Raw genomic sequence first — 72,089 nt, forward strand, 5'->3', positions numbered from 1 at the left:
AAGCACAATCCACTAAACTGTATTTGGCAGAATACAAAGTGCCTTTTATTTATAAAATATAAGAAAGTATAAGTCTCAGAGTATGAATCTGGAAGAGACAATACAACAGTAACATGTCATGGATAGAAACATCAATCAATAAAGCAGGTGTATGGTAGGTAAAAAAAAAAATAATCTAAAACATACAGGTATTAAATCAACACTCAAAAGTCAATAAAGTGGATAAAAAGTGTATATATCTATTTGTATCTCCAGTGAGGGGCACCTAGATTGTCCGTGATGGTAAACGGAGATAAATGGGCACGAAAGGCAAAAGGCACATGGAGCTCTAAAACCCACCAGGCTAGTGTGACCGGGCTAAGGGTGCTCCCAAGTCGGAAAAACTCTGGGAGTTACCAGGGGCAACTTACCCTGTTCGCCACATCACACGCCAAGCTCAGGGAGCACACCAATGGACCCGCCAAACTGAAACAGGCGTCAGTTCACTTTGGCCAGTAGTTCTGGAAACAGGGAACCGTAAACAGGGTTGGAGAAATCGTGGTGGAGTAGGAGTGCAAATAAGTGATGAACTCGTGTTCTACGTGTTTCGTCTTTAGTAAAGACTTTGTTAAGACTAATGTACATCGGATAAAAGATCAACACTCAGGAATGTCAATTACGTTAGATCATGACGTCATAGTGAATAAGAACTTAAAGGGGTAAACATTCATTAAATGCCAAAACTGATATCAAGTATACACAATCAACAAATAACTATAATCAGTTGTTAAAAATAGACACTGATCCAATAAAAACTAAACAAAATAATGCCAAAGATTATTGATTGACAGAATGGATACACAGGGTAGAAGGGATAAGACAGATGGAGGAACTAACCAATGCTATCTCCAATAATATCAGCAAATTCGACCAAATATGGGAGCCATGGAACACCTTCTTGAGGGAAGGCACAGAATACCTGCAACCAGATGACCCTCACCTATAGGAGGAGAGGGTAATGTAATATAACAGCATCTGCATAACTTTATTAGCCGCAGAGTTCGACCCCTTAGACAACACAAGTACACATGTAAACACAACTTTACATATAAATACAATTTTATAGGAACACTAGTAAATTGAATCAATGAATCTCTAAGAGGAAAGTTCAGAGTCTGCATGCAGAGGGAGGAGACACTGATTGTTTGGATGCATTTTAGGCAGCCATGACCCAGGAAGGATCTCTAGCAGCCATCTGAGGAGTGGCCAGTGAAGTTATCACTAGGCTGTAATGTAAACACTGCATTTTCTCTGAAAAGACCGTGTTTACAGCAAAAAGCCTGAAGGTAATTATTCTACTCACCAGAACAAATTCAATAAGCTGTAGTTGTCCCTTTAATAACGTTATTTTCAATCTTTTTTTATTCTGCAGCCCATTTAGCTGTATAAGTTTGTTAACCTTAGTAGTCTAATTTATACTATGAGATTTGTCTCGTATATGTGTTTAAGCCCAATCCTTTAGGGTTCCATTTTTAGTGGAAACCGTCTGTAAAGTTTTCATTTGCATGGTGCAAAACAATTTATTTTTCGATTTTGTATTTATGGGGCATGTTGTTAAATGTTATGTTCTGTAATGTGTTATAAATCAATGTCTCTTGTGTATCTGTTGCACAATCATGTAGTTGGAATGGGCTGTTATATCGGTTTCTATGGCAGCCTTTTATCTCATCGTGGTGATGTCACCACTCGATTTCTGGTCAAACACTCTGGTGACTGTCAGACATAGGTTATACAGTTATCATTTCTTACTTTTTATTGTTTATTTATAAATCTGTATATTTATCAATATTTCACCTCCTTCCCGCAGCTGTTGCTATGGAACGCAGTGCACATAATTGCGTGTTTCATGCATTCGGTTGTGCCACGCCGGTAGGTGGCGTTTTAAATTAGCTTGCACTATGCACGACCGAGTTTTGTATTTAAATTTGCTGGTACACACTGACTTGTTAAGTTTTAGGGGGGAAAAAAAACCAGTGACTGAGCTCAAACATAGCTTGTGTGAGTCCAATAAATCTGTTTGGCCGGGACTATGTAAGCGCTTGATCATTTTTGGGTACTATCTAAGTTGGTCTAATGACCTTATAGTTTATGTTGCTCATGACATTGGCCATTTCATCTTGACCTTGTAAAATGCAGGTTGTCTACATGCGCTACATACACATGTTTGCCATAACACGGCCTTTTTCCCAATTGTATATTGCTGTGGAATATTTTGGCAGTTTATAAATTGGGAACTTCTTTTGTATTTTATTTATATTTTTCTCCAAAAATAATAAATGATTTGAAAAGCCTATGCAAATTTTTCACATTTCATCCAGAAATATTGTTGCCGGGTAAAAATAATAACTTCCAAGGCAGTTGCAGGGGGGGCTATAACACCTTTGATATCAGTCAGGCTTTCATCTGTTTTGGACAATAACCTCTGGAGAGCTTATACTTAAGATCAGAATGATTGTCTCTCTTTAGCAGGAAAATATAATCAGGGTTATTTACTAAAACGAGTATTGTCAGGAAGTCAATATGAATTAAACGGAGCTTCACATTTTACACCAATATAGTGAAACTAGAAAAGTAGACGACTTGGACAACCTTTTTCATTTTAGCTACTTGGGCCTAAAATTTGTAAAAAAAAATAATTGGAATTCCTGACTATCACTTTTGTAAATTACCCTGAATATATGCAAAATTCCAAAGTCTTTTCTGCAGAGTTAAATTGATATTGACATTTAAAGTTAAATAGGATCTGGCCACTCTAATTCTTTTTTTTTTTTTTGAATTCTTTATTTTTGTTGTGCGTCAGCTTATAACATTCGCATGTGAGGTACCCCAAAGGCAATCCTCCAGCGTATTTAAACAGTTATACACAGAGGTACATGTTAGATCAAGCACATTTTTTGGTTAGGTTATTAACAGTATGGATTCACGTTTCTAAGGTATTGTCATAATAAAACATAAACTTGTTAACGAGAGAACGTTGACTTTAAGGTAAGTTGCTTTGTACGCAGAGTTGGTTAGTGCGTGTGGTAGTCAGGTGTCGATTTATGTAATGCATGTATTCAATGCTATGTAAGAAAGCAGGCTAGTGTGGTTACGCTGTGCATTAGTCATATTTAGTGGAGGCACATAGGCGTCTCTCCTAGGTTTGTCAGGTGTTTGTACCCTAGTATTGTTAAGTGGGACTATACTGAGGTATCTGCGCGTTATATACATGCTAAACCCTTGCGTTTGTGTGTAAGACACTAGTAGCTACACAGGCTTGATAGGGTAGAATAGTCTCCAGCATATGTTAAACCTTCCGCTAGTAATCGCCTATTATCTATCGGTTGGGCCAGAAGCTATGTACAGTTAGTCATGTATGCAGTCTACGTTGCTGGCTAATCACAGATAAGTTGCTGTTATACGGTTATTCCTTACGAGCAAATAGCTGTATACATAAGTGGAACGTTATAGGTTTAACAGTAAGGTGTGTGATTAGCATTACATTAAACGCTGTAAAATCTAAATCAAAATTTCTAACATTCGCTTGTCACAAGAAGGTCAAGGCATGGAAAAAATAAAAAAATAAAAATAAAGAGTTCGAGGGACATAGTCCGCAAGGGCTGCGTATATGTGGTAGCATGTCGGCAGGCCAGGCCGCCGTGCGGCAGCGAGAGTCAGTGGGTGTCAACCTACACCTGTGGTCGGCTCTGGCAGATCACATACCGATAAGTCCCATGAGGCCTTGGCGTCGTCGATCATGGTTGCTGCTCTCTTGTGTGCATCTGTGCCGTGGAAGGGAAGCTGGAAGCCTGGTTGGACGCCGGTTTTTAGAGCTTGTGAGTAGCTTGTGTGGGGTGTCGGCTCAGTCGTCTTGTTCTCTCGGGTGCAGAGATCTGGGAGTTCGGCCATGTGGTATGGCGCCGCTTTGCAGGTTGCTGATGTCCCTGGGTGAGAGGTGGTTCTGGCATGAAGGGTAGTCTCCCCCTGGTGATGCATTGCATGTTCCTGCCGTTTGGGTGCCTGGCGTAGCCACCGTCGGGTAGCCTTCCTGGGAGCCGCTGGCGGGTGTCTGTTTAAGCGGTGGCGGGTTGTAGGGCGTATCCACGCCGCTGCGTGTTGCAATATCATTTTGTAGGCCTGGCCTTTAATGTGGAGTTCAGACCAGAGGCTCGCACCAAGCCGGTCAAAGAACTCCAGAGTATGTACAGGCGGTTTGATACGGGTTCTCCCTTTCGCGGGCCGTGTCTGAGCCGCCATCTTGGGTGGGCCCATGCGGTGTTGCCTGTCTGCTGAGTTTGTCGCTTGGTTGGGGGTGACCGTCCCCAGCGGGGACCGGGATAACCCCCGCCGGTCCATGGGGGGGGATAGCAGGGCTGCGTGTGTATCTCGAGTGGGAGCGGGTCCCTTGCCGGGTGATCGGCCGCCTCTCCCATGCTGCAGGCACCGCTCCATTTTAGGCCGCGTGGCCGGTTCAGGCTTTCCCAGGTCGGATCGGAGCCAAACTGGTATCGCTGTAATCCCTGTAAGGTGCTGCGTCTTGCCCCAGACACCTGAAGTTGCCAGCCCCTGTGCTTTGGGTAGGATTGGCGGATTCGTGTCTGCCGGTGCAGGAGGATTCAGAATGCGCGTCCGGCCATCTTGGCTGCCAGCCCCCCCCCCCCCCCCCCAGCCACTCTAATTCTAATTGGGTTCTAATGAGGTCTTGAATGCAAAAATGAAACAAATGTGATAATGACATTTGATTATGGGTTCTCAATGGCTGGTGTTCGAACACAGGGGCATACTGCAGTAAGTGTATCTCCCCAAAACAATAAGCTAGCCTCTTCAGTACACTCATATGATTTCATGTACTTGTAGAAATAGATAGACACACATACAGAATTATATACAATCACGATTTATTTAAAAAACAAAAAACATTCAGCTCAGTTACCATACCATTTAACGCATACAAAATATGGCTCTCAATCAAGTTCTGAATAATAGGCAAGATTGTGCCGGTGGTATCAAAAATCAGAAACTTTCAAGTTGTAAAATGACAATCCTCAAAAGCAGCTTCATAAACAACCTAAATGGCATGTATTATAAGATTACATATTTCATTTGTTGGGAAAAGTTCAAATTTTTATAATACGATTGTAGGCAACTGAACATAGGCTTGGGCTATGCCTACAGGAATTCTTATGGATTTCAAGGGTTCTTAATGTTCTAAGCACAAAGAGATGGTATTTGCACAGCGTCTACCCTTCAACTTCTTTAAATGATAACGCCCTGAGCCTTGGAAGCACATTTTTCTGACAGTATGGCTGATTTTCCAGACAGTCTGCCATAGATTGGAGTAGAATGTTCTTCTACTGTATTTACAGAGGTGACACATCAATGCCATTTGATTTAAAGGGGAGAAGAATTGAGGAACTGCTACAGTATTACAGAGATCTCTTAATTATTTTTATTTTTTATTATTTTTTTTTGTACAAGTTTTCTGTGGAATTAGTTGAATTAGCTTGCTTTACAGAATCTATTCTTTAAACAAGGAATGTCCTCCTCACATATTGCACTAGGGCCTAGACAGTACTCTCGTACCTTCTCTCTCTTGCGGAAGTTTAATTTGACTAAAAATGGAATGTTTTGGGACTGATAAAAGTTGTGCTTATCTAGTTCATAGCTCAGTTTACAGAGGCCAGTTGTTCAAACTCGGCTTCATATACTTAACTAAAATGAACATACAGCACCCAAACTTTAGAGTGCATGATATCTCTCAGGCTGCTTTGCATGTGAGGGTGAGTCACTGGTGCCTCTAGGGATAATGAATAACAGTATCACCAGCAGTAATTGCAGAGGAAGTGTTAAAATAAGAGAAGTGGACTTGAGACAATGTATAGGGCCTGGACCGACCGAAAGAAAGCAGTTCTAATAATATTAAATATGGATTGCTCCAGGTGATCCAAGAAAGATCCAGTAAAAGCCCAATTCGTGGCCCCCGTTTATATAATAAAACACCTTGCTTTTCCCCCATTGCCAAGATGGTCTCTTTGGCAAAACAGTAGGCTTCTTTCACTGTGAGATCAACACGATATCCGGTCCAATCCAATGCTCCTCAGAGAAGCATTGGAGATATATGGTGCTTCACTAGAAACATTGCCTTCTGCTTTCAATGGGCATTCAAAACATGTGAGGTAGGGTACTAAAGACTTTTATAAAAATGCATATCTTTAATAAAATAAGACTAGGGGGAATTTCAGTTAACTCCTAACTACGTGAGCAAGCTGAAGAGCTGGAGTGTTCCTTAAATGCAGGTTCATTCTCCTGTAGCCAAATGTGACTGCCCATACATGTCTAGTGATTGTCCATGGGAAACAGTACAATGTTAAGTGGGTTTGACTTTGAATTAAAATGGTGTAACCTCTATCATAAACATGGATTGTGTACTTTACACTGAGAAAATGTGGGGTTTTGGAAGAAAAATGATGGATTAAAAAAAAACAACTTCATGAATCAAGAATCTTCAAATGTACAATGAACATATAAAAATGTATCAGCTTTAAACAGAGGAGAATGGCCGAAAAGCTACAGTGGACTGGGGACAGGTTTCTACCAGAATGTCCAGGGTGGCTGCCTGAGTTCGAAGGTAGGAATACTACTGACATTCACAGGAATGGAAATCACTGCCCACGGAAGTCCATGTTGCTCCAGGGAACGCTGGATCATGTATCTAGATAGAATAAAGATACAAAGGGAGAGAAGATATTCCCCTGATTATTAGTTATAGTAATCAAGCTGAAGATATAGAAACAATAATTAACAGGAGGTTGAATATCTGATATAAGATATATTAAAAAAAAAAAAAATTCTGTTTAGAGCTGTGCACAATAAAAAAAATAAAAAAAAACAACAGAATTAGACCCCAGCATGCTGCCTAGAACTCTTGAACAAAATTAAGCATTTATAGATGAGAGACATGTTCCTTTAAGACCAACAGTACAGAAAAACATATGTTAAGCAGTTGTTCCACGGTTTGCTACTCTGTAGGTTTGCTTGATAAATAGTGACTTGTCAGTATGAGCAATAGATCTAATTTCTTTAAAGGATTGCTGCTCTTTTTTCTTTACAATTCTATTTATGCAGTCTTAACCGCTGTGATTTAACTCCTAAATGGCAGGGAATTGAGCAGTGAGACGCGGAAAGAAAAATACGCACAGGTGATCTGAAATGCCGGGCGCATTTAAACAAACCATGACGACTTGAGAAACAGCACTGGAAGAAGGCTACCAAGCCGAAACGCGTTTGCTGCTATTCCAATATTTGTTTGTATTTTATATATTTGTTTTATACTACTCCAAAGGTTAATACTGTTTGGGTAAGTGGATAACCCTTTTTTTTTTATATAACTTGTATTTGGGTTCCACTCCCTTATAACCAGGAGTTTGCTTATTATTTTTATCTTTAAATAAATATACGTTTTTTACCACGGAACCTTTCCAGTCATTTCTTGGAGTTTCGTCAGCCTGAATTGGCACCCTTGAGCCTATTATACAGAGCCTGGTACGGCTCTGCCAAATGTGAGTGGCAGTCCATCCTTATTTAGCATACATTTGTATTACACAGTATACACTATGTTATGTTTTATATTTATATTTTGTAGATAACATTCTGCCAGCTACCTATGTTCAGGTTGTATTTTATGATTATCTACCACCACTACACTTGTTTTTGGGACTATCACTCCGTATGTGGTTTTTGATACACACTCTCTACCTATATTTAGTGCTGTATTTTACCCTGAAACTTTTTATGATACCCTAAAACCTGTACATGGGGGGTACGGTTTTACTCGGGAGACTTCGCTGAACACATATTAATGATTCAAAACAGTAAAACATATCACAGCGATGATATTGTCAGTGAAAGTGACTTTGTTTGCATTTTTCACACACAAACAGCACTTTGACTGATAATATAATTGTCGTGATACGTTTTACTGTTTTGAAATACTGATATTTGTGTTCAGGAAAGTCTCCCGAGTATAACAGTACCCCCCCATGTAAAGGTTTTGCAGCGTTTTTTAAAGTTACAGGGTCAAATATTTTTACATTGAAAATTGCCAGGTTGGTTACGATGCCTTTGAGAGCGTATTATAGCCCAGGAATGAGAATTACCCCCATGATGGCATACCATTTGCAAAAGAAGACAACCCAAAGTATTGTAAATGGGGTATGTCCAGTCTTTTTTAGTAGTCACTTAGTCACAAACACTGGCCAAAATTAGCATTCAATTTAGTTTTTTTACTTTTTTCACACACAAACAAATATGAACGCTAACTTTGGCCAGCATTTGTGACTAAGTGGCTACTAAAAAAGACTGGACATACCCCATATTGAATACCCTGGGTTGTCTACTTTAAAAAAAATATGTACATATGTATTTTGAAACAGCAATTTCCTACTTGTAACACTATAGCCCTATAACCTGCAAAAAAAGCAAACAAAAGCACGTAAACACTGGGTGTTTTTAAACTCAGGACAACATTTTGAATCTATTTAGCAGTTTTTTTCATTAGCAATTAATAATAATAATAAAAAAAAATAAAAAATAAAAATATATGTTTCAAGCAAAAGTAAAAAAAACCTTTTTTTTAATTTTCACCATATTTTATTATTTTTTTAAAGTAAATTATATGACATGATACAAATAATGGTATGTAAAGAAAGCCCTTTTTGTCCTGAAAAAACAATATATAACGTGTATGGGAACAGTAAATGAGAGAGCGGAAAATTACAGCTAAACACAAACACCACAAAAGTGTAAAACAAGGCCCTGGTCGTTAATGTACAACATCGCAAAAACAGGCCAGTCCTGAAGGGGTTAAACTAAAGTTGTTTTGGTGCTTAGCTGCTAAAGGAAAGTTGGACTGAGTGACATCTAGTGGACATTTTTCAATATTACAACCAATTGATATATGGGAAAATTATTGATGGTGCATATATATTCATTGCATGTAAGGGAGGAATTTATATAACTAACTCAATGATGTATGTTTTTATGCTTATTGATGGTAATCTGTAAATGAGAGCTGCAAAAAAGAATTTATATATTTTTGTATTTAACATAGAGAGGAAAACACAAAACTTGTAAGTGAGTGCCACAGTCAGAGTTGTCTGTTACTAGATAGAATAACAAGGAGGAAAGATTATCAAAAATAGACACATGAAAACCTCTACACAATGGGAAATACGACAAGGATCTAGTCTTTAATAATTGGATCCATGTTCTTATCAAGTTGTAGGAAAGCTCAACTAATTAGATGCCTATTTGGAATGACGTGATATTTTTATACATCACTTAAAGAGTAATTCACTAAACACGCGATTTGGTCCGGATGGACAGAATTCGGTGAAAACTGGGAAATTACAACAGGAATGGCAATTCTAATATTTACTAACGCCAACAGTTTGACACGTATCTGGGTACCCTGGGTGTATGAATGGCATTCATTTCCCCAGATATCTCTAAAGCAGAAGTTCCTCTGCTGCATTAGTGAGGTCAGTTCTGTTCAGGTTTGGATGGAATTCATTTGCAGTGTTTTTCTTTCTTTTTAAGTGCAAGATATTATTTAAATATAATATATTTATCTAGTGGCAAAACAAAGTAATGAGTATGCAGGTATCTTGGACCTTGGATCACACTTGTTACCAAAAAAAAAATTCTTTACCAGCTAACTTTTAACAGATGGTACTGAAAAAGATGCTTATTAAACAGACACTTCATGCTGGTGTTGACCCATTTTTAAGGCAAAAAAAATGTTCATAAAGACGGTGTTGGAATTTCAGCCAAAACATATAAGACCCAGTAGAGACTACTTTGTCTCATGTATCGTTTCTACGCTTGAGGAAAGATTGAGCCATCACTGTCAAGCCCCCCGCCATCATTAGTGAGAGGCAATAGGCTTTGTCTATGGAGGCTCGTGTGGTTCTCAAGGTTTCCTCCATAGACATCGGTGTTGTACTTTCAAGCATGAAGATGTTCCGAAACTTGATGGAATTCCTTATATTAAAAGATAGTATCGATGTGACAGTCATCCTTTAACTTTATATAGCTCTGCCAAGTTGTTCCCATGAGCAGTTCTTAATAAGCCCAGCAAAAAGGTTATTTTTCATTATTATTTTCAGTGTTTTATTGTATAAAAAAAAAACTCACCAAAACTACAACTCCCAGAAATCTTATACACTAAATTATACACTAAAAAGTGAAACGCTGTGGGCTTTTGGAGAAAATATAATTAGGATGCATTTAATAATAAATTATTCTTTGGACAATTGGGAGAGAGGGAGTGACGAGGAAACATAAAAAAAAACAAAAAAAAAAAACGAACTTCTATTGCCAGCGAGCAATGTAAAATATGCACAGAATTGAAATTAAAACCAACTTCCAGGCTTCTAACTTTATCTGTGCCAGGGATGTAACTAGCTGACCTGGAAAAATTCTCCAAATGAGCCACAATTATTTTTTGCTTCAGTTTTGCTATTGGATTTCATGTGTGAAAGTTCTGAGTTTAATGAATAGCTCAGTATGTGTTTAAGTCTAGTCGATGACCCTGTAAAAGGTAAAAGACAGTAATGAGTTGAGATCAACCTTTATGCTGAATTCACGCATACCCATCTCTCCCCAGCAGAAACAAGGCCGGGATGTCCGCTGTCCTCCCGGAGTTATCTTGGATCATTTCCACGTAGAAGCTGTCATTCTCTGAAGCATTATCGGTGATAATAATTGCACGGCCACCATGCTCTTGGATTATTCTTGCCTTGGACAGAAAGGAACAGCCCCTGAGATCGAAAGAAATTCTAATCAAACCAGTATAGGCCTCATTATAGGAGTGTGTGTTTCTATGTGTGCTGATCTTCTACAGTACAATTAAAGAGAAAAATACTCACTGTATTCATCATATCAACTGAAACTAAAAGGATTTACTCCTTAGCCAAGTATTGACAACGGATAGGATAAAATGCAAATTGAAAACATAGCTGAATTGGAGAGTATTTCCTATACAACTTTTCTTTATCCTAAACTTTGCAATTCTATTGACAGTTTAGTGAAGACCCAGTGGTTTCATTAGCAGGAGATGCACTCTACAGTCTTACTGAAGTGGTTATAGTGTCTGGAGTGCCCCTGGTGCCGTCCTTTCATCCAGTGGTAAAATGTTTTTAATGTTTTAATGCTTAACGAGATTCCCCAGCAGCCCATCCCTTCTGTGCTGTTAGGTCTAATGAAGAAGCATTAACCTGAACAGCAGCAGGTGGCTGTGATTGGCTGATTGGAGAGTGTCAGCTGATCACTTTCAGCCTATCACAGCTCCCATTGCTGGTATGAACTGGTATGGCTAGAAGGAAGTGTGTAAAATCAAAATACAATTGATGTACGTAATATTACGCAAATGAATACAAAAGGGATTTAAGAGTAAAAAAAAAAAAAAAAAGGAAGGAAGTGTGTAAAATCTTTGCCTTAACCACACCTCCAGTGGGAGTTAAGCTGTGGCTGACCAGTGTCCCACACTTAATGTTAAACTGATTGGAAAACGTTAACCACTGAATGGAGGGACTGTACCAACAGATTCCAAGCACTATAACCAATTCAGTGAGAGGAAATAGATATTGTATTTACCGTAAATCCTTTTTTGCATTTGTATAGCGGCAGTATAAGAGGAATGTTATACCATAAGAAATAAAAATAAGCTATCTGGATTGCTCCGTAACTTTGCCAGGCTCCCAGCCGGCTAACTTGCAGTTGTCCACTTGGGGAACTATCAGGCCATGCCCCCAGGTCGCAACCCGTGCACCTCACCACAAAAATCAACACAGGAGGATCCTGTCCGTCCCACATGTGGGGCGAGCAAAAACTGATTCTTTGGGCTGACTAAGGTTATTTAAGGTATGAACTTGTAGGGTTTCTCTATTAAATTTATATATTTAAAGGGACACTATAGGCACCCAGACCACGTCACTTCATTGAGTAGTAATGTAAAACATTGCGGTTTTTACCCTCAGGACATCCAGCATCAGTGAATCCCCATAGGAGAGCACTGATTCAATGCTTTCCAAGGGGGAGAGCCTAATGCGGTTGTTGCGCTCTCCGTGCATGCGCCTTAGGTACCCCTTTGAAGGAGGCAGAGCACCAACCCAACGCCTTAGAACATCCGCACTGGAATCGGGTGAGTAAATAAGGTTTTTTTTTTTTATCCTTGATGTGTCGGGGGTGGGGCTTCCAGGGAGAGGGGGACTAGAAGTACACAACTTGTATTCCTAACACTATAAATCCCTTTAATTGTAGAGGATACTCGTCCATCTGAAGGTAAAGCATCCCTCCTGTACAGATACTATACGTCAAGAAAATGTTTGTTTGTATATATATATATATACACACATACATACATACATGTATATACACACACACACACAAATACACATATACACACACACATTTAGAGCTATTCAAAGACATAATAAACAGTGTATGTATTTCTGCCAAACTGATGCATTTTAACCCATTCCTCTTCCTTGGAACGAGGCTGGAAAGGCCAGAAACAATCATGATGTAGTGGTAAGAATGCCAGATGTTACCTGGTATCTCCCATTGGGGTCTCCCAAGTGCTGCTCCTTGCCTCCATTGCAGTTCAGTGAGAGCCAGAGGCTCTCAGTGCGAGCTAAGCCTGGCAATGCACAGCATAGCTTACTGACAGAGCAATCAGAAGAAAGAGCTAGTTTAGCTCCTGAATAAGAGCTTCCAGGTCTCCTGTAACTGTAGTGGAGGCGGGGAGCGGCATCAGAAGGTGTCAGGAATATTAGGGGATCCTACACGCAGAGTGTAAAGGGATGGTAACATATACGGACCTTAGAATGGCCCGCTAACGTCACAAGGACAGAGAGTAATAATAAACAAGCCGAGGCCACGGATCCCAGAACTCATGAACAACGATAAGACTAGAGCCAAGGTCAAAGGAATGCAGAAGGTAGAATAGTCAAACAATGCCAAAAAGTCAAAATCCAAGAGAACTATATGAAGAAAACGCACTATTTGGACTATGCAGAACCACAACAGGGCAATGAGTCTTTCCCTGAGCCCCCCTTAAGTATGGTGTTCCTTAATTTGTAGCCACGCCCCCAAAACATTTGAATCCGAACGTTTTGGTGGTCCGTGACGTCATTAGCGTCATAAAAAGGGGCTGGGCTAATGCAGCCGGCGTGAGAATCGCTGGGAACAAGTGGAGAATCCTCTGCATGTCGGTGCCAACACACAAGGTACCCTGACAGAAGGATCCAGGGAAGCAAGTCAAACTATTCTAAAACAGGTTTAATGCTTTGGGAGTATTGGGGAAGGAGGCCACAAGAGTACTCCTGGCACCATATTCACTATGGCGTTCTGTACTGCTTATGGTGTCTGGAGTGTTCCTTATATCTGGGAGGTTGCCAGGGACTATGTGGATCTTTCTTCTCCGCCTGCTTGAACACATCCTTTAGCTTTAGGCAGCTGCTCTTCCTGCCTGCCTCCTTCACACACACACACACACACACACACACTCACTCATTTCATATTTGAAACCATGTAATAGTGACAAGGCAGATTCCTTTCACTCTCCAATAAACTGGCTACTTGTCCCTTGGATGTGGACACTGGATTCTCTCTGAACCCGCAGTGAAATATATTTCTAGCCGCTACACCAAGTGCATGCGGAGTGGCTGTGAGTGTGGCGTTTTCATTCAATGGATGTCTGTGGTTGCTAAGGTACAGAAAAACGGATCTTCTTACCCACGTTCCACTAACGCAATCTGCCCCTGGATGAAAGCCCCATTACTCAGTTCTCCACAGGCTTCTGGAGGATCTGCTGGTACCAAATGGATCTGGTCATACCTCTGGCTCTGAATCGGAACGATACAAAGAGGAATCTGTCAATGTAGAACTCACAAGCACGGTTACGATTAGTGTCAATGTCTTCAAACTCAAAAAGATATACAAGACATCCATCGTACAATTTTCCACTTTACAAGATATATTGAAGATATGGACGTCACGTGTAGTAATCTATTTTGAGTTTGTCTTGTTTCTGTACCCTGTTTAATTTTTATTTATAATATATATTAAAATGCAATGATTTCCCAAATATGTCCATTTAGAATTAAATTGTCAAACAATAAAAATGCAATATATTACTTTAGGTAGGCACTAGTGGTTCACACCATGGTGTCAAAATAATTAAGGACCAGTTGTAAGGGCTTATTTGATGACTTTCCTTTCTTCTACCCCTTTCTCCTGCCTTTTAGCTATTACTCTGGATTGAAGGGGTAGGGATTTCGGTGGCAATCATTTGCTGGTATATTTCACCTCTTTTACCCTACCTTCCACTTTGGTATGTGCTTATTTCGGTTCATGGTGGTTCTAGTTTTAGTGACCAGTATTGCCCTCTTCCTGGGATTGACATAAACAGATCAGTGAATATACCATCATAGCATTTTTACTCCCATTTTTCCTCTTTTTTGAACCCTTATCTTTATATATTAACTTAGATTCTAATAAAGGTAGGACTCCCTGTTACTATGCCATTCTCCCTTTTTAGGGTCCATTGCTCTCTCTACCAGATGGACCCTACTACTAGTGTCTAAATCTTACCTTTGCCTAACCCCCCTCCCTCCCTCCCTCGGCCACCGATGTCAAATAATGCACAGACCCTAGATGGTGACAGACCCACTTTAAGGTAAATCATGGTTTAGTGAATGCATTATTTTAGGTGGAATTGTTTAGGACCTATACCGCAAGGGTATTGTGCAGAGAACAGTTAAGAGGCATTGAGAGATATTGCTATTAGTTAAAAGGTCACTCCAAGCACCATAACCACTAAAGTCTGTTACTGCTAGTGAATGATCTTCAGTGCATAGCAATATAGCTAATCACATACTAATGCCACTGCGGAGGTGGAGTTACACTTCTGGCACAAATATAAAAGATCTCTGAATGCAGCGTTATATAGTGAAATACTGCACATACAGACTCTAAACAGCATGACCACTTCAAAACACTGCAATGCTCATGGTGCTTGGAGTATACCTTTAACAAAATGAGTGATGTTGGGGCTTAATGAAGACCCCTTTACAGTAAAAGAACGCATGATCTGCACTTACAAAGACTCCTCCAAAATCCTTCGCTGGGGTTGTAGTAAAGATATAGCGAATGTCACCAGGACTCAGGACTTGGAAATACAGATATTCCTGAATGCGGAGACCTGGAGATAGAGAGAAAGCATGGTATGATGGTCAGTTGCCAGGTTTATGGAAAGTACATAGGACCTTCCTACCTGGTGTCTGACTTCCTGTAGTCCTGGTTTAGAGACAGTATCTTTTATTCGGATTTCACTTTATTGGTTTTAATCACAATGGCTGCTTAGATTGGTATCTCAACCGCCAAGACTCAGGACAGCCTGCGGAGCTACGCCCAATACAGTGAATTCTCCGAGCTCTCGTACTTACAGCAATAAAGTCAATATGGAGAGAATATCTGGTAAAACAGACTGTAAAGCACAGGATACAAACATCTCCTGGCATTGCCCGAGGATGTCTGGAGTAACACCTATAGCTATCAGCTGCTATTCGTTGCTCTTGCCATTAATTCAGGAGCAAAGCTGGGAAAAGAGACGCACACTGTGTCCCATTTTAGGAGAAAGGCTGAATTGAGGAAGCACACTAAGGAATTATAATTGTTACACCACACTCAAGTGGTTATGGTGCCACTCTCCATAAGGGCTCAAACCATTTGTGAACAATATGTCACTTACCCAATATGTTCCCCTGGGTGCCTACAGACCTTCAGGTCTATAATACAACGTACAACGTTCTTATTCAGCTTTCGCTTTGTGCAACTTTTCAGTTTATTCATTAGAAATGTGTCAGCTGACACTCAGTCAATGAATGGTCTGAAAAGTTGCACAAATCTGACATAGCTAGCATAATGAGAACATCCAAAAGCAGAGAATGGGCCAGAGAGAACCAAGATTATTTGTCAAAACATTCATATATGGTCTGATCCCTCAATAGGGATGGCACTAGGGGATCCTTCCACCATAACCACTACAACACATTGTAAAGGATATGATGCTTAACAATAGCTGCTGCCTGGATGAAAAACTCCCACCAACCTCAGGCATGATATGTGTGTTCTGATGCTGCCCTACTATGAAAGAAAAACTAATTATCATTAAAAACAAATAAAAATTTATCTTCTATAAATGTAAAAGTTACAGAATATTAAAGTGTGTCTTTTGTTACAGTCTGCATATAATGTATGTTTGAATTTGCTCAATTGAGGGAATGTTGTATAATGGGTGGATGCTATAAATACTAAATATGTTAATATTAATGTTGTGGAAAGAATGTATCCAGAACCCCTCTATGGCAAGAATTCCCTATGAGGAAAACTCCCAGCACCAAAACCACTATCATTAATTGTAGTGGTTATGGTTCCAGAAGTTCCCTGGTGCCCTACAATGTAATTATTCAAATCCTTTTAGAATAGTTTAAATGGTTTTACAGCTTGCATGGCGAGGAGCCAAGGGCAGACTTGGCACCATAACCACTACAGCGTACTGAGGTGGTCCTTTAATAAAGAATTTGTCATTATGTATTCTCGCTGCCCAAACACACACACAGTTTGTTTCCCTAAAAAAACAAACCTCTTGTTCCCTTAACAATGTCATCATTAACCCTTTCAGAGCCAGATGTGCAAGCAATACATATATTTTCCATTGGCCTAGGACAGGGGTCAGCAACCTTCGGCACGTGTGCCATGCAAGGTACTCAAGGCTGCCAGAGCCAAACAGAGTCTGGCCTATAGGGAGTTCCAGTGAGACTTTAGATGTCGGTTAATGCCGTCTGCAGGTGGTGAGGGCAATCCTCAATTTATGCATTGCAGCACTTTCCTCCCTGCACTTGTGAATGGGAATCGCACTGCAGTAGAGCAGCCCGCCTCAGCTATCACAGCTCCTGAGTCCTGACCTTAACCTGTACCTGGCCAGCCCTGACTCCACTGGACTCTAGGGAAGCCACCCATACTGCTAGACATACACAGAGCTGCAGAATAACACAACACCACTGACAATCCACATACCCACAGACAACCCCACAAGCAGCCTCGCATATGCAATACCACAAGCAGCCACGCCAAGCACTTATTTTGGCACGATACTACTAAAAGGTTGCCTATCCCTTTTAGACTCTACAAACTAGCTGAGCATCATGAGAAATGTAGTCCAGAAACAATTTATGGTGTCAGAGTTAGCCATCACTGGATTAGATTGAACCAGTTACTGGGATGTACCCTGTGACACCCACTGTCTCTGTCCCTCCCTGCAGGAATGCAGCCATGGATCGAGGAAGCCCATACCTACCCCTGACCAGCATGGAGGGAGGCTCATACCTACCCCTGACCAGCATGGAGAGAGGGCTCATACCTACCCCTGACCAGCATGGAGAGGGGGCTCATACCTACCCCTGACCAGCATGGAGGGAGGCTCATACCTACCCCTGACCAGCATGGAGGGAGGGGGCTCATACCTACCCCTGACCAGCATGGAGAGGGGGCTCATACCTACCCCTGACCAGCATGGAGGGAGGGAGGCTCATACCTACCCCTGACCAGCATGGAGGGGGGGGCTCATACCTACCCCTGACCAGCATGGAGGGGGGGGCTCATACCTACCCCTGACCAGCATGGAGGGGGGGGCTCATACCTACCCCTGACCAGCATGGAGGGAGGGGGCTCATACCTACCCCTGACCAGCATGGAGAGGGGGCTCATACCTACCCCTGACCAGCATGGAGGGAGGGAGGCTCATACCTACCCCTGACCAGCATGGAGGGGGGCTCATACCTACCCCTGACCAGCATGGAGGGGGGGCTCATACCTACCCCTGACCAGCATGGAGGGGGGGGGCTCATACCTACCCCTGACCAGCATGGAGGGGGGCTCATACCTACCCCTGACCAGCATGGAGGGGGGGCTCATACCTACCCCTGACCAGCATGGAGAGGGGGCTCATACCTACCCCTGACCAGCATGGAGGGAGGGAGGCTCATACCTACCCCTGACCAGCATGGAGGGAGGGAGGCTCATACCTACCCCTGACCAGCATGGAGGGGGGCTCATACCTACCCCTGACCAGCATGGAGAGGGGGCTCATACCTACCCCTGACCAGCATGGAGGGAGGGAGGCTCATACCTACCCCTGACCAGCATGGAGGGGGGCTCATACCTACCCCTGACCAGCATGGAGGGGGGGCTCATACCTACCCCTGACCAGCATGGAGGGAGGGAGGCTCATACCTACCCCTGACCAGCATGGAGGGGGGCTCATAGCTACCCCTGACCAGCATGGAGGGGGGGCTCATACCTACCACAGACCAGCATGGAGGGAGGGGGATCGTACCGACCCCTGACCAGCATGGAGGGAGGGGTCTCGTACCGACCCCTGACCAGCATGGAGGGAGGGGGCTCATACCGACCCCTGACCAGCATGGAGGGAGGGGGGCTCATACCTACCCCTGACCAGCATGGAGGGAGGGGGGCCCATACCTACCCCTGACCAGCATGGAGGGGGGCTCATACCTACCCCTGACCAGCATGGAGGGGGGGCTCATACCTACCTCTGACCAGCATGGAGGGAGGGGGCTCGTACCGACCCCTGACCAGCATGGAGGGAGGGGGCTCGTACCGACCCCTGACCAGCATGGAGGGAGGGGGCTCATACCGACCCCTGACCAGCATGGAGGGAGGGGGGCTCATACCTACCCCTGACCAGCATGGAGGGAGGGGGGCTCATACCTACCCCTGACCAGCATGGAGGGAGGGGGGGCTCATACCTACCCCTGACCAGCATGGAGGGAGGGGGGGCTCATACCTGCCCCTGACCAGCATGGAGGGAGGGGGGGCTCATACCTGCCCCTGACCAGCATGGAGGGAGGGGGGCTCATACCTACCCCTGACCAGCATGGAGGGAGGGAGGCTCATACCTACCCCTGACCAGCATGGAGGGGGGCTCATACCTACCCCTGACCAGCATGGAGGGGGGGCTCATACCTACCTCTGACCAGCATGGAGGGAGGGGGCTCGTACCGACCCCTGACCAGCATGGAGGGAGGGGGCTCGTACCGACCCCTGACCAGCATGGAGGGAGGGGGCTCATACCGACCCCTGACCAGCATGGAGGGAGGAGGCTCATACCGACCCCTGACCAGCATGGAGGGAGGGGGGCTCATACCTACCCCTGACCAGCATGGAGGGAGGGGGGCTCATACCTACCCCTGACCAGCATGGAGGGAGGGGGGGCTCATACCTACCCCTGACCAGCATGGAGGGAGGGGGGGCTCATACCTGCCCCTGACCAGCATGGAGGGAGGGGGGGCTCATACCTGCCCCTGACCAGCATGGAGGGAGGGGGGCTCATACCTACCCCTGACCAGCATGGAGGGAGGGAGGCTCATACCTACCCCTGACCAGCATGGAGGGGGGCTCATACCTACCCCTGACCAGCATGGAGGGGGGGCTCATACCTACCCCTGACCAGCATGGAGAGGGGGCTCATACCTACCCCTGACCAGCATGGAGGGAGGGAGGCTCATACCTACCCCTGACCAGCATGGAGGGAGGGAGGCTCATACCTACCCCTGACCAGCATGGAGGGGGGCTCATACCTACCCCTGACCAGCATGGAGAGGGGGCTCATACCTACCCCTGACCAGCATGGAGGGAGGGAGGCTCATACCTACCCCTGACCAGCATGGAGGGGGGCTCATACCTACCCCTGACCAGCATGGAGGGGGGGCTCATACCTACCCCTGACCAGCATGGAGGGAGGGAGGCTCATACCTACCCCTGACCAGCATGGAGGGGGGCTCATAGCTACCCCTGACCAGCATGGAGGGGGGGCTCATACCTACCACAGACCAGCATGGAGGGAGGGGGATCGTACCGACCCCTGACCAGCATGGAGGGAGGGGTCTCGTACCGACCCCTGACCAGCATGGAGGGAGGGGGCTCATACCGACCCCTGACCAGCATGGAGGGAGGGGGGCTCATACCTACCCCTGACCAGCATGGAGGGAGGGGGGCCCATACCTACCCCTGACCAGCATGGAGGGGGGCTCATACCTACCCCTGACCAGCATGGAGGGGGGGCTCATACCTACCTCTGACCAGCATGGAGGGAGGGGGCTCGTACCGACCCCTGACCAGCATGGAGGGAGGGGGCTCGTACCGACCCCTGACCAGCATGGAGGGAGGGGGCTCATACCGACCCCTGACCAGCATGGAGGGAGGGGGGCTCATACCTACCCCTGACCAGCATGGAGGGAGGGGGGCTCATACCTACCCCTGACCAGCATGGAGGGAGGGGGGGCTCATACCTACCCCTGACCAGCATGGAGGGAGGGGGGGCTCATACCTGCCCCTGACCAGCATGGAGGGAGGGGGGGCTCATACCTGCCCCTGACCAGCATGGAGGGAGGGGGGCTCATACCTACCCCTGACCAGCATGGAGGGAGGGAGGCTCATACCTACCCCTGACCAGCATGGAGGGGGGCTCATACCTACCCCTGACCAGCATGGAGGGGGGGCTCATACCTACCTCTGACCAGCATGGAGGGAGGGGGCTCGTACCGACCCCTGACCAGCATGGAGGGAGGGGGCTCGTACCGACCCCTGACCAGCATGGAGGGAGGGGGCTCATACCGACCCCTGACCAGCATGGAGGGAGGGGGCTCATACCGACCCCTGACCAGCATGGAGGGAGGGGGGCTCATACCTACCCCTGACCAGCATGGAGGGAGGGGGGCTCATACCTACCCCTGACCAGCATGGAGGGAGGGGGGGCTCATACCTACCCCTGACCAGCATGGAGGGAGGGGGGGCTCATACCTGCCCCTGACCAGCATGGAGGGAGGGGGGGCTCATACCTGCCCCTGACCAGCATGGAGGGAGGGGGGCTCATACCTACCCCTGACCAGCATGGAGGGAGGGAGGCTCATACCTACCCCTGACCAGCATGGAGGGGGGCTCATACCTACCCCTGACCAGCATGGAGGGGGGGCTCATACCTACCCCTGACCAGCATGGAGGGAGGGAGGCTCATACCTACCCCTGACCAGCATGGAGGGGGGCTCATAGCTACCCCTGACCAGCATGGAGGGGGGGCTCATACCTACCACAGACCAGCATGGAGGGAGGGGGATCGTACCGACCCCTGACCAGCATGGAGGGAGGGGTCTCGTACCGACCCCTGACCAGCATGGAGGGAGGGGGCTCATACCGACCCCTGACCAGCATGGAGGGAGGGGGGCTCATACCTACCCCTGACCAGCATGGAGGGAGGGGGGCTCATACCTACCCCTGACCAGCATGGAGGGAGGGGGGGCTCATACCTACCCCTGACCAGCATGGAGGGAGGGGGGGCTCATACCTGCCCCTGACCAGCATGGAGGGAGGGGGGGCTCATACCTGCCCCTGACCAGCATGGAGGGAGGGGGGCTCATACCTACCCCTGACCAGCATGGAGGGAGGGAGGGCTCATACCTACCCCTGACCAGCATGGAGGGAGGGCTCATACCTACCCCTGACCAGCATGGAGAGAGGGAGGGGGGCTCATACCTACCCCTGACCAGCATCATTTGGTGCATTGGCCGGGAAGCTCATCGTTCAACGGTAGCTGAGAGGCAGAGGCGTGAGACGGTCTATCTTTGCCCACGTTCTCTACGGCTGCACCCCTGAACTTCTGCGTGGACCTCCCTTCGTCTCGGCGCCACTGGTCTGTTGTCCAGGAGATCATCGGCCTCTACGTAAGAAGTGCTGGGGTGTCCCCGTCGATGAGTGTGAACTCAGGTTCAGGAACGAGGAGGTAAGACAACTGCTGTTTTAGACGGCAGACCCACTAGGGGTATACCGATTGTGCGGTAGGCCCATAAGGGGTTATTTGTGTATGGAATCTGCCCCCTCTGTCGGAGGGAAGGAGCGAAGGCGCACCGCTCAATCGAACGCTCTTTAGTCAGACCGTTTGATTTGGTTAGTCAGGCGGGGTCCTGTGTAAATAGCCCTAGCCGGACACCGGTGTCTTGTCTAGACTAGCGTTCTAGGGTGTATATTACGTTCGCTAGGTCAGAGGGACCGGGAGACTAAGTGGCGCCTGTGTAAATTCGGTTCGCTAGCTCTCAACCTATCTTGGCTAAGTGGGAAGGCGTGTAAATTTGGAACCCACTAGATTTTTGATAGTAATCGACTAAGAGGCGTCTGTGTAAATTCGGTCCTCTAGCTCGCTATATGTGGTGCTTGGGCAGTGTGGCTAACCAAAACGGGTGTATATCGTTTTAGGTAGTCCATTCAAGGTACTGGCCAATAGTTTAGTTGGGAATTGTAAATGTGTTAAAGATTGTTTAGTAAAGTGTATATCTTGTTAGATAGCGCGAGCTCAGCCGTCTAGCGAGAGTGTTAATAGTGTGTTGCTGTATCATAGTGCACGGTACCATAACCCTGTATATTTACTGACACTGTATATAAGTACTAATCATTGTCGTCTATTGCATGTTTAACACCATAACCACTAATAAATTGTATTGTGACCTTAACTTGTGCTTTGACCTATGCTAACCGTACTGTAACCGCTATTTGTAAAAGACGATGTTACTGGGGTGTGTTATAGACGGGTAATTCGTATATAGAGAATTATAGCGTGGGTGACTGTATAGTTTCGCCAAAGGGCATAATATTGATTATATAGTGACTGGTGTAACAGCTGTGTGTGTACGGGAATTCCCTGAGTGTTTATTGTGTTATTGTATACGTTTCACTTGGTAACCGTACCACGTGGTGCTGTTGCCAGAGGAAACGGGTGTGACTGTTGAATAGTACGCGTGCATAGTATTCGTTGTCAACGACGTTCCATTGATAAATATGGGCGCGTCGCAGTCAACGATTCCGGATCCCTTAGGTTGTATGGTGAAGAATTTTAAAAAGGGATTCAAAACTTGTGATTTTGGGGTTAAAATGTCTCCTGTACGTTTGGTCACTTTGTGTACTAGGGAGTGGCCTACTTTGGTTGCAGCATGGCCGCCACGTGGCAGTTTGGATCCAACTCTGGTACAGCGTGTACACGTGGCTGTATCAGGTAGGCCTGAACTTTACGGACAGTTTCCTTATATTGATTGTTGGAGACAGGCCGTAAATGACTCGCCAAAATGGATTCAGACATGCCACGAGGAGCAATGTCGCCTCATGGTGGCTAGGACTTGTTTGTCCACTAGGACTGGTGTTAGGCCCATTTTGGACACGCCCCCTGAGTCCGAGATCCCTTTGCCGCCCCCTTACTTTCCGTTAAGAGGAAGTGACGCAAATGCAGGAAGTCCTGCAACCCTTCCCTCATTGCCCTCATCCACTTCCGCTTCCTCCTCCAGTACAGAATCCACCCCCTCTCGTACTAAATCTCCCCTTCCGGAATCAGAGCCAACCCCCATTAGATCTGAATATCCTGATTTGGCGCCACTTCAGACTTCCGGTCAAGCTTCTTCTAGCTCGGCTCGAAGTGTTTTATTTACTACCTTTTCCCAAAACCAAGCTCCCACATCCTCATGCCCTATTTCTCCCCGACTGGAACCCATAACTGACGCCCCTCTACGTAGTCCCATACTAACCCGACAACTGACCGGTACCCAACAATTAAAACATTATCAGATGCCTCTTCGTCTGAATCCTGGGTCAGCCTATATCGATGCCGCAGGCCAAATGGCACATGCTGACCCAGTCTTCGTATATGTCCCGTACACGACAACCGATCTCTTAAATTGGAAGACCCACAATTCCTCGTATACTGAGAAACCACAAGCTATGACTGATCTGTTCACCTCAATAGTACAGACACATAACCCGACATGGGCTGATTGCCAGCAGTTATTAATGACTTTGTTTAACAATGAGGAAAGGACAAGAATTAATCAAGCGGCCATTAAAGCACTAGAGGATAAAGCCCGTACTTTGAATCAAGCCAATCCATCAGCATGGGCCGCAACACATTATCCCAACACCGATCCCGATTGGAATGTAAATGGTGCTGATATGGTTCAACTCAGAGCCTATAGAGACGCTATAATTGCTGGCATGAAAGCTGGAGGAAAGAAAGCCATTAATATGTCGAAGACAGTTGAGGTGATTCAGAAAAGTGATGAAGCGCCCAGTGTCTTTTATGACCGATTATTGGAGGCATACCGCTTGTATACCCCCTTTAATCCGGAAGACGCAGATAATTCCCGAATGGTGAACTCCGCCTTTGTCAGCCAAGCTTACGGAGATATTAAGCGCAAGCTACAGAAGTTAGAAGGGTTTGCAGGTATGTCCATCACCCAACTAATGGAGGTAGCGAATAAGGTGTATATGAACAGGGAAACAGAAAGTAAGAAAGAGGAAGAGCGCAAGATGCGTAGAAAGGCAGATATGCTAGCGGTAGCGATCGCAGGCGTAGATAGACGGGGCCCAGATAGAGGCGATAGTAGATGGAGTAGGGAGCCTTTGAGTAGGAATCAGTGCGCGTATTGCAAGGAAGAAGGGCATTGGAGGAACGAATGTCCACAAAGAGAGCAGTACGAGAGAGACCAACCCAGGGCAGGTTACGGAAACTTTAGAGGCAGAGCGAGAGGTAGAGGAGGCCCCGGAGGGAGTAATGGTAATAGAGGGAGCAATGGGAACAGAGGAAGTGTTAGGGAAGATAGGTATTTCCCAGCAGCGCAAAGGTCCCGCGATAGAGAAGGCAGGGACTTTGTAGGATTGGCTGACACGGTCATGGAGGACTATTGATACCGACCGGGCTCCATCCCCCTTGGTCGAGCGGAGCCTATGGTCGATGTATCAATAGGGGGAAAAAGGAGTGCGTTCATGATCGACACTGGTGCTGAACATTCAGTGGTGACTAATCTAGTTGCTCCTCCATCTGGAAGGACTATTACTGTAATAGGAGCAACTGGAAGAAGTGCTGAAAAACCGGTTCTTAAAAGTCGACTCTGTACATTGGGAGGCCACGTAGTAAAACATCAATTCCTTTATATGCCTGAATGTCCAGTCTTGCTGGGACGTGATATGCTATCTAAATTACAAGCGCAGATTACGTTCCTACCAAATGGAACAACATTTTAATGGACCTTCAGGTATCATGACATTATCCGTACCAAAGGAAGAAGAGTGGCGACTTTTTACAGCGTTGACTAGCCAAAACCCTAGGAGTGATGAGTCCTTATTCAACATACCAGGAGTTTGGGCAGAGAACAACCCACCAGGACTGGCCCGCAATATTCCACCTATTAAAATTGAACTAAAACTTGGGGTTCATCCAGTGAGCCTAAGACAATACCACATCCCGCAGAAGGCTAAGAAGAACATCCAATCTTATCTGGATAAGTTCATACGGTATGGTATCCTAAAATTCTGTACTTCCCCCTGGAACACCCCATTGCTGCCTGTTCAAAAGCCCGGCACAGATGAGTATCGACCTGTGCAGGACTTGAGAGCAGTCAATGATGCGGTTGTTAGTATACATCCAGTTGTACCCAATCCATATAACCTGCTTGCTTTAATTCCGGGCGGGGCTACTTACTTTACAGTCTTAGACCTCAAAGATGCCTTCTTTTGCCTCCGAATTGCCGCAGAAAGTCAATGTATTTTCGCTTTCCAATGGGAGAACGCTGTAACGGGCTCAAAACGCCAAATGACCTGGACAAGACTGCCCCAAGGGTTTAAAAATTCACCTACCCTATTTGGTTCAGCTCTAAGTCAAGATCTACTGGATTTCGAGTCCATCCCAGGAGAGTGTGTATTGTTACAGTATGTAGATGACTTGTTGATAGCAGCAGTTACAAAAGAAATCTGTCAGCAAGCAACGCACGATCTACTACACATTCTCTGGAAGGCAGGATACAAGGTGTCTAGAAAGAAGGCTCAGTTGTGTTTGCCAACTGTCAAATATCTGGGATTCCATATCTCTGAAGGTCAAAGAATTATGGGGCCAGAGAGAAAAGAAGCTGTGTGCCAAATACCGATACCCAAGAATAGAAGACAAGTGCGAGAATTCTTGGGGGCAGCAGGCTTCTGTAGGATATGGATTCCCAGCTACGCGATACTGGCAAAACCTCTGTATGCAGCTATCAAAGGTACAGAGCACGACCCCTTCTTATGGACTCAAGAACAGCAAACGGCATTTGAAGATGTGAAGAAGGCTTTGATGAGTGCCCCAGCATTAGGTCTACCTGATCACACACGACCATTCTACCTGTATGTACATGAGCAAAGAAGAATGGCTGTGGGAGTATTGACACAGTACTTGGGATCATGGCAAAGACCTGTTGCCTACATGTCTAAGCAATTGGATGCAGTGGCCAGCGGACTTCCACCTTGTCTAAGAGCCGTAGCTGCAGCCGCCCTGCTAGTAGCTGAAGCCGATAAACTCACTCTGGGTCAAGAACTTTATGTACGAGTCCCACATGCAGTACAGACGTTGTTGGATTACAAAGGAAATCATTGGTTTAGTAACAGCCGTATGACTAAGTATCAAGCAATGTTGTGTGAAAACCCAAGAGTGCATTTAGAGACTGTAAACACCTTAAATCCAGCTACCCTTTTGCCACAACCTACTGAAAGTCAACATGATTGTTTGGAAGTAATGGATGAAGTATTTTCAAGTAGACCAGATCTTCGTGATTTTCCCATCCAGAACCCCGATGTTCAATATTACACCGACGGCAGTAGTTATGTGAAAGAAGGGATCCGCTATGCAGGATATGCAGTAACAACAATAGACAAGGTGATAGAAGCTCGGCCACTGGCGAAAGGAACATCAGCACAAAAGGCAGAATTGATAGCACTGACACGAGCGTTACAATTGGCTGAAGGTTTAAGAGTGAACATCTACACGGACTCCAAATATGCGTTTTTAACCACTCATGCCCACGGAGCTTTGTATAAAAAAAGAGGACTACTGAATTCAGAAGGCAAAGAAATCAAGTGCGCAGCTGAAATCCTACAACTATTGGAAGCAGTGTGGGAGCCGAAAGAAGTCGGTATCATACATTGTCGAGCGCATCTGAGAGGAGATGGTGATGTAACCAAAGGAAATCGGATGGCAGATAGTGCAGCTAAGCGTGCTGCTGAATCAGGAAGACAGGAATATGTGGGGCATATAGCTGCTCTTATACCAACTCCACTGTCTCAATGGACTCCAGTTTATACAGCTCAAGAAGAGGAGTGGTTAAAGACTGAACCAGGAAAGTATTTGGAGAACAAATGGTATCAGCTAGAAGATGGAAGAATAGTCATTCCAGCATCACTAGCGGTAGAAATTGTCCAAAATTATCACAACGGGACACATTCTGGGAGAGACAGCACAGAAGAATCTCTCGGAAAACATTTCTACATACCAAGATTGTCCAACTTGACTCAGGCCATTGTACGAAGATGTGTAACGTGTGCTAAAAATAATGCAAGACAAGGACCAGTAAAGCCACCAGGAGTCCAGTTTATGGGGGGACTCCCCATGTCCGATTTACAAATTGACTTTACAGTGATGCCTAAATCGGGTGGACATCGTTACCTGCTGGTAATTGTGTGCACCTATTCAGGCTGGGTAGAAGCATGTCCTAGTCGTACAGAGAAAGCAGGAGAAGTTGTGAGATTCCTGCTACGAGAAATAATACCCCGATATGGACTACCCTGTTCTATAGGATCGGACAATGGTCCAGCTTTTGTTCATCAGTGCTTACAACAACTGACTCATATGCTTGGTATAAAGTGGAGGCTTCATACGGCATATAGACCCCAGAGTTCTGGTAAGGTAGAGAGAATGAATAGAACTATTAAGAATCAGTTGACTAAAATGTGTCAGGAAACCCAACTTAAATGGAACGTTCTCTTACCCATAGCTTTATTGCGAATCCGCAGTACCCCTACCAGAAGGATGGGCCTCTCTCCTTTTGAAATCATGTATGGGCGACCACCTCCCGTACTTGGTAACTTAAGGGGGGACTTGAGTCAGTTGGGAGAAGGAATTACCCGGCAGCAGGTTGTAGAGTTGGGTAAGACCATGGAGGAGGTACAGAAATGGGTACAAGATAGATTACCTGTGAATATTTATCCCCCAGTTCATAGTTACCATCCAGGAGATCAAGTGTGGATTAAAGAGTGGAATAATGTACCGTTAGGGCCCAAGTGGAGAGGTCCTTATGTTGTTCTTTTGTCTACCCCTACAGCGATAAAAGTAGCCGAAGTGACTCCGTGGATACATCACTCCAGGGTTAAACCAGCAGCAGTCGATTCTTGGCAAGTTACAGCAGATCCAGAGAATCCCTGCAAGATCCGGTTAAAACGCACGACTCAGTCGGAGTAACGAGGAACTTGTGTGGATTACAAAATTTTATTATTTTAGGGATTTGGTGCGTGAGTGAGAAGGCCATAATAAAGCCTGTCCGCCCACCGACGTATAGTATATAAGCCAGGGAAAGTCTCGAAGGGACTCCTGTGAAGACGAGCAGAACTCCATTCCCTGCAGCCCTTACATCCTGGAAGCTGAGGTGCCTTTGCACGGACGAAGACTGAGGATGACGGCGAAAGATGTGTTGATGATAATGTTTATTTATGTGTATTTTTATATTCAGGAAGGTACCGACACTCCTAGCTGTGAGGTATGCATTAAGACTACAAGAACAGGTAACCATATTTCCCAAACCCTAATTTGGCATTCACAATACGAGTGTAAAGGAGATGTATCGAGATGTAGATACCTAAATATAGAATATAGTGTGTGCCATTTAGGAGTAGGAGAACCTAAGTGCTTCAGTCCGGAGTATCAACCTCGTACAATTTGGTTGACTCTCAGGAATGGAGATCCTCAGGGGACCCTAATTAATAAGACGGTGTTAGAATCCGTACATTCTTCGGGTGTTCTGCTATTTGATGCGTGTAAAGCGATATCAAGTGGTAGAAAGCCGTGGAATGTATGTGGGGATCTTAGATGGGAGAGGACGTATGGGTCTAATGATAAATATATTTGTCCCAGTAGTAAAAATAAATATGTGAGTCCTAGATGCCCAAATAGAGACTATAACTTTTGCCCATATTGGTCTTGTGTGGGGTGGGCAACTTGGGGACAGACAGTAGACAAGGACATGATAGTGACTAAGTTGCCTACCAGCCCATATTGTAAGTCTATGGAATGCAATCCAGTCCATATACTTATAAATAACCCCGACAAGTTCTTAGACAAGTATGGCAATTTATTTGGGTTTCAAATATACGGGACGGGTTTAGATCCTGGGACAGTATTGTTTATAGGGATAGAGACTGATACGGTATCCTCCCAAACTCATCAAGTATACCATTCCTTTTATGAAGAGATGAGTATAGATAATAAGATCCCCCATAATGCTAAAAACCTGTTCATTGATTTAGCTGAAAGTATTGCCGGAAGTCTTAATGTTACCAACTGCTATGTGTGTGGAGGTACTAACATGGGAGACCAATGGCCTTGGGAAGCAAAGGAGGTAATGTCCGGTTCTGAGGCAGTTGACCAACTAATATCTACACAAGCCGATTATCATATGAGCGTTAGAGGTAAATCTGAGTGGAGATTAAAGACCTCCATTATAGGTTATGTTTGCATAGCAAGGAAAGGAATAATGTATAATACTTCTGTAGGAGAATTAACTTGTCTAGGGCAAAAAGCTTATGATGATGATACAAAGAATACAACTTGGTGGTCGGCTTCAAATGTCTCAGAACCATCTAACCCGTTTGCTAGATACGCCAATCTAAAGGATGTGTGGTTTGATTTATCCATCACATCTACCTGGAGAGCCCCAGCAAATTTGTACTGGATCTGTGGTAAGAAAGCCTATTCGGAGTTGCCACAGGACTGGGAAGGGGCATGTGTGTTGGGTATGCTCAAACCATCCTTCTTCTTGTTACCGATTGAAACAGGTGAGACTTTAGGTGTTAAAGTGTATGATGTGAATCATAGGAAGAAAAGGGGACCCATAGAGATAGGTGCCTGGGAAGATAATGAATGGCCTCCCCAGCGTATTATAGATTATTATGGGCCAGCCACGTGGGCAGAAGATGGTACCTTTGGTTATAGAACCCCTATTTATATGCTCAACCGTATTATAAGATTACAGGCGGTGGTTGAGATTATTACTAACGAGACATCACAAGCGCTCAATCTTCTAGCGAAGCATAATACCAGGATGAGGACAGCAGTCTACCAAAATAGATTAGCCTTGGATTACCTTTTGGCAGTAGAGGGAGGTGTATGTGGGAAGTTTAACCTGAGCAATTGCTGTCTTTAAATAGATGACGAAGGGCAAGCAATAGCTGAGCTTACTAGCCATATGGTTAAACTAGCGCATGTGCCTACTCAGGTATGGAAAGGGTACAATCCAAGTAGTTGGTTTGGTAGCTGGTATGAGTGGTTTGGAGGGCTTAAGGCAGTGGTAGGTGGAGTCCTACTGATTTTAATGTTGTGTCTACTCCTGCCGTGTCTTATACCCTTAGTAGTTAGGTCTGTGCAAAGCCTGATAGAAAATATAGCAGAGAGGAAGGCTGCTGCACAGATAATGGCAATTTATAAATATGAGGCTCTAGATCAGGGAGAACCAATGCAGGAAGATGAGTGTTGAAGATTCACATCATAAGTTAAGTCTGGTCTGGTTCAGGGTAACTTGCGGTGTATGCAAACTAAGGTTAAGTGATGCCTCAAGTAATTGTGAAATATCAAGAGGCATCAAAAGGGGGGAATGTGGTGGAATCTCGGTAAAAATAAATTTAGTAGGCCGAGATTACCACGTGGCATGTGTACGTGCATATGCTGACGTATCGATCAGTTGGTTGCACGAGGCAAGATACGATCAGTAGTGTACGGAGCATGTGCAAGAATACAGGATGTAGTATTCCCCTCCTCCATTGTGCTGGACAAGCCATGCGGTCAAGCAGGAAGTTAATTCTTATTTGTATTGATTGGTCAAGAGAATGTGCGGGTGGAGCTTAATATGGGAGGAGTTATGTGCCTATATAAGTGATACCGGAGAAACTGACGGAAGCGAAGCACAGAGAGATGGACACAGGTTTCTTCAGGAAGGAAGAGATTCTTTATTGGATCACCGATCGGGACTCAGAGGGACTAGCGTCACCAAAATACCACAAGTTCTGAGCCCCGGACAATAGTGCAGGCTACTTATATAGGCACATAACTCCTTCCTTATTAAGCTCCACCCGCACATTCTCTTGACCAATCAATACAAATAAGAATTAACTTCCTGCTTGACCGCATGGCTTGTCCAGCACAATGGAGGAGGGGGAATACTACATCCTGTATTCTTGCACATGCTCCGTACACTACTGATCGTATCTTGCCTCGTGCAACCAACTGATCGATACGTCAGCATATGCACGTACACATGCCACGTGGTAATCTCGGCCTACTAAATTTATTTTTACCGAGATTCCACCACATTCCCCCCTTTGATGCCTCTTGATATTTCACAATTACTTGAGGCATCACTTAACCTTGGTTTGCATACACCGCAAGTTACCTTGAACCAGACCAGACTTATCTATGATGTGAATCTTCAACACTCATCTTCCTGCATTGGTTCTCCCTGATCTAGAGCCTTATACTTATAAATCGCCATTATCTGTGCAGCAGCCTTCCTCTCTGCTATATTTTCTATCAGGCTTTGCACAGACCTAACTACTAAGGGTATAAGACACGGCAGGAGTAGACACAACATTAAAATCAGTAGGACCCCACCTACCACTGCCTTAAGCCCTCCAAACCACTCATACCAGCTACCAAACCAACTACTTGGATTATACCCTTTCCATACCTGAGTAGGCACATGCGCTAGTTTAACCATATGGCTAGTAAGCTCAGCTATTGCTTGCCCTTCGTCATCTATTTGAAGACAGCAATTGCTCAGGTTAAACTTCCCACATACACCTCCCTCTACTGCCAAAAGGTAATCCAAGGCTAATCTATTTTGGTAGACTGCTGTCCTCATCCTGGTATTATGCTTCGCTAGAAGATTGAGCGCTTGTGATGTTTCGTTAGTAATAATCTCAACCACCGCCTGTAATCTTATAATACGGTTGAGCATATAAATAGGGGTTCTATAACCAAAGGTACCATCCTCTGCCCACGTGGCTGGCCCATAATAATCTATGATACGCTGGGGAGGCCATTCATCATCTTCCCAGGCGCCTATCTCTATGGGTCCCCTTTTCTTCCTATGATTCACATCATACACTTTAACACCTAAAGTCTCACCTGTTTCAATCGGTAACAAGAAGAAGGATGGTTTGAGCATACCCAACACACATGCCCCTTCCCAGTCCTGTGGCAACTCCGAATAGGCTTTCTTACCACAGATCCAGTACAAATTTGCTGGGGCTCTCCAGGTAGATGTGATGGATAAATCAAACCACACATCCTTTAAATTGGCGTATCTAGCAAACGGGTTAGATGGTTCTGAGACATTTGAAGCCGACCACCAAGTTGTATTCTTTGTATCATCATCATAAGCTTTTTGCCCTAGACAAGTTAATTCTCCTACAGAAGTATTATACATTATTCCTTTCCTTGCTATGCAAACATAACCTATGATGGAGGTCTTTAATCTCCACTCAGATTTACCTCTAACACTCATATGATAATCGGCTTGTGTAGATATTAATTGGTCAACTGCCTCAGAACCGGACATTACCTCCTTTGCTTCCCAAGGCCATTGGTCTCCCATGTTAGTACCTCCACACACATAGCAGTTGGTAACATTAAGACTACCGGCAATACTTTCGGCTAAATCAATAAACAGGTTTTTAGCATTATGGGGGATCTTATTATCTATGCTCATCTCTTCATAAAAGGAATGGTATACTTGATGAGTTTGGGAGGATACCGTATCAGTCTCTATCCCTATAAACAATAATGTCCCAGGATCTAAACCCGTCCCGTATATCTGGAACCCAAATAAATTGCCATATTTGTCTAAGAACTTATCGGGGTTATTTATAAGTATATGGATGGGATTACATTCCATAGACTTACAATATGGGCTGGTAGGCAACTTAGTCACTATCATGTCTTTGTCTACTGTCTGTCCCCAAGTCGCCCACCCCACACAAGACCAATATGGGCAAAAGTTATAGTCTTTATTTGGGCATCTAGGACTCACATATTTATTTTTACTACTGGGACAAATATATTTATCATTAGACCCATACGTCCTCTCCCATCTAAGATCCCCACATACATTCCACGGCTTTCTACCACTCGATATCGCTTTACACGCATCAAATAGCAGAACACCCGAAGAATGTACGGATTCTAACACCGTCTTATTAATTAGGGTCCCCTGAGGATCTCCATTCCCGAGAGTCAACCAAATTGTACGAGGTTGATACTCCGGACTGAAGCACTTAGGTTCTCCTACCCCTAAATGGCACACACTATAGTCTATATTTAAGTATCTACATCTCGATACATCTCATTTACACTCGTATTGTGAATGCCAAATTAGGGTTTGGGAAATATGGTTACCTGTTCTTGTAGTCTTAATGCATACCTCACAGCTAGGAGTGTCGGTACCTCTACCTTCCTGAATATAAAAACACACATAAATAAACACTATCATCAACACATCTTTCGCCGTCATCCTCAGTCTTCGTCCGTGCGAAGGCACCTCAGCTTCCAGGATGTAAGGGCTGCAGGGAATGGAGTTCTGCTCGTCTTCACAGGAGTCCCTTCGAGACTTTCCCTGGCTTATACACTATATGTCGGTGAGCGAACAGGCTTTATTATGGCCGTCTAAAAACACTCACTTCACCAAATCCCTGTAACAATAAAATTTGTAATCCACAATAGTTCCTCGTTACTCCGACTGAGTAGTGCGTTTTAACCGGATCTTGCAGGGATTCTCTGGATCTGCTGTAACTTGCCAAGAATCGACTGCTGCTGGTTTAACCCTGGAGTGATGTATCCACGGAGTCACTTCGGCTACTTTTATCGCTGATGGGGTAGACAAAAGAACAACATAAGGACCTCTCCACTTGGGCCCTAACGGTACATTATTCCACTCTTTAATCCACACTTGATCTCCTGGATGATAACTATGAACAGGGGGATAAATATTCACAGGTAATCTATCTTGTACCCATTTCTGTACCTCCTCCATAGTCTTACCCAACTCTACAACCTGCTGCCGGGTAATTCCTTCTCCCAACTGACTCAAGTCCCCCCTTAAGTTACCAAGTACGGGAGGTGGTCGTCCATACATGATTTCAAAAGGAGAGAGGCCCATCCTTCTGGTAGGGGTACTGCGGATTCGCAATAAAGCTATGGGTAAGAGAACGTTCCACTTAAGTTGGGTTTCCTGACACATTTTAGCCAACTGGTTCTTAATAGTTCTATTCATTCTCTCTACCTTACCAGAACTCTGGGGTCTATATGCTGTATGAAGCCTCCACTTTATACCAAGCATATGAGTCAGTTGTTGTAGGCACTGATGAACAAAAGCTGGACCATTGTCCGATCCTATAGAACAGGGTAGTCCATATCGGGGTATTATTTCTCGTAGCAGGAATCTCACAACTTCTCCTGCTTTCTCTGTACGAGTAGGACATGCTTCTACCCAGCCTGAATAGGTGCACACAATTACCAGCAGGTAACGATGTCCACCCGATTTAGGCATCACTGTAAAGTCAATTTGTAAATCGGACATGGGGAGTCCCCCCATAAACTGGACTCCTGGTGGCTTTACTGGTCCTTGTCTTGCATTATTTTTAGCACACGTTACACATCTTCGTACAATGGCCTGAGTCAAGTTGGACAATCTTGGTATGTAGAAATGTTTTCTGAGAGATTCTTCAGTGCTGTCTCTCCCAGAATGTGTCCCGTTGTGATAATTTTGGACAATTTCTACCGCTAGTGATGCTGGTATGACTATTCTTCCATCTTCTAGCTGATACCACTTGTTCTCCAAATACTTTCCTGGTTCAGTCTTTAACCACTCCTCTTCTTGAGCTGTATAAACTGGAGTCCATTGGGACAGTGGAGTTGGTATAAGAGCAGCTATATGCCCCACATACTCCTGTCTTCCTGATTCAGCAGCACGCTTGGCTGCACTGTCTGCCATCCGATTTCCCTTGGTTACATCACCATCTCCTCTCAGATGCGCTCGACAATGTATGATACCGACTTCTTTCGGCTCCCACACTGCTTCCAATAGTTGTAGGATTTCAGCTGCATACTTGATTTCTTTGCCTTCTGAATTCAGTAGTCCTCTTTCTTTATACAAAGCTCCGTGGGCATGAGTGGTTAAAAACGCATATTTGGAGTCCGTGTAGATGTTCACTCTTAAACCTTCAGCCAATTGTAACGCTCGTGTCAGTGCTATCAATTCTGCCTTTTGTGCTGATGTTCCTTTTGCCAGTGGCCGAGCTTCTATCACCTTGTCTATTGTTGTTACTGCATATCCTGCATAGCGGATCCCTTCTTTCACATAACTACTGCCGTCGGTATAATATTGAACATCGGGGTTCTGGATGGGAAAATCACGAAGATCTGGACTACTTGAAAATACTTCATCCATTACTTCCAAACAATCATGTTGACTTTCAGTAGGTTGTGGCAAAAGGGTAGCTGGATTTAAGGTGTTTACAGTCTCTAAATGCACTCTGGGGTTTTCACACAACATTGCTTGATACCTGGTCATACGGCTGTTACTAAACCAATGATTTCCTTTGTAATCCAACAACGTCTGTACTGCATGTGGGACTCGTACATAAAGTTCTTGACCCAGAGTGAGTTTATCGGCTTCAGCTACTAGCAGGGCGGCTGCAGCTACGGCTCTTAGACAAGGTGGAAGTCCGCTGGCCACTGCATCCAATTGCTTAGACATGTAGGCAACAGGTCTTTGCCATGATCCCAAGTACTGTGTCAATACTCCCACAGCCATTCTTCTTTGCTCATGTACATACAGGTAGAATGGTCGTGTGTGATCAGGTAGACCTAATGCTGGGGCACTCATCAAAGCCTTCTTCACATCTTCAAATGCCGTTTGCTGTTCTTGGGTCCATAAGAAGGGGTCGTGCTCTGTACCTTTGATAGCTGCGTACAGAGGTTTTGCCAGTATCGCGTAGCTGGGAATCCATATCCTACAGAAGCCTGCTGCCCCCAAGAATTCTCGCACTTGTCTTCTATTCTTGGGTATCGGTATTTGGCACACAGCTTCTTTTCTCTCTGGCCCCATAATTCTTTGACCTTCAGAGATATGGAATCCCAGATATTTGACAGTTGGCAAACACAACTGAGCCTTCTTCCTAGACACCTTGTATCCTGCCTTCCAGAGAATGTGTAGTAGATCGTGCGTTGCTTGCTGACAGATTTCTTTTGTAACTGCTGCTATCAACAAGTCATCTACATATTGTAACAATACACACTCTCCTGGGATGGACTCGAAATCCAGTAGATCTTGACTTAGAGCTGAACCAAATAGGGTAGGTGAATTTTTAAACCCTTGGGGCAGTCTTGTCCAAGTCATTTGGCGTTTTGAGCCCGTTACAGCGTTCTCCCATTGGAAAGCGAAAATACATTGACTTTCTGCGGCAATTCGGAGGCAAAAGAAGGCATCTTTGAGGTCTAAGACTGTAAAGTAAGTAGCCCCGCCCGGAATTAAAGCAAGCAGGTTATATGGATTGGGTACAACTGGATGTATACTAACAACCGCATCATTGACTGCTCTCAAGTCCTGCACAGGTCGATACTCAACTGTAACGGGCTTTTGAACAGGCAGCAATGGGGTGTTCCAGGGGGAAGTACAGAATTTTAGGATACCATACCGTATGAACTTATCCAGATAGGATTGGATGTTCTTCTTAGCCTTCTGCGGGATGTGGTATTGTCTTAGGCTCACTGGATAAACCCCAAGTTTTAGTTCAATTTTTATAGGTGGAATATTGCGGGCCAGTCCTGGTGGGTTGTTCTCTGCCCAAACTCCTGGTATGTTGAATAATGACTCATCACTCCTAGGGTTTTGGCTAGTCAACGCTGTATAAAGTCGCCACTCTTCTTCCTTTGGTACGGATAATGTCATGATACCTGAAGGTCCATTAAACTTTAAGGATGTTGTTCCATTTGGTAGGAACGTAATCTGCGCTTGTAATTTTGATAGCATATCACGTCCCAGCAATTGGACTGGACATTCAGGCATATAAAGGAATTGATGTTTTACTACGTGGCCTCCCAATGTACAGAGTCGACTTTTAAGAACCGGTTTTTCAGCACTTCTTCCAGTTGCTCCTATTACAGTAATAGTCCTTCCAGATGGAGGAGCAACTAGATTAGTCACCACTGAATGTTCAGCACCAGTGTCGATCATGAACGCACTCCTTTTTCCCCCTATTGATACATCGACCATAGGCTCCGCTCGACCAAGGGGGATGGAGCCCGGTCGGTATCAATAGTCCTCCATGACCGTGTCAGCCAATCCTACAAAGTCCCTGCCTTCTCTATCGCGGGACCTTTGCGCTGCTGGGATATATCTATCTTCCCTAACACTTCCTCTGTTCCCATTGCTCCCTCTATTACCATTACTCCCTCCGGGGCCTCCTCTACCTCTCGCTCTGCCTCTAAAGTTTCCATAACCTATCCTAGGTCTGTCTCTCTCACACTGTTTTCTTCGAGGACACTCATTTCTCCAATGCCCTTCTTCCCTACAGTATGCGCACTGATTTCTACTTAGAGGTTCCTCATTCCATCTACTATCGCCTCTATCTGGGCCCCGTCTATCTACGCCTGCGATCGCTACCGCTAGCATGTCTGCCTTTCTACGCATCTTGCGCTCTTCCTCTTTCTTACTTTCTGTTTCCCTATTCATGTATACCTTATTCGCTACCTCCATTAGTTGGGTGATGGACATACCTGCAAACCCTTCTAACTTTTGTAGCTTGCGCTTAATATCTCCATAAGCTTGGCTGACAAAGGCGGAGTTCACCATTCGGGAATTGTCTGCGTCTTCCGGATTAAAGGGGGTATACAAGCGGTATGCCTCCAATAATCGGTCATAAAAGACACTGGGCGCTTCATCACTTTTCTGAATCACCTCAACTGTCTTCGACATATTAATGGCTTTCTTTCCTCCGGCTTTCATGCCAGCAATTATAGCGTCTCTATAGGCTCTGAGTTGAACCATATCAGCACCATTTACATTCCAATCGGGATCGGTGTTGGGATAATGTGTTGCGGCCCATGCTGATGGATTGGCTTGGTTTAAAGTACGGGCTTTATCCTCTAGTGCTTTAATGGCCGCTTGATTAATTCTTGTCCTTTCCTCATTGTTAAACAAAGTCATTAATAACTGCTGGCAATCAGCCCATGTCGGGTTATGTGTCTGTACTATTGAGGTGAACAGATCAGTCATAGCTTGTGGTTTCTCAGTATACGAGGAATTGTGGGTCTTCCAATTTAAGAGATCGGTTGTCGTGAATGGGACATATACAAAGACTGGGTCAGCATGTGCCATTTGGCCTGCGGCATCGATATAGGCTGGCCCAGGATTCAGACGAAGAGGCATCTGATAGTGTTTTAATTGTTGGGCACCGGTCAACTGTCGGGTCTGTATGGGGCTACGTGGAGGGGCGTCAGTCATAGGTTCCAGTCGGGGAGAAATAGGGTATGGGGATGTGGGAGCTTGGTTTTGGGAAAAGGTTGTAAATAAAACACTTCGAGCCGAGCTAGATGAAGCTTGACCGGAAGTCTGAAGTGGCGCCAAATCAGGATATTCGTTTTTAATGGGGGTTGGTTCTGATTCCGGAAGGGGAGATTTAGTACGAGGAGGGGTGGATCCTGTACTGGAGGAGGAAGCGGAAGTGGATGGGGGTAATGAGGGGAGGGTTGCAGGACTTCCTGCATTTGCGTCACTTCCTCTTAACGGAAAGTAAGGGGGCGGCAAAGGGATCTCGGACTCAGGGGGCGTGTCCAAAATGGGCCTAACACCAGTCCTAGTGGACAAACAAGTCCTAGCTACCATGAGGCGACATTGCTCCTCGTGGCATGTCTGGAGCCATTTTGGCGAGTCATTTACGGCCTGTCTCCAACAATCAATATAAGGAAACTGGCCGTAAAGTTCAGGCCTACCCGATACAGCCACGTGTAAGCGCTGTACCAGAGTTGGATCCAAACTGCCACGTGGCGGCCATGCCGCAACCAAAGTAGGCCACTCCCTAGTACACAAAGTGACCAAACGTACAGGAGACATTTTAACCCCAAAATCACAAGTTTTGAATCCCTTTTTAAAATTCTTCACCATACAACCTAAGGGATCCGGAATCGTTGACTGCGACGCACCCATACTTAACAATGGAACGTCGTCGACAACGAATACTATACACGCGTACTATTCAACAGTCACACCCGTTTCCTCTGGCAACAGCACCACGTGGTACAGTTACCAAGTGAAACGTATACAATAACACAATAAACACTCAGGGAATTCCCGTACACACACAGCTGTTACACCAGTCACTAAATAATCAATATTATGCCCTTTGGCGTAACTATACAGTCACCCACGCTATAATTCTCTATATACGAATTACCCGTCTATAACACACCCCAGTAACATCGTCTTTTACAAATAGCGGTTACAGTACGGTTAGCATAGGTCAAAGCACAAGTTAAGGTCACAATACAATTATTAGTGGTTATGGTGTTAAACATGCAATGGACGACAGTGATTAGTACTTATATACAGTATCAGTAAATATACAGGGTTATGGTACCGTGCACTATAATACAGCAACACACTATTAACACTCTCGCTAGACGGCTGAGCTCGCGCTATCTAACAAGATATACACATTACTAAACAATCTTTATCACATTTACAATTCCCAACTAAACTATTGGCCAGTACCTTGATGGACTACCTAAAAACAATCTACATACGTTTTGGTTAGCCACACTGCCCAAGCACCACATATAGCGAGCTAGAGGACCGAATTTACACAGACGCCTCTTAGTCGATAACTATCAAAAGTCTAGTGGGTTCCAAATTTACACGCCTTCCCACTTAGCCCAGATAGGTTGAGAGCTAGCGAACCGAATTTACACAGACGCCGCTTAGTCTCCCGGTCCCTCCGACCTAGCGAACAAAATATACACCCTAGAACGCTAGTCTAGACAAGACACCGGTGTCCGGCTAGGGCTATTTACACCAGAGCCCCGCCTGACTAACAAAATCAAACGGTCTGACTAAAGAGCGTTCGATCGAGCGGTGCGCCTTCGCTCCTTCCCTCCGACAGAGGGGGCAGATACACAGATTTAAACCCCTTTGGGCCTACCGCACAATCGGTATACCCCTAGTGGGTCTGCCGTCTAAAACAGCAGTTGTCTTACCTCCTCGTTCCTGAACCTGAGTTCACACTCATCGACGGGGACACCCCAGCACTTCTCACGTAGAGGCCGATGATCTCCTGGACAACAGACCAGTGGCGCCGAGACGAAGGGAGGTCCACGCAGAAGTTCAGGGGTGCAGCCGTAGAGAACGTGGGCAAAGATAGACCGTCTCACGCCTCTGCCTCTCAGCTACCGTTGAACGATGAGCTTCCCGGCCAATGCACCAAATGATACCGGAGAAACTGACGGAAGCGAAGCACAGAGAGATGGACACAGGTTTCTTCAGGAAGGAAGAGATTCTTTATTGGATCACCGATCGGGACTCAGAGGGACTAGCGTCACCAAAATACCACAAGTTCTGAGCCCCGGACAATAGTGCAGGCTCCTTATATAGGCACATAACTCCTCCCTTATTAAGCTCCACCCGCACATTCTCTTGACCAATCAATACAAATAAGAATTAACTTCCTGCTTGACCGCATGGCTTGTCCAGCACAATGGAGGAGGGGGAATACTACATCCTGTATTCTTGCACATGCTCCGTACACTACTGATCGTATCTTGCCTCGTGCAACCAACTGATCGATACGTCAGCATATGCACGTACACATGCCACGTGGTAATCTCGGCCTACTAAATTTATTTTTACCGAGATTCCACCACATAAGGAGCCTGCACTATTGTCCGGGGCTCAGAACTTGTTGTATTTTGGTGACGTTAGTCCCTCTGAGTCCCGATCGGTGATCCAATAAAGAATCTCTTCCTTCCTGAAGAAACCTGTGTCCATCTCTCTGTGCTTCGCTTCCGTCAGTTTCTCCGGTATCAATACCTACCCCTGACCAGCATGGAGGGAGGGGGGCTCATACCTACCCCTGACTAGCATGGAGGGAGGGGGGCTCATACCTACCCCTGGAGGGAGAGAGGGGGGCTCATACCTACCCCTGACCAGCATGTGGGTGGGGGGGGGGGTCATACCTACCCCTGACCAGCATGGAGGGAGGGGGGCTCATACCTACCCCTGACCAGCATGGAGAGAGAGGGGGGGGGGGTCATACCTGGCCCTGACCAGCATGGAGGGAGGGGGGCTCATACCTACCCCTGACCAGCATGGAGGGAGGGAGGGGGGCTCATACCTACCCCTGACCAGCATGGAGGGAGGGGGGCTCATACCTACCCCTGACCAGCATGGAGGGAGGGAGGGGGGCTCATACCTACCCCTGACCAGCATGTGGGGGGGGGGAGCTCATACCTACCCCTGACCAGCAGAGGGAGCAGGAGCAGCACAGTCAGCAGGCAGCCCCTCCACACTCTGCCAACCATGGCTCTCTGAGCTCTGCCACCATCAGGACCACCAGCTGCTCAATGAGGCCCAGCACGAAGCCCCGCCCCCGGAATGGCCCGCTGCTGGGCTGTGAGAGCATGGGATTGGAGGAGAGAGCTGTCAATCACTCCCACATACCGAACTGCATGTAATAGCAGCGCACTCTGACCGAGTATCCCACTAACCAGGTAATCTCCTCATACTCCGGGTTATACGGCTGCTCTGAACTACAAATCCCAGCATGCTGCGAGGCGATCACCAGGTACAGGAGTTATATTAAAGTAGGCTATAGGGTTTATTCACTAACCGGTGTGCGATATAGCGGCTGTCACCAGGACACACCAAGATGGCTCTGGATGCTTCACACGGCTGACCAATAGGAAATGTGAAGGGGGACCCAATGTCCAATCAGTGTCTTCCGGAAATGGAAACGAGGCGTGGATGAGCTTGTTGGTCGCCCTGGTAACGCCAGCTTGGCCCCGCCCCCGAGCTCCTCCCAGTGACAGTTAACGGTTGTTGAGGAAAGTTCCGGAAGGTTGTTCGCGGTGCATTGTGGGATCAGCCGGCTTTGTCAAGGATCTAATTGACGTTCAGCAAGATGATGGTGAGTGAGCAATCCGCCGCCATCCTCCCCGCTCTGAGCCCGCAGCCCCCCGGCACCTTCACCGCCGGCTCCCCGGGGCCTCCCTGCCTCTCCTGGCCGCTGTGTGAGGCCGGGGGCGGCATGGAGCCGGGTGGGGCACGGCCGGTACCGGAGTCACGTGGGCCTCACAAAGCCTCGGTCTATCCTGGATCTCCTATCCGCATCCCAGACACCGTGCCCGGCCTTGCAGCTCCACTATACCCCGGGCCCCTATATACAGACAGACTGCGCCCTCTCTATACCGTGTCCCTGGCATTAACCCTCTCTATACTGTGTCCCTGACATTAACCCTCTATACTGTGTCCCTGGCATTAACCCTCTCTATATACCGTGTCCCTGGCATTAACCCTCTCTATACCGTGTCCCTGGCATTAACCCTCTCTATATACCGTGTCCCTGGCCTTAACCCTCTCTATATACCGTGTCCCTGGCATTAACCCTCTCTATATACCGTGTCCCTGGCATTAACCCTCTCTATACTGTGTCCCTGACATTAACCCTCTATACTGTGTCCCTGGCATTAACCCTCTCTATATACCGTGTCCCTGGCATTAACCCTCTCTATACTGTGTCCCTGACATTAACCCTCTCTATACCGTGTCCCTGGCATTAACCCTCTCTATATACCGTGTCCCTGACATTAACCCTCTCTATATACCGTGTCCCTGGCATTAACCCTCTCTATATACCGTGTCCCTGGCATTAACCCTCTCTATATACCGTGTCCCTGGCATTAACCCTCTCTATATACCGTGTCCCTGGCATTAACCCTCTCTATATACCGTGTCCCTGGCATTAACCCTCTCTATATACCGTGTCCCTGGCATTAACCCTCTCTATATACCGTGTCCCTGGCATTAACCCTCTCTATATACCGTGTCCCTGGCATTAACCCTCTCTATATACCGTGTCCCTGGCATTAACCCCCTCTATACTGTGTCCCTGACATTAACCCTCTATACTGTGTCCCTGGCATTAACCCTCTCTATATACCGTGTCCCTGGCATTAACCCTCTCTATACTGTGTCCCTGACATTAACCCTCTCTATACCGTGTCCCTGGCATTAACCCTCTCTATATACCGTGTCCCTGGCCTTAACCCTCTCTATATACCGTGTCCCTGACATTAACCCTCTCTATATACCGTGTCCCTGGCATTAACCCTCTCTATATACCGTGTCCCTGGCATTAACCCTCTCTATATACCGTGTCCCTGGCATTAACCCTCTCTATATACCGTGTCCCTGGCATTAACCCTCTCTATATACCGTGTCCCTGGCATTAACCCTCTCTATATACCGTGTCCCTGGCATTAACCCTCTCTATATACCGTGTCCCTGGCATTAACCCTCTCTATATACCGTGTCCCTGGCATTAACCCTCTCTATATACCGTGTCCCTGGCATTAACCCTCTCTATATACCGTGTCCCTGACATTAACCCTCTCTATATACCGTGTCCCTGGCATTAACCCTCTCTATATACCGTGTCCCTGGCATTAACCCTCTCTATACCGTGTCCCTGGCATTAACCCTCTCTATATACCGTGTCCCTGACATTAACCCTCTCTATATACCGTGTCCCTGGCATTAACCCTCTCTATATACCGTGTCCCTGGCATTAACCCTCTCTATATACCGTGTCCCTGGCATTAACCCTCTCTATATACCGTGTCCCTGGCATTAACCCTCTCTATATACCGTGTCCCTGGCATTAACCCTCTCTATATACCGTGTCCCTGGCATTAACCCTCTCTATATACCGTGTCCCTGGCATTAACCCTCTCTATATACCGTGTCCCTGGCATTAACCCTCTCTATATACCGTGTCCCTGACATTAACCCTCTCTATATATCGTGTCCCTGGCATTAACCCTCTCTATATACCGTGTCCCTGGCATTAACCCTCTCTATACCGTGTCCCTGGCATTAACCCTCTCTATATACCGTGTCCCTGACATTAACCCTCTCTATATACCGTGTCCCTGGCATTAACCCTCTCTATATACCGTGTCCCTGGCATTAACCCTCTCTATATACCGTGTCCCTGGCATTAACCCTCTCTATATACCGTGTCCCTGGCATTAACCCTCTCTATATACCGTGTCCCTGGCATTAACCCTCTCTATATACCGTGTCCCTGGCATTAACCCTCTCTATATACCGTGTCCCTGGCATTAACCCTCTCTATATACCGTGTCCCTGGCATTAACCCTCTCTATATACCGTGTCCATGTTAAACCTGGGGAGCTGGCTTGGGAGGGGGACGGGGTAAGTGCACTCTTCACTTTATGTTTTGTATCCCTGTCATGGGGGTTAATATATTATTTATATAGCGCAAACAAATTCTGCAGTGCTTTAGAGCAGACTGCACTCTTCATATATTTTGTATCCCTGTCCTATCTGAGGGGTAATCAACCTGTATGTAGGGCAATCAACCTGTATGTAGGGCAGACTGTGCACTTCACTTTAGGTACCAAATCCACTGCTCTGCTATCTTTGCCAGGCCTGCAATGTGTGTGTGTGTGTGTGTGTGTGTGTTTTGTTCCTTCATAACTTGTATGAGTGGGATATGCATTTGCCATGACAGTATTACCTGTCCATTCTGTTTCATGCATAATATTTTCTACTTAATACAGAGATTAAGCGTGCGTATTACTTTGCACTGATCAGCCACAACAATAAAATCACTGACAAGGGAAGCGAATAACATTGATTGTATCCTTACGATGTCACTGTCAAGGGCTTGGATATATAGGCTGCAAGTGAACAGTCAGTTCTTGAATTTCATGTTATGGAAGCAGGGAAAATGGGCAAGCGGAAAGAACTGAGAGGCAATGTAAACACTGCGTTTAAAATATAGTGTTTACATGGAAATGTCTGCAGGGAATGACTATACTCACCAGAACAACTACATTGAGTTATAGTTCTGGTGACTATAGTGTCCCTTTAACCCCTTAAGGACCAAACTTCTGGAATAAAAGGGAATCATGACGTGTCACACACGTCATGTGTCCTTAAGGGGTTAAAGGACCACTATAGGCACCCAGACTACTTCAGCTTAATGAAGTGGTCTTGTGCCAGGTCCATCTAGGGTTAACCCTGCCTGCTGCAAACACTGCTATGTTTATAATAGGGTTAATCCAGCCTCTAGTGGCTGTCTCATTGACAGCCGCTAGAGGCGCTTCTCTCTGTGATTTTCACAGTGAAAAGATGCTGCCGTCCATAGGAAAGCATTGAGAATGCTTTCCTATGGACTGACTGAATGCGTGCGCGGCTCTTGCCGAGCATGCACATTCAGCCGCTGACAACCAAAGGAGGAGGAGAGTCCCCCGCGCTGGAGAAAGGTACGCCTTTAACCCCTTCCTCTCCCTGGAACCTGGCGGGAGTGGGGCCATGAGGGTGGGGGCACCCTCAGGGCACTATAGTGGTCCTTTCATTTCTCTACAATCGTCACTAGCTGGGGGGAATGACAACGATTGACAGCGGTAGCTCAGCCTTGTGTCAAGCTTTGTCAGGCATAGGAAAATAAAGACATGGCAGTCTCTACTTTCGCTTGGTAATATTCCAACACCGTCAATATGAGTATTTAATAACGATTTACTCTTTAGCCGCTTTAACCTTCCAAGATTGGATGGAAATGATTGACTGCAAGTGTATGGCTAACCAGCTTCCCTCCATGATTAGACAATTTTGGAACGATCATGCATGTGTCTATATTGCCTGAGCCGCGACTGCCTGGTTGGATGCAGAGTTTTTGTCAGATTGCGTAGAAATCCTTTTTGCAAAACTCTGTACACTGTAACCGCTAGAACGTGATAATAAGGTGCTTATAGTACTTTTTTTAAATTATTTTTTTAAGAGAATGTGACGCACATCATTTCTCTATGAAGCTGAATAACTAGTGCCTTTAGAGATTGCGTAGCTGTTACCTAACCACCTCAGGGCTGCAGAGGTTAACAACACTGGTGTAAGGTTGTGCACTAACCTGGGAATTGACCAGATCCAGCATAACTTACAGGGTTATTCACTAAAGTGATTTTTTTTTTTCATTTAAGGTCAAACTAGCCAAACTAAAAAATGCTGATTTATGTTTGATGGGTAGAAATGGCAAGCTCTGCATTGCTTATTGGTGCTATTTGTGTCTTGCAGCCCACACCAGTTATCCTGCTCAAAGAGGGCACCGACACCTCCCAAGGGGTGCCTCAACTCCTGAGTAACATCAGTGCTTGCCAGGTGATTGCTGAAGCCGTGCGCACAACTCTAGGTCCTCGGGGTATGGATAAACTCATTGTTGATGACAGAGGTAAGCATTGTTCCCTTTGGCACTAGACATGTCCCTGACTGCAGCCAGTTAACCACAAAAGTTGTGAAGGAATAAATTCTTGCAAAAATGGTGTGTATTGTTTTACTTTTCAGTTATGCTGACATATTTGTTATTCTTTATATCATATGTTGTGTGTTAGTTGTTTGAGCTGCTTACATAGCTGGCTGTACCTTACATGATTCCTTTATTTTTCCAGGTAAAGCAACAATCTCCAATGATGGTGCTACTATATTGAAGCTCCTGGATGTGGTGCATCCTGCAGGAAAGACCCTAGTGGACATTGCCAAATCTCAGGATGCAGAGGTACATTAACTGACTAATGCAGAGACTTTCATTCAAATCCGTACTGCCTGAACATAACTTATCACACAGTGCCCAGCAGGGATTTATTGGATGTGTACTTAAACACTTGGCTGCAGCTTTGTCCATCACAACAATAGACTTGGAGTCCTGTACTAACGCAACCTCAGTACTCTAAGGCTATTATTGTTGACCAGGTTGGACAAAATAATGCTTGATAATGTGGAAGTGTCCTTTCCCTTTAATTGGGTGGTTTAAGTTTAAGAAGGCGATGGTATCACTGTAAAGCCTTTGTTTTTGAAGACTTTTCCAAAACGGTTTCACCAAATTAATGGGAATTGCACCTATATATTAAAGGAACACTATAGTGTTAGCTGTATTGTTATGAAAATTTAATTAAAGGTAATTACATCACGCTCTTCACTTTCCTGCAACGCCACAGAGAAGGCATGGCTCACTCTGTTGTTGGTCCAATCCAATGCACCTCATAGACGAGCATTGGAGACCTAATGCAACTGTGCGGCAAGTGCCTTGCCATTTCAAAATTCTTTATAGAAACAGTTTGCCCCCTTACCTTAGTTCCTTCCGGGCTCAAATGCTCTCTGGCGGTTCAGTGACTCACTCCCAGCAAGCTGCGGCCATCGCCATTCCTTGGCTGAGAGTGTTTTCTCAGTCGGATTTAACCAACTTAAAACTCTTGTTCCAGGCTGGCTGATGGCACCCCAGTGACTCTGCCAAAGGTAGAGTTATTCCTCCAGCAGCAGATGGGTTAAACTACGTTTGTGTAGTGTTTCATAGTGAAACTGCACATACAAGCTCCAGGCGCCATGCCACTTCTAATCACTTTAATATCACTATAACTACTGAAATAAGCTAAAGTGGAATTGTCCTTGTAAGTCAGTGGATCTTAGTGTTTGTGCGTTTCGGTGGTTGTGACACTGTATATTGTCAGGTAGATATTTTTATTACTGTGTATGTCCTAGACACTGGGTTGTTAGTGTGTGGGATTTATTTTGGGTTCCTCCTTCTGATGTTGTACAGGTAAATAGTGCTATTAATGTGTTTGTCTCATTATGCCTTATGTGTTGGGCTGTTTTCATTTATTTGTTCCTTGCAGGTAGGAGATGGCACCACCTCTGTGACGTTACTGGCAGCTGAGATCTTGAAACAGGTGAAGCCTTATGTTGAGGACGGACTTCATCCTCAGATAATCATCCGTGCTTTCCGCACAGCAACACAGTTGGTGAGTTTTTTTTTTTTTTTTCTTGTGACAGTCACACACAACCGTGACACATTGTTTCCCCACCCCCCCAACATCTTTTATAGGCTTTTGGGGAGTGGGTCCAGTTGTTATTCATGCCTCACGTTGTTGTTGTTTTTTGTCTTGTCTTGTTTTGTTTGCTACAGGCAATTAGTAAAATCAAAGAAATTGCTGTCACTGTGAAGAAGGAGGACAAAGAGTAAGTATCCTGTATATCACATCATGTGTTAGCGTATGCCACTATTTCTTATTTGTACTGCTAGGCTGCTTCGTTTAAAGTCCCACTGACAGACCTAGAGGGAAGCTCTGTGATTGTTACCAGAATGCCGCTTTGTGTATCTGTCAGTGTAGCATTTTGAAAATAATGGCAGGGGCATTTGTGATGTTATTGATGCTCATACTACATCAATCACAAACCACATTCAAGCCGACATAAATAACTGACTTTTATTTAACACATCTTCTTACATGCATGGATCGATTGTTAGTGTTGTTTTTGTGTGAGCTGTTCGTATTATTTGTATGGGGGAATGTTGATGGCTTCCCTGGAATCCAGTGGGGGCATTACTGGCCAGGTACAGGTCAAGGGCGGGAACTGCGATAGCTGCTGCAGGATTCACATTTACAAGTGCTGGGAGGAAAGTGATCTGAGATGACTTCCTCTAAGTGCTGCAATGCATAAATTGAGGATTGTCCTGATTCCCTTTAATAAATGAATACAAGGATTCCCTGAAGTAAGATTTCCGGCTCCTGTACCCAGAGGGTTTGGAGTCGTGCCTTGAGGCCATGCTTCTAAGCCTTTTAATTGGTTAACTAGAGGGCTTTGTGGGTAGGTGATGGGGACAGGACTGCACACACTATGACAACTTCATTAATATGAAATTGGAGAAGTACCTACAAAGTCCCTTTAAGTCTCTCTCTCTGTTCAAGTTGACAGCAGACCTAAAATATGCAGATAATTGACAATAGGAGACTTGTCCCCAGCACCTAACTGCCAATTACTATGAATGTGCAGTGTTTCAATGAGAAACTAGTCTTTTTCAGAAATGTATTCAGACATTTCCTGAAGTTATTGTTACATGTACATAGACTACAGTGTTAATGTGAGAGCTCTGGAAATGCATTGATATCCTATCTGAAAAGGCTAGATTATGCCAATGTAAAAAAAAAAAAAAAAAAAAGTAATTTTTGCTTTGTGTTTTTTAGAGAGCAGCGGCTTATCCTAGAAAAGTGTGCAGCAACCGCACTGAGCTCTAAGCTGATTGCAACGCAGAAAGACTTCTTTGCCAAAATGGTGGTTGATGCTGTCACGTTATTGGATGATCTGCTACAACTTAAAATGATTGGAATTAAGAAAGTCCAGGGCGGTGCGCTTGAGGTGAGACTGCAAGGCTGAATTAGCATTAACTGTGTGATTTGACAATGTGTGACGCTTAATGCGCCACGGTCACGCTGAACTTGACCTTTCTCCTAATGTTTTCCCTTCCTCTCTCAGGATCTGTTCTTCTTTTCTTTTTCTGATCTAGTTTTCTTTAAAGCATAAGCCAAATTAGGGACTACTTTGTCTTGTGTTTTTTCCTACGCCTGACATTCTCTTACACAGGAGGAACTTAAAGGAGCACTATAGTGCCAGGAAAACAAACTCTTTTTCCTGGCACTATAGGGTTATTAGGTGCCCTCTTCTGCTGGGCTGAAGGGGTTAAAACCCCTTCAGCCACTTACCATAATCCAGCGCCGGCTCCCTCGGCACTCGTGACCTCTCCTCCCCCTGCCGACGTCGGCTCTGCATGCGCGGCCAGAGCTGCACACCCATTCAATTGCCCATAGAAATACTTTCCTGTTGACGTCAGCGTGTCCTCAATGCGAATTTCACATTGAGGATTGCGGAAGCAGCATCTAAGTGGCTGTCAGGGAGAGAGCCACGAGAGGCTGAAACTGCTATGTTTACATTTGCAGGGTTAAAACTAGGGGGACATGGCACCCAGACCACTTCATTGAGCTGACGTGGTATGGGTGACTAGTGATCTTTTAAGTCCGTTCCATTTCCCATGTCAGAGAAAATTTCCCACATTACTCCCTTTCCTCTATGACACATGAAATAGAGCTGATTTGATTTAAGCCCCTCCTTGTGTGAGAGAAAGTCAGACGTTGAAAAAATACATAAGACAAAGTAGTCCCTGCTTTGTTTTATATTTTTAAGGAAAACTAGATCCTGAGAGAGGAAGAGAAAACCATCGGAGAAAGGTAAGTTCAGTGTGACAGTGCCGCTTTAAGGTTAGCTGATATTACAACTATGGTGTTAAAGAGAAATCTTTTTGGTGTAGAGAAGTCTATTTGAATGTGGCTATGTTGCTACTCTTATATGCTTCAGTAGTATTTAATCGAGAGCGGCAACCAATTTAGAGGTGATAGTACCTAGTTTTATTTATTTGTTTTATTCTTGTCTGTCTATACATATGTGGTGGTCTTGAATTGCTAATTACAGGAGCCTTCAATTTCCCCTGTAGGAATCTCATCTGGTTGCTGGGGTGGCCTTCAAGAAAACCTTTTCCTATGCTGGATTTGAAATGCAGCCCAAGAAATACGAGTCCCCAAAGATTGCTCTTCTCAATATAGAGCTGGAACTGAAAGCAGAGAAAGATAATGCAGAGGTCCGAGTGAATAAAATTGAGGTAAAGGAATTTCTGAAATTTGTCATCTGGGAAGGTGTTTCACAAGTGTAACTGGCCAAGTAGGTTTGTGTCTAGTAATTCATTGGTGTATTTCCGTCCATGGAATTAATTTGTATTGTAGAAATCAGTGTATGTGAACATGGTTTAACGAAACAAAAAAAGTGGATATGTACAGAAAATGTAATTTTAACAAAAAAAATGTATTTAGATAATTTATAAAAAAAGCCTGTACTTGCCACCAAAGTCATAAACTATAATCTGTAGTGTGTACGTAACATAGACGAAATGGCAAATTCCATATACAAATCCCAATCTGTAGTACCCTATATTGGTCACCAGGTGTCAGTCGCAAAAGAGCTCCAACAAGCAAACCATAGAATATCCCTACTTTTTTGCCAGCCCAGTGGGGCAAAAAAGTATGTTGCACATCTAAGGTGAACAAACAGGTTATACAAAAGATAGCGTATTCGACGCACGTTTCACCCACCTTGTGGGGGTCATCGGGAGTGTCGAAAAGGATGACTGTATGAGGTGATAATGTTACCTGCTCACAGTCTCGCTTGCCTGGTTTTGTCATTTGATTCTTTAGCCTTGCGTCCTCCGAACAGTCCCTTTCAAACTATAACAATCCATAAGTCTAGTGTATCTCTTATTTGATCTGTCCAATCACTGATTTGGCTCCATTGCAAGAATGTGATAGTTTTTGTACTGGTAGGTTGTTTAAAGGAACACTATAGCATCGGGAATACATTTATATTTCTAAGGCTACAGTCCTAATGTCCCTGGATCATTTAGCCCCCCCCCCCCCCCCCCCCCCATCTGTACAGAAAACAAATTACTCGCCTTTTCTCCCTCTGAGACCACCTCCAGGGTGACAAGCCAATCCAATACTCCTCAAAAACTAGCATTGGAAAGCATAGGCGCTCGCTGTGATGCGCCTACAACTCCTCCATAGAGAATTACTGTTCTCAATAGTTCTCTGGCAAATTGTGACGGCACTGTGCTTGCCCCCATGACATCGCAATATTTTAAAGTATGAAAGCTGGGTAGTAAGATTTCCAGCTCTCATACCCAGAGAGCTTGGCGGTGTGACTTGAAGCTCCACTTCCAAGCCTCCTATTAGGTTTGCGGGGAGAAGGACTGTATGTACCATAACTACTTCAGTAAGGTGAAGTTGTTAAAGTGCCTACAGTGTCCCTTTAAATCCTTCAATGTCCTGCTTAAAGGTTTATTTTAGCATTTGGAATACAAACATATTCTTAACACTAGAGTGTTGTACTAACACTAATTGTTGGCCAGGATTAAATTACATCAGACTGTTGCTTTAAATGTGTATTCAATCCCTACTGACCTTGCACTGATGTCATCATATTTTCTCTCAATATTCTGACACTACCAATGTGTTCATCTTAGGACTATCAAGCGATTGTAGATGCTGAATGGAATATTCTGTATGATAAACTGGACAAGATTCACAAGTCTGGAGCTAAAGTCGTCTTGTCCAAGCTGCCAATTGGGGATGTAGCTACACAGTACTTTGCAGACAGGGATCTGTTCTGTGCTGGAAGAGTGCCAGAAGAGGACCTTAAAAGGACCATGATGGTAATATCTAATGAATACAGTTAGATCCTATGTATCTACAAACAAAACCTCCATCCCTTGTTCTAATAGATGCACCTTTGCTGTATCTAGCAATCAGATGACTATTTTGATATCTAATTCCTGTTCTTTTAGGCCTGTGGAGGATCCATCCAGACCAGTGTGAATGCGTTGACTGATGATGTTCTTGGGCAGTGTGCTCTCTTTGAGGAAGCTCAGGTGGGCGGAGAAAGGTGAGGGGTTTCATTTACACTCTTAGTACTTGGCTTTATAAAATGAAGAAACAAACTGGGTACCCCAAACCCTACTCGTAAAACGTAGTCTTCCATTTGTAAATCCTGCAAATTCCCACTTCCTTTACAAGAATATGCTACCGAATACAAGAATGAGTTTTTCTGTTATGACAGGGAGAGTCCATCTTGATATATTTGTATCAAATGGTTTTTGTGTCAAATGTTAACTGATTCTAAAATGTGCCCAGTTTTTAGGAGATGCACACTCAATATAATATTGTTAGCAGTGTAACTCAGGGAGAGCTATAGCCACGAAGCTCAAGTGGGGCCCTGTCACTTTTAATCTTTGTGTCACAGAATTCTTTGTACACGTGTGACAAAGCCAGTGCTGAACATTTATTTGTGTGTTTGCTACAGGTATAACATCTTTTCTGGGTGCCCCAAAGCCAAGACATGTACAATCATACTGAGAGGGGGTGCAGAGCAATTCATGGAGGAGACAGAGCGCTCTCTGCATGACGCCATCATGATTGTGCGGCGAGCAATCAAGGTAACCGTGCCTAATTACACATTTTGTTATGGTTTTCGTGTCAGTCTCTTGTACCTTCATATTGCACTTTGAAATTAACACTTTTATCGTCCTCTTTAGAATGACTCTGTGGTAGCTGGAGGAGGGGCCATTGAGATGGAGCTTTCCAAGTATCTTCGTGATTATTCCAGGACAATCCCGGGAAAGCAACAGCTTCTGATTGGCTCCTATGCCAAGGCTCTGGAGATTATCCCAAGACAACTATGTGACAATGCTGGCTTTGATGCCACGAACATCCTGAACAAGCTAAGAGCTAAACACGCCCAGGTAAGTGTTTCAAATCAGTCTTCTATTGCCCTTTATTGCTCCATTATTTACCCTCCTCTCGTAGTGCAAGACACAATGTCACAAAAAGTCGCAAACACCCAGACAGCTGGGTGGAGCTTTCATGTATTTCACACTTCTCCATTAATCTGGCTGTACACTTATGTTTTATAGATTTTACCAGCAGCTTTCACTCTTCTGCCTACATAGACAGAATTTATTTTAAATGTGTACTTTTTACATCAAATTTAAGATATCATCAGGTGTTCCTTCTCGCTGATTGTGTGTTATTGTTAAACCAGTTTGAGGGGAATTGAAAACCGGGGACAAACCAGAAGTACACTATAAAGTGTCATTTCTTCAGTGTTGTCACATGAAAAGATATAATAAATATTTACAAAAATGTAAGGGGTGTACTCACTTTTGTGAGATACTGTATATGTTTAATCTTTATGCCTTCTATCCTTTTGATTATAATCAGATTGATTTAGTTAGCTGGTCAGTAATCGGTAATATGTACAAGAAATCTGTAAGGGATTTCACTTACATTCTGCTACAGTGTCTCCATGTCCTCAGAGGTTGGGTAACTCCCACTTCCAGTTGACCCTGTCTCCTCCCAAAGTCGTCTTTGACTTCCTCTAAGCAGGTCAAACCTCCTCTGTGACTTTGACATGCTGGCTACATTGAAGTCACTCTGTTACTATACTATCGCTGGCTAGGAGTTACTGTAGCACAGCATGCACTGTGGTTGCTGTACATGAAGAGTGTGAGAATTGATTGACAGGTGTGAGACCTATTTTTAAGTATTTGCTAACACACTCTGTGTGTGTGTGTGTATGTATGTACATGTGTATAAAATGGTCTTTAAGCATAATGGCCTCCCTGTTGCTGGATGTGAAAAGTATTAAAATGTATAGTGTTACAGAGTATGGGTGGTGTTTTATAAATATATCTGTTTTATTTACTCTGCTATTCCAACATGCAGGGAAACTAATAATTTATTTTGGGTATCCTTTCAGGGTGGAATGTGGTACGGGGTGGATGTCAACAATGAAGACATAGCAGATAACTTTGATGCTTGCGTTTGGGAGCCAGCAATTGTAAGAATTAATGCATTAACAGCAGCTTCAGAAGCAGCCTGTCTCATACTGTCTGTGGATGAAACCATCAAAAACCCAAGATCCACTGCAGACGCCCCGCCAGCTGGTCGCGGCAGAGGAAGGCCTCATCACCATTGAAACCGCAAAACTGGTTATTTAATCAGTCCATTTCACTTCAGTCCCGGTAAAGGAAAAACTGTTGGTGCAGTTCTTCATTGAGCTCAGTGATCTATCCACTGGCACAGGGTTACATTGGCCTCCTAACAGCTTGCTTTATTGTCTTTTTGAATGCTTACTGTGTGGTCAACAAAAGAAATATTACATTAGATGGTCAGAACTGGGATCTCCGTTCTAGTAACATGTATGTTGCAGCACATATAATTTAGAGACTTCTCGTCCTAATACAAGTCTTGCCCTTTTTTTGTATGTCCTCCAATACACCTCCAAAGCGGAGCATAAAATCTAACTGAGCATTCTTCACCATCAATGTCCACTTAACTTTTTCTTTTTGTTATCCTCTCAGTTGGTTGTGTACCTCCCTGGACGAATGTGGCCATTTTGATACTCTATTTATTTTCCTTGAAACAAACCATAATTAAATGCACTTCAATGAATTGTCAGCATTTTTTTCTTGTTAATGTACCAAGTGGATGTTTTATAAATATCTCTTACATGTAGACATTAGGTAATAAAATGCTTTCATGAGGGTTTGCTAGCCATGTGTTGAAGATGACAGTCTTTAGAATAACTGAAGTCATTGTTTGACCACCTTGCCATAAATTTCTGACATTGCTGCAGCTGGATATGGATTGTGCATGTAACAATGCTTTTCAACTGTCACACTAAAATACAGTGGGCTTTAGTGGTTATAATGCTTGGAGTACCCTGGCCTGGTTCCCTATTAATTGTGCAGACCATATTCCCTCTTACCTGCATCCCCGCCAGGCTCGGCGGCTCCTCTAGAACACTGGTGACGTGCTTAGTGCTTCTGCAGAAGCCGATCCAATCTCCTTGAAAACTTTCACAGAATTGCCCTTAGCCAGTCAGCAACTATTGTTCTGGGCTGCCTAATGATGATTCATCCTGCCTAGCAAAGACCTCCAGCAGCTTCATACATTAGCGCTGTACAGACAGATTTCATTCATATCACTGAAATGATCGAGGAGTTAGGAGTATCCTTTAAACACCAAAACCCGGTCACTATCGCATCGACACAAATGTTAGACATGGCTTCCCTACTGTTCAAGCTAGCAAGTTTTCTTTCCGTTTCTTGCCTTTAGAGAGACACAACAGCCACCATAATGTCATCTCAGTGAAGTGGTTTTGGTGTCTGGAGGTGCTGGATGCCCTCTTGCTTTACGTGTTAAACAGTTTACAAGCGGTTTGACTACAAAATTCTCCTGACAACGCCTGGGATAGCCGGACACTCCAATACGGTCACTGGCAACCAAAGTAAAAGGCTCCATATAGGGTGCAGAGGAGGAAGGGACATACGCTTGTCGGGTAGCCTTTAAAGTTAAACCTATAGTAAGAGCATGCCTATGACTTCCAGGCAACATAACTACTTCATTGACTCTCTTTCAGTCTGTATGTTTGCTTTTCATAGTAGAAATTACAAGTAATGGACAATCAAACCGTGAGTTTACTCTTCTTCTAGAAATTGCTTGTTACCAAGGTAAAGAACCAGGTGTTTAATATGTATAGTGGCAGTACTTGGCAAGATGGCTTTTTGTCACCTCCCTACCATATCCGATGCAATACCAGAACAATCCAATGATTTGCCTGTCCACGGGCTAGATAAGGACCTTTTTGTTATTTTTCTCTGGAACATAATCTTGGTGGAGGGAAGCGACACTATCTCAGGCGGCTGGATCACTTCTGCATGGTACAAATGCCTGCCAAGTGCAATGAATATCGCCACATTTACTCTGGATCAAGTAGTCTTGTGTTTGCTCCCTCTTTTTGTGCCAGAAGTTGTTTCCAAGAAAAATCTGTTTCAATAGATCTTCCTGCATTCATTTTCTACACCTCAAGACTCCCATGGAAGTCCATTTCTTGTGTGTTCATCACTGACACAAAATCCTTTAGGGGATTGGTAGGATAGTATTACACAAACTTAAAATAGCAACAAATAGTTAAGTGAAACCTTCTTTCAGGTGTTCTTAAGCCTATACTCTAATATTTAAAGGCTAAGTATGGCTGCATAGTTAGAAGAAGGGAAAAAAAAAAATATACTCCAACCTATTCCTTGTAGAGCGTTCTCAACAGTAGAAATACTCGTTCCAGTTTCAAGGGTCCACCAGGTATTCCTGAATGAGGATAGGTAAGCCTGTATATCGGCCAATGACACAAGCGAAACATAAACCAAATTTAGAAATGAAATTAAAACATAGAATGTGACGGCAGATTATTGGGCCCAGTTTTCTAAATACTTTAATTTAGTCTCTAGTAGTGATGTCCCGAAAGGTTTGCTGGCGAACATCGCTTGTTCGCATTCGCCACGGCTAGTGAACATATGCGATGTTCGGTCTGCCCCCTATTCGTCATCATTGAGTAAACTTTGACCCTGTACCTCACAGTCAGCAGACACATTTCAGCCAATCAGCAGCAGACCCACCTCCCTCACCTTTTTATTTTTATTCTAAATGCAAAACATTGTTATACAGGGGAATATTCACTAAATACCAAACATTGTTATATAGGGGAATGAAAATAATGATGGGGGGGGGGGGGGAGACCTACTGTCCTCCCCCCCCCCAGCCCCCACCCTTGCGTGGTGGGTGGGGGCCATAAATCACAATGGGGGGGATCTACTGTCCTTCCCCCCGCCCCCACCCGTGAGCGTTGGGAGGGGGCCATAAAAATAATGAGGGGGACCTACTGTCCTCCCCCCGGACCCCACACTTGCGCGGTTGTTGGGAGCCATAAAAATAATGAGGGGGAAGGCCTACTGTCCTCCCCCCCCCCTGTGCGGTGGGTGGGGGCCATAAATCACAATGAGGGGGGACCTACTGTCCCCACCCGTGAGTGTTGGGTGGGGGCCATAAAAATGATGATGGGGGGGACCTACTGTCCTCCCCCCCTGGCCCCCACCCATGAGTGGTGGGTGGGGGCCCTAAATAACCCCCCCCACAATCAAAGGTGACTAGGGATCCCCAAGCCCCTAGTCACCCACCCCCAAAAAAGTTACCCCCTACCTACCCCCCTCACCCTAAAAAATAGTGAGGGGGGAATAAAATAACTAACCTGTAAAGAAAAATTCAACTTACCATTTGACGTTTTCTTTTTTCTAATATCTTCATTTTTCAGCCCAAAAAAAGGCCAAATAAAAAGCAATCATACCGGTCGAATTTAAAATAAAATAAAAAACCCAAGCGCAAAAAAAAATCCAGACGAAAAAGAAAAAACCCGACGCTAAAAAAATTAATCCATCTTCACCCATGGAGGGCTCCGCGCAGACTGAGCTCTGCAGGGAAGGCTTATAAAGCCTTGCCACGCCCTGCAATTAGGCTAAGAACACTCTGATTGGCTGGTTTAAGCCGATCAGAGTGCTCTTTGTCATTTTACACAGCGTGGAAAAATTCCAAAGAACTTTCCCACGCTGTGGTAAATTACACAAAGCACTGTGATTGGATGGATTTCAAGCCCACCAATCGGAGTGCTCTTTGTCATTTTACACAGCGTGGGAAAATTCCAAAGAACTTTCCCACGCTGTGTAAAATGACAAAGAGCACTCTGATTGGCTTAAACCCACCAATCAGAGTGTTCTTAGCCTAATTGCAGGGCGGGGCAAGGCTTTATAAGCCTTCCCCGCCCTGCGTAGCTCAGTCTGCGCGGAGCCCTCCATGGGTGAAGATGGATTATTTATTTGCGCTCTGGTTTTTTCTTTTTCGTCATGTTTTTTTTGGTTCGTCCGGTATGATGGCTTTTTATTTGGCCTTTTTTTGGGCTGAAAAATGAAGATTTTAGAAAAAAGAAGACGTCAAATGGTAAGTTTAATTTTTTTTTTACAGGTTAGTTATTTTATTCCCCCCTCACTATTTTTAGGGTGAGGGGGGTAGGTAGGGGATAGCTTGATTTGGGTGTGGGGGAGGGGGGGGGGTGTGACTAGGGGCTTGGGACCTCTAGTCACCTTGATTGGGGGGGGATTTTCATTTAGGGCCCTCACCCGCCGCTCAGGGGTGGGGGCCGGGGGGGAGGACGGTAGGTCCCCCCCACCATTATTATCTAGGGTCCCCACCCACTGCTCAGGGGTGGGGGCCGGGGGGAGGACAGTAGCCCCCCCCCCCCTCTCTTTATTTAGGGCCCCCACCTACCACTCAGGGGTGGGGGCCGGGGGGGACAGTAGGTCCCCCCCTTATTTTTTTTTAGGGCCCCCACCCACCGCTCAGGGGTGGGGGCCGGGGGGAGGACAGTAGGCCCCCCCTCTCTTTATTTAGGGCCCCCAACCACCGCTCAGGGGTGGGGGCCGAGGGGGACAGTAGGTCCCCCCCTTATTGTTTTTTTTTAGGGCCCCTACCCACCGCTTAGGGGTAGGGGCCGGGTGGGAGGACGGTAGGTCCCACCCCTCACCATTCCTTTCTAGGGCCACCGCTCAGGGGTGGGGGCTGGGTGGAGGACAGTATTGTTATTTAGTAGGTGTCCCCCCCCCTTTTTTTACGTGCTTTATTGTGGCCAGAAAGAGTCCCTGTGGGTTTTAAAATTCGCCTGCCTATTGAAGACTATGGCGGTTCGCCCGTTCGCGAACCGAAAATTTTATATTCGCGACATCACTAGTCTCTGGCCTTATCTTATAGTTAGGATAGCCTTATGCCTATCCCACGCATGCTTAAACTCCTTTACTGCATTAACCTCTACCACTTCAGCTGGAAGGCTATTCCATGCATCCACTACCCTCTCAGTAAAGTAATACTTCCTGATATAATATTTAAACCTTTGTCCCTCTAATTTAAGACTATGTCCTCTTGTTGTGGTAGTTTTTATTCTTTTAAATATAGTCGCCTCCTTTACTGTGTTGATTCCCTTTATGTATTTAAATGTTTCTATCATATCCCCCCTGTCTCGTCTTTCCTCCAAGCTATACATGTTAAGATCCTTTAACCTTTCCTTGTAAGTTTTATCCTGCAGTCCATGAACCAGTTTAGTAGCCCTTCTCTGAACTCTCTCTAAGGTATCAATATCCTTCTGAAGATACAGTCTCCAGTACTGCGTACAATACTCCAAGTGAGGTCTCACCAGTGTTCTGTACAATGGCATGAGCACTTCCCTCTTTCTACTGCTAATACCTCTCCCTATACAACCAAGCATTCTGCTAGCATTTCCTGCTGCTCTATTACATTGTCTGCCTACCTTTAAGTCATCAGTGGTATTTTTTTCATCTGTCTAGCACGGCTTTCTTCAGGAAAATAGTACAGCAGTGTCCAGGTTCTGCTGGCCTTTCAAAGCTCTTAATGGCACAAAACCGTGATGTTCGAATCATCTGTTGGCACACTTCCGGTTTCAGCATCTCTACATCATGCGTTCCTCAGACATGACAATGCGTTTTAGGCCAACTCGTCCCTTTCACATACTAGGAACCTTTTGGAATGCATGCGTCTCTATGGGGTATGTGAAGGTGACGCATTGGCCTAGAACGCATTGTCATGTCTGAGGAACGCATTACGAGGAGATGCTGAAACCGGAAGGGACAATATAAAACAAAAAGTGTTAATGAAAATGTGAGATAGAAGTAAAAAAAAAAAAAAAAATGAATAGCAAATAATAATAATATAAAGACAAATAAAAATTTAAATTAGGAATAAAATATACATAATTATAAAAATAACCCATGAAAAAGAATTGTTAATGACATTGTGGAATTATATGATGTGTATATATATTCCAGATTGGTATATAATAGCGGTCTGCCACCAGACCAGGGGTTTCCAGCCCTCTGACCATAAATGCTGTGCTTTTCTATAAAACGTAACTGTTAATCATTGTTAAAAAAAACAATACGTGTAATGCACTGAACCAATCGGCTATTACATATCTGTTAGTTACTATTTATCATACAACTGCAGTTGCAACAGAGAATATACTTCTATACAAACATGTCTTGCTTTAATTAGTCAATTATACAATAATAATCATTAATTAGTAAGAGTGCAGTAAAGGTTTAATAATCTATCATAGATATAGTTCATCACTCCTTTTCAGACTGAATGTTGTTATACAAAAGGATCACTAGAGGTCACTGGTGCCACATTCAGTTACCCTTTCCTAAGTACATACAGTTACACACTATTCTCAAACCTAATGCAGCCTGTGTATGCTGATATCTGAATATATTGAGATACCGTAAAACCGAAGTTCTATAGGGATGAAAGGGTTTTGTCTGAAATATAATAAACGCAATTATTGCTGTCCCCTTCTCGTATAATTATATATATATATATAATTATTTTATTATTTATATAGCGCCAGCAAATTCTGTAGCACTGTACAATGGGTTTATATATATATATATATATATATATATATATATATATATATATATATATATATATATATGTATGTATCTACAATTGTGTGTGAATGTGTCCATATTTATTAATCCATGCATATATATTTTACTTTGTCTTGCCCTGCATGCTAAAGCTAGTTGTTCCCAGCCCTACTCAACTCAACATTGTTGGCTTGTTAACTTAAATGTTATTCACCTATCTGCTTATCTCTAAAGACTTTCTCTGTTATTTCTGCCCCCCCCTTTATTTTATTGATATTCACCCAAATGTCTTGCTTGACCAATCCTTGCCTCCTCTGTGCATCTCCATTCTATAGTTTTATTGCAGACCTTTTTGACCCTATCATCTCTTTCTTCCACAGTCTGAGTTAAAAAGTTACCTTCTGGAAACCAGAACTGATCTAAATGGCTCTCCCACCACCCCACCCCAATTTCTTTGTTACATTTATAGATAGAATCTCATACACAACTTTAGATATTTAGAAATGACAACCACAAACACTACCTGTAATCAGCACACTCCTTCACCCCTATAACTCTGTCCTCATTCTCCTCACTTCTGCTCATTCTGCTTTTCTTAAAGTACTTAATATTCTAAACAATTATCTAACTTCTCCTTTTCTCTCCTCTCCCTCAGCATCAAAATATCTCCTTACACCCACTTCCCTCCACAACACAATCACATCCACTTTAGTCAGCTGGTGATGTCTTTCCCAACCCAGGGCCCTTAACCTAGTCTAGTCATACTAAAACAACCAGAAACCATGCAAACCTCATCCGAATTCCCTGCACCATATCCTCCTCTACCAACATTCAGTGTTCTCTCTAGAACAACCGCTCCATCTGTAGCAATATTAAATCAACAGCCATACACGACCTCTTCATCTCAAATTCACTCACGATACTAGCACTCACTGAGACCTGACTGTCCCCCTCTGATACCACTACTCCCGCTTCTATATGTTTCGTTGGACTACAATTCTCCCACACTCGCAGACTTTAAAGGAGGCGGTGTAGTCATCCTTCTCTCCCCTCAATGTACCTTTCAACCTATCCTCCCTGCCTTATCCTTTACTTCCTTTGAAGTTTACACTGTCTGCATATTTAAGCCCATGCCTTAAAGAATTGGCAACTCTCTCCTCTCAACTAGACATCATGGCACCTCCTACATTTAAAAGCAGCAAGCTCTCCCAATTACAACCCTGGCACACCAAGATGATACCTCCAAAAATGTTCCAGAACTGCTGAACGCTGCTGTGGAAAGTCTCACTATGTATCTGACTTCCTACACTATAAATTTATGCTGTATTCCTACAGTCTCTTTCTTCTGCAAAAGTAAATTACTTCAACACCCTCATAAGCACATTGTCCCACAAATCCAAGTGAGGATTTCACACTTTAATGCTCTTCTTTGCCCTGTTGTTCCCCCTCCTCCTACCACCTTGCCCGCCACAAACTTTGCAACTCACTTAACTGTGATTTCTACAATTAGGGAAGATATCTCTAATCTCTCTCCCTCCCATACCAATACATCACCCAACCCAAGTCCCTCCGCTGTTCTATGTGACCGCTGCCTGTCCATGAATTGCTGTATTATATTCTGTGTATTTCCCTATAAATCCTAAACGAGGACCTCCCCAGTTCCCCTTGGAATGTTTGCACCAATCAATTAGAACGTTGGCAACTTACAACATAAGTGTGAAACCGCAAGGGAAGTAATAAATGAGTGCTCCCCTGAGTGGGACGCCGGCCAGGGGGAGCATTCATGTCCCGAAAGTAGACATTTCTCTTGCTTGGTTTTACCCAGGGACCCCCCAAGCGGAGGCGGCTCATGGCAGTTGTTGTTCTGGGGGTCCCTGAGATTGGTGGGGACACTCTTTAAGACCTGCTATTTCAAGACCTTAATGTAAGGTTTTTTATTGTTTTATAATAAATTGTATTAATTTTACCTTCCTAATTGGTTGTATATACATTTTCCCGTTACTCTATACACCTTGAGGACTCCAACTACTCTCAATCTGAGCCATCTCTAAGGAAAACTGAGGAAAACCCTAAAGACCCTATTTCCTGAGCGATCTTACCTGAGCCAGTCATTGTAACAGGCTCTGGTAAATGTGAGTTGGACCACATAGTCTTTATATGTTTATTTATTTTTATTACAGTATTATGCTATGGCATTTTCTTTCTTTCTTGCATTTTAGGCTTGTGGTCCTCAGAGATTAAAAGTATATTGGGTATTTATACCTTTTTTCCACTAGTTCACCCTTTGGGTTTATATTTTGGTACTAGTGGTGTTTCTCCATACATGCGCTGCACACTATTTTGTTTTTGTTGACACTCTTTAGGAACAATGGCGGTTTGGCGGGCTTTCTGTGACTGGGAGTCCAAGAAGCGGGAAACTTTCCTGCGCTGGCGCTTCCAGATACAGCGGCTCATGGAATAAAGACCCTGGAGGTGGGAAACCCTGAGGATGGGTGGCGGGGACAAAGGGACTGGAGTTCCATTTCCGTCAGGAGATCCCTGGATGGGGAAGGGGACCCTGAGTGGCGGGAACTGTTATAGGATTTTGGATCTGTTATAGGACCCCTGGGAGGGGGAGGACCTTGGGAGGGAACATTGTCTTTCTGTGTGATCCACCTCTTGCATAGGTAAAAGTATAAAGCCGAGTGTGGCCAATAAATCTTTGTTGTACCCCCAGGACTGTGTGTCGTCTGGTTACTGGGTGGGAAACGGGTCCTTCTGTATTATAATTGACTCCCTTTTAGGGGAGGACGTGGATGAGCAGGGACAACCAGCCGTGTTGCTAGCAGGCCCGCTACATTCTATGCTCATTCGCACCTGCTACAGTGGAAGAGGTTTCTGCTCTGCTCTGCTCCAGTCCTCCCACCCCACCACCAGTTACCTCAATCCTATTCTCTCATATCTCATCTGCACTCTGTCTCCCTCTCTTGCTCTTCCCCTCACTAAAATGTTCAATCTCTCCCTTTCCTCTGGCACATTTCCTTCAAACATGCAACCATAACCCGATTCTGAAAAAACCCAACCTTGACCACAAATCCGCATCCAACTACCGCCCTAGCTTGCTACTGCCATTTGTCTCCAAGATCCTTGAGAGAGTTGGGTACGCAAGATTGACAGACTTCCTCAAATCCAACTCTCTGCTTGACCCACTTCAGTCTGGAGTCCGCGCTCGTCACTCTGTCGAAACAACTGTGACAAAAGTATCCAACGATTTAATCGCTGCTAAATCTTGCAGCCATTACTCTATCCTAATTCTCCTTGATTTCTCTGCTGCCTTTGACACTGTCGGTCTACAGTATATTGCTCTCTCCTGGTGCTCTTCCAGTGCTTCTTTCTCTGGATCTGCCTCTTATCCCCAACCCCTCTCTGTTGGCGTTCCCCAAGATTCTATCCTTGATCCCCTGCTATTCTCTATCTATACTGCCACCCTTGGTAAACTCAGCATCTCCTTTTGGCTTCCATTATCATTTATATGCAGATGACACGCAAATCTACCTGTCCCCTCCTGATCTCTCTCCGCCCATCTTGACTTGTGTCTCTGACTGCCTCCGTGTGATTTCCAACTGGATGGCTGCTCAGTTCCTTAAACTCAACCTGTCCAAAACAACTTCTGATTTTTCCTCCCCCAAGTGATGCTACTCCCGTGTCTGTCTATATCCAAGTCAATGGCGCTACGATCACCTCTACCTCGCAGGCTGGCTGCCTAGGTGTTCTCTTTGACTCCAATCTCTCCTTCACCCCTCATGTCCAGTCGATGGCCAAATCCTGCCGCTTCCATCTCAAAAACATAGCTTGCATCTGTCACTATTTAACACCAGATGCGGCTAAGGTGCTGGTCCATGCCGTTGTTCTCTCTCGCGTTGACTACTGCAATCCCCTTCTCAATGGTCTTATGTGTTCCCAGCTTGCACTGCTGCAATCTTTAATAAATGTGGCGAGGCTCATTTTCCTGTCCGCCCGCACCTCCCGCGCCTCTCCACTCTGTCAGTCCCTGCATTGGCTTCCTATTAGATAGAGGGCTCAATTAAAAATTCTGGTGCTTGCTTACAAGTCCCTATATAATGCTTCTGCAACCTGCGTATCCTCCCTAATCTGGTGTATTTAGGATTTGTGCTGCCCTAGGCAGGACGGTGCTCGTGCACCCCCCTCTAATTTAAATTTTCCCCACCCCTTTCTGTCAAGGCTGCACTTTGACTGACAGACGCTCACTCACTGATAGACGCATACACTCATTGACAGATACACACTCTCATATACACTGACAATGACATACACACACACACACTATTACTTAGACACACACTGACAGACGCACACTCACTGACAGACACACACTCTCATATACACTGACAATGACATACACACACTATTACTTGGACGCACACTCAATGACAGATGCATACACTCACTGACAGACACACACTCTCATATACACTGACAATCAATGACATACACACACACACACTATTACTTGGACACACACTGACAGACGCACGCACTCACTGACCGACATATGCACAATCACTGACCGACACACACACATTCACTCACATTTACAAACACATACACACTCACAGACACACACATTCACTTAAAGACACACACACACACATACACATTTCTCCCAACACTCCAAATTATTATTATTTTGTAAAATTTTAAATCCACCCAGCCTTCCTGGGAGAGCTGGAGTGGATTACTTGCCTGTCCAGTGGGGAAGGCAGAGGGCGGACAGGCTGAGTTGGCGGCGAGGGAGCTTTAATCTTCCTGCTCAGCTCCCTTACGCACTGCTTAGTGATGACGGGAGCTGGAGTGATGTCATATTCAGGCTTCCGGCTTCATTAAGCCTTTTCTGGACCTTTTCTTCACTAATTTGTCTATTGAGACTTGCTGTTGCTATGTTTTAAAATGTGTCTAAAGTGAGACATGTTTGTGGCATGACTTACAACAATTTTATCAGGGTGATATTTTTCAACAAAATTTTGCACTTCAACCCACTTCGCAAACATTTCTTTGATCAGTGCACTAGGAAGACCTAATGTCCTCCCCCCTGGCCCCCACCCCTGAGTGGTGGGTGGGGGCCCTAAATACTAATAAGGGGGTGGACCTAATGTCCTCCCCCCTGTCCCCCAGCCCTGAGCGACGGGTAGGGGCCCTAAAGTAAAATGATGGGTGGGGGACCTAATGTCCTCCCCCCCTGGCCCCCACCCCTGAGCGGGGGGTGCGGGCCCTAAATACTAATAAGGGGAGGGACCTAATGTCCTCCCCCCTGGCCCCCACCCCTGAGCGGCGGATGGGGGCCCTAAAGTAAAATGATGGGTGGGGGACCTAATGTCCTCCCCCCCTGGCCCCCACCCCTGAGCGGGGGGTGCGGGCCCTAAATACTAATAAGGGGGGGACCTAATGTCCTCCCTCCTGGCCCCCACCCCTGAGCGGTGGGTGGGGGCCCTAAATACTAATAAGGGGGGGGACCTAAGGTCCTCCCGCTGGCCCCCACCCCTGAGCGGTGGGTGGGGGCCCTAAATACTAATAAGGGGGGACCTAATGTCCTCCCCCTGGCCCCCACCCCTGAGCGGCGGGTGGGGGCCCTAAATACCAATAGGGGGTGGACCTATTGTCCTCCCCCCAGCCCCCACCCCTGAGCAGTGGGTGGAGGCCCTAAAAAAATGTTACCCCCCCCCCCCCCCCCCCCCCAGGTGTTAACATACACCAACATGGCTGGAATGCATATTGTGGAGCGCAAGCATCTCTATGGGGTATGTAAAGGTGACACACAGGGATAGAACTCAATGTCTCCACATTGGTGGAAAATATCATGTGGAGACGCGGACACTGGAAGTGCACCAATGATGGAGCCGGCTATAAGCAATGTGGGACAATTCTTCTGCCTTTCATGTCTACCATAAATTGATTGGAGGAAGGGATAGGATTTCACATCCTCTCAGTACTGCTGTACAGATGTCAGTTAATGGACTGCTCTAAAGTTCCACTGTGTGTCTTGTAAGGGGAGATTAAACTGTGCTCTGAAAAGCGGTGCAAGTTTGTAAAAATGTATTCCTTTTCAATAGAAGGTACCTCGTGCTTCTTTCGGTTGCCATGGTAACTGCCCTACTTTAAAAACTTTGGACCACTTCTCAGACTGTAAGTGCTATTATTGTGAAGTGGAAGTGTGTAGGAGCCACAACAGTCCAGCCATGAAAAAGTGGTAGTCCATACTCACAGATCGGGAATGCTGAGTGCAACCAACTGATCATCTGTTACATCACTCACTACAGCCTTCCAAACTACCTTTGGAAGGAACGTCAGCAAGTTCAATGCCAAGAATTGGCTGGAGCGGTGTAAAGCAAATTGTCACTGGACTCTGAGGGAGTGAAAACGTGTTTTCTTCAGTGATGAATCATGCTTCACTATATGGCACTCTGGTAGAAGAATCTGAGTATGGCAAATGCCAGGAGAATGCTACTTACTGGAATGCATGGTGTGTAGTGTAAAGTATGTTTGAAGTAGGGTAACTGGGTGTTCTGCAGGGTTTTTGTTTGGTCCCTTGGTTACAAAGAAGGGTCATCCTTATGTTACAGGACCCAAAGTCATTTTAGACAGTTGGGTGCTTCCATCTTTGACAACTGCTTGGGGAAGGTCATTTTTTCTGCCCAACGGTCCATAAAGACATAGTTTGACGAGTTTGATGTGAAGAACTCAAGTTAAATTGAGAAGCTTACTGCAAGCCAGAAATTCTTGTCCAACATCTGTGACTGACCTCACAAATACTCTTTTGGTTGAATAGGCACAATAGGTGACAATTACGTGTCTGTTAGTCCACCCATTGTACAGCGCTATGGAATTTGCTGGCGCTATATAAATAATAAAATTATAATAGTCTCTAAGGGAACTTGTGTAATAACAAGACTTAGTTTCTATCCCAGCATTGTGAGTGTCTGCTGAAAATGTGGCTACTGGTAGAAGCAATTTGCTGAAAATGTGGCTACTGGTAGAAGCAATTTGCTGAAAATGTGGCTACTGGTAGAAGCACTGTTTTGTCTGCTAAAATGTGTCTTCCAATTCCAGCACCGTGTGTGTCTATAGAAGCAGGATGTTAGGTTTCCAGGTGCAGGTCCCTATTGTCTTGGTTTTTATCTCCACGTCTTCTTTTATAGATTGGATTTTTCTATGCAGACAGCTGTGATCATTTCATATACATGCATGCTTTATTGTACCAAAACAGGATTACTGTGTAACCAGTAAATGAATCTTCTTATACTAAGCAGTTTTGTGCGTACTTAAACATAATAAACATTTATCGATACTAATAAATAATTTAAAATGATGTTTTAAACCTTTCTGTGGCAGAAATGTGACTTTCACAATGTTTTGCAATGTGATGGTCATATCTCTGGGACTTAAAAGGTTTAATAAATGAAATAAAGATGTTTAATGACTTATTTTAACAGACGTTTTGATATTTAACACCATTCCAATCGGTCAGGGAGTGGGGAGCAGGGGTTTGCAGAGAGAGGGGGGTGTGGGATTCCATTGGTGAAGTCTGTAGCCCGTCCATCTTGAAACCTCACCAGCTGCAACTGTATTAATTTAACATAGAATGTGATGGCAGATAAGAACCATTCGGCCCATCTAGTCTGCCCAGTTTTCTAAATACTTTCATTAGTCCCTGGCCTTATCTTATAGTTAGGATAGCCTTATGCCTATCCCACGCATGCTTAAACTCCTTTACTGTGTTAACCTCTACCACTTCAGCTGGAAGGCTATTCCATGCATCCACTACCCTCTCAGTAAAGTAATACTTCCTGATATAATATTTAAACCTTTGTCCCTCTAATTTAAGACTATGTCCTCTTGTTGTGGTAGTTTTTCTTCTTTTAAATATAGTCTCCTCCTTTACTGTGTTGATTCCCTTTATGTATTTAAATGTTTCTATCATATCCCCCCTGTCTCGTCTTTCCACCAAGCTATACATGTTAAGATCCTTTAACCTTTCCTGGTAAGTTTTATCCTGCAATCCATGAACCAGTTTAGTAGCCCTTCTTTGAACTCTCTCTAAGGTATCAATATCCTTCTGAAGATAGGGTCTCCAGTACTGCGTACAATACTCCAAGTGAGGTCTCACCAGTGTTCTGTACAATGGCATGAGCACTTCCCTCTTTCTACTGCTAATACCTCTCCCTATGCAACCAAGCATTCTGCTAGCATTTCCTGCTGCTCTATTACATTGTCTGCCTACCTTTAAGTCATCAGAAATTATCACCCCTAAATCCCTTTCCTCAGATGTTGAGGTTGGGACTCTATCAAATATCTGTACTCTGCCCTTGGGTTTTTACATCCAAGATGCATTATCTTGCACTTATCCACATTAAATGTTGTTGCCACAACTCTGACCATTTTTATAGTTTACCTAAAACATTAGCCATTTGGCTTATCCCTCCTGGAAACATGATTAAATTTCCTTGCATATGGTGTTCTCGGTTAAAAACAAAGGTTGTTCTTATTGTTCACAGCCAGGGTGCATCTTTCCCAAACCTTCCTTAATTGTTCAGATAAACACATCTCTACCACCACTCCTGGAAGACTATTCTCTGCATCTAGAACTTCATTTGAAAAGGTATTTGTTGACATAAACCCTACGTTTCCCTTTCATGCCTGTGCTATTGTTAAAGGAAATACCACCTTCTTTAGTACAAGAATTAAATTGTTGACCAACGCATTGACTTTGTATATTTTGCAGTAAAGTAAAAACAGAAACAGTATTTGTCATTCTGAAATGTACCTCAATTTGTGCTTTATTTATCAGCAAGAGTCACAAATTTCAAATAGAGGTGAGTATACACCAGCCTGTTTTAGGCTTACGGTAAGTAGCATTTATGAACTCATTTTACAGACAGATGCTTTGAAGGGAGACAAGTATGCAAGTCAAATATTTTCAGCAGTCAGTTTTTCTAGTTTGAATAAAAATAGATTATCCGACACAAGATGGAGACAATCGCTTAGTTTGTAGAATAACATTCTTATCAAAATCATTCCCTGTTTTCTTTCTTTTTGGGTCAAATGTTAAAGTTGATGTGTAAATGTAGTGACTACATAAATGCATGGGCTTCTCTTCCTGGATGCAATATTACAGTCACAATATTAAACAATATTTATTGGCTTTACCTCTGCTGTGTAACTTGACTAATGGCTCAAGTCGTATGTAGTGATTTGTCAGAAAAAGAAGCAGGGCTCAAGTACTGGGAGATTATTATCTGTACATCAGAACGAATTGGTATATGGTTCAATGTACACAGACCGTCACACCATAACTTAATAATTATGCAAGCAAGAACATGACAGATGTTTGTTAAAGCATTTTTAGGTATTTCGTATTTGTTGTTTCAGAATAGGAAAATGGTTTGCTATGGCAAGGCACGCAAGCTGTGACCATGTAACGTTCAATCACAGCTGTATCTTGCCAGGCAAGGCCAACTTATAATTATCATTTCTGTATCGAGTGCCAGACATGGGCGACATTTACTATGTAAACAGATTGACAGCTGGTTAGAACCTCAAAAGTTCTACCGGGTCCAATCTAAAATCCAAGCTTAGAAATGAAAGTGTGACTACCAAGTTACATCACCTGGAATAGAGAGAGTGCTTCTAAAGCCTTTGCCTTAGGTCGGTCCCTGTGTGTCAGTTATATATAAGGAATGATGTACAGGGCATAGTATCCTCTATCTTTGAATTCACTCTCTGTCTCGTGAATAAGATGCATTGAGAAATCTCAGCATTTTGCAGTGAGTTACAGCTAAGCAAAATCTTCTAAGCACTGGTTTCCCAACTGTAATAAACTGCTGTAGAACCTAATAGAGTTATTGGTTTGGTCTATCGAGAAAACATTTTCCTTTCACTAAAATCCCACAGATGGGAGTTTTTACTACATATTTATTTTAAGCAAATAAAGTGCAGCATAGAAACAAAGAACATCAAACGCACACACTTGACATTTTGTTTTACCGCATTGTTGGGTTTATTAAGGATGGACATCTTATCGACTTCTTAAAGTGGCTCTGTCACAAACAATAAACGTAATCGAACCGCCTTCTGTGTAGTTTCCTGTGTCGGAACCCATTTTGATAAAATACCTAAACAAGGTAGTGACGACATCGCCTTATGTATCAAACTTGACAAAGTGCAGAGATTAGAGAACCTTCATTTTCAGTTGCCCATCAGATTTACCCACATTCCATCAGTAAAGTGGGGAAAATTGTAAACATCCTGGGCAGAAAAGAACAAAATGGCTGCACTCGGGCATTGAGAGCCAGCAAAAGATAAGATGAATATAAATAAAGGCGTGTGGTAAAGGAGAGAGTGTAATCATTAAGATACAGAGGGCATAAGGAAAGAGAAAACATGACAGAGCCACTTTAAGCAGCTTGGGATCTCCCATTCTTTTGGTTACGGGAGGGTTGCTTGACAAGCAGTATAAGGCTCCTAATGTCATCTGTCACTAGATTCTAGAACAAGGTGCATGTCACTTGCCAGAATTCAACTTACATTTGGTTCTAGAATCCTGCCCTTATGTAGACATTGACCACAGTTTGAGAGCTGCATTATGAAATTTCAGAGCTGGTCTATCCTAAGTCCACCATTAATTTCTGTTGAAGAGATGACATTTCTCTTACGTCACATATCTTTATCAGTCTCTAATGTACATTGATTGATTTATGGGGAAACAGGGATCCAGACCACATGCTAAC

General features: G+C 44.7%; 2 protein-coding genes across 2 annotated transcripts; one reads left to right on the forward strand and one right to left on the reverse strand.

Annotated features, from left to right (window-relative positions):
* Window positions 1–4,899: 4,899 nt before the first annotated feature.
* On the reverse strand, window positions 4,900–41,894 carry PRADC1 (protease associated domain containing 1). The gene is made up of 5 exons (XM_063457543.1): window positions 41,767–41,894; window positions 15,183–15,283; window positions 13,816–13,925; window positions 10,671–10,838; window positions 4,900–6,730 (listed from the first exon to the last, which is right to left on the reverse strand). The coding sequence occupies exons 1-5, from the start codon at window positions 41,831–41,833 to the stop codon at window positions 6,610–6,612; spliced, it is 567 nt and encodes a 188-aa protein (XP_063313613.1). The 5' UTR covers window positions 41,834–41,894; the 3' UTR covers window positions 4,900–6,609.
* A 438-nt stretch (window positions 41,895–42,332) lies between these two features.
* CCT7 (chaperonin containing TCP1 subunit 7) lies at window positions 42,333–55,435 on the forward strand. Its single transcript, XM_063457544.1, has 12 exons — window positions 42,333–42,438; window positions 46,629–46,782; window positions 47,000–47,106; window positions 48,221–48,346; window positions 48,511–48,563; window positions 49,571–49,742; window positions 50,872–51,036; window positions 52,450–52,638; window positions 52,771–52,868; window positions 53,286–53,418; window positions 53,518–53,724; window positions 54,741–55,435. Exons 1-12 carry the CDS (start codon window positions 42,433–42,435, stop codon window positions 54,957–54,959), a joined length of 1,629 nt encoding a protein of 542 aa, XP_063313614.1. The 5' UTR covers window positions 42,333–42,432; the 3' UTR covers window positions 54,960–55,435.
* Window positions 55,436–72,089: the final 16,654 nt, after the last annotated feature.

The sequence above is a fragment of the Pelobates fuscus genome, chromosome 6 (assembly GCF_036172605.1).
Source record: "Pelobates fuscus isolate aPelFus1 chromosome 6, aPelFus1.pri, whole genome shotgun sequence".
NCBI lineage: Eukaryota > Metazoa > Chordata > Amphibia > Anura > Pelobatidae > Pelobates > Pelobates fuscus.

What these genes read in the sequence shown, in the direction of transcription:
- PRADC1 (XM_063457543.1), bottom strand. Translation starts at nt 41,833, where the DNA reads ATGGTTGGCAGAGTGTGGAGGGGCTGCCTGCTGACTGTGCTGCTCCTG. An exon ending in GCTCCCTCTGCTGGTCAGGG is followed by an intron (nt 15,284 to 41,766) that starts GTAGGTATGAGC and finishes CTCTATCTCCAG; the next exon opens with GTCTCCGCATTCAGGAATAT. An exon ending in ATTGCGTTAGTGGAACGTGG is followed by an intron (nt 10,839 to 13,815) that starts GTAAGAAGATCC and finishes TTTCGATCTCAG; the next exon opens with GGGCTGTTCCTTTCTGTCCA.
- CCT7 (XM_063457544.1), top strand. An exon ending in ACCTTAAAAGGACCATGATG is followed by an intron (nt 52,639 to 52,770) that starts GTAATATCTAAT and finishes CTGTTCTTTTAG; the next exon opens with GCCTGTGGAGGATCCATCCA. An exon ending in TAAGAGCTAAACACGCCCAG is followed by an intron (nt 53,725 to 54,740) that starts GTAAGTGTTTCA and finishes GTATCCTTTCAG; the next exon opens with GGTGGAATGTGGTACGGGGT.